This window comes from Melitaea cinxia, chromosome 30 (genome assembly GCF_905220565.1).
Source record: "Melitaea cinxia chromosome 30, ilMelCinx1.1, whole genome shotgun sequence".
In the NCBI taxonomy this organism is placed as follows: domain Eukaryota; kingdom Metazoa; phylum Arthropoda; class Insecta; order Lepidoptera; family Nymphalidae; genus Melitaea; species Melitaea cinxia.
In genome coordinates, this window is record NC_059423.1 from 2,718,242 (window position 1) to 2,775,168 (window position 56,927).

At 33.6% G+C, this 56,927-nt stretch overlaps 3 protein-coding genes across 3 annotated transcripts; 2 read left to right on the forward strand and 1 right to left on the reverse strand.

Annotated features, from left to right (window-relative positions):
* Positions 1–3,173: 3,173 nt before the first annotated feature.
* LOC123668184 (importin subunit alpha-1-like) lies at positions 3,174–15,347 on the forward strand. Its single transcript, XM_045601973.1, has 11 exons — positions 3,174–3,236; positions 3,572–3,719; positions 3,923–4,070; positions 4,983–5,064; positions 7,314–7,531; positions 9,439–9,530; positions 10,890–11,068; positions 13,305–13,498; positions 13,767–13,938; positions 14,558–14,659; positions 14,876–15,347. Exons 1-11 carry the CDS (start codon positions 3,174–3,176, stop codon positions 15,005–15,007), a joined length of 1,530 nt encoding a protein of 509 aa, XP_045457929.1. The 3' UTR covers positions 15,008–15,347.
* A 4,896-nt stretch (positions 15,348–20,243) lies between these two features.
* Positions 20,244–43,426, reverse strand: LOC123668203 (putative ankyrin repeat protein RF_0381). Its single transcript, XM_045601991.1, has 10 exons — positions 43,178–43,426; positions 30,358–30,473; positions 28,609–28,763; positions 26,928–27,060; positions 25,710–25,892; positions 25,163–25,268; positions 24,410–24,550; positions 22,917–23,008; positions 22,212–22,361; positions 20,244–21,102 (listed from the first exon to the last, which is right to left on the reverse strand). The coding sequence occupies exons 2-10, from the start codon at positions 30,466–30,468 to the stop codon at positions 20,782–20,784; spliced, it is 1,392 nt and encodes a 463-aa protein (XP_045457947.1). The 5' UTR covers positions 30,469–30,473; positions 43,178–43,426; the 3' UTR covers positions 20,244–20,781.
* Positions 43,427–53,531: 10,105 nt separating this feature from the next.
* On the forward strand, positions 53,532–54,910 carry LOC123668207 (glucose-1-phosphatase-like). The gene has a single exon (XM_045601995.1). It carries the CDS (start codon positions 53,619–53,621, stop codon positions 54,813–54,815), a length of 1,197 nt encoding a protein of 398 aa, XP_045457951.1. The 5' UTR covers positions 53,532–53,618; the 3' UTR covers positions 54,816–54,910.
* Positions 54,911–56,927: the final 2,017 nt, after the last annotated feature.

A 56,927-nucleotide genomic window follows, 5' to 3' on the forward strand; every position in this document is an offset into this window, starting at 1 on the left:
ATATCTCAGCTGCTGACACGTTTCTTTGTTAACACATTCGTGGACAGTACTGCCTGTGGGCGTCAATCGAGTCAAAAGTAATACGACAGTACGCCTGTTGACGTCGAAATTTTTACTCACATAAAAACAGTACGCTTGTAGACGTATTATTTTAGAGGCTTTCACAGGGAAGGGCAACATGTACTGTCACCGCAGACATTCTTTGGACTTTGTACTGTCACCACACAATATTTAAAAAAATGTTCAAAGAAGGTACCTACACACACACATTCCCATTTTTTTGGTTCCCTTCTTACACACACTACGCCCATAGCCGCCGTGTTTTCATACAAACTGTCCAGTACTGCGCAGTTGCGGGGCGCCGACAGGTCGCTATGTGTTTTCGCGCGCAATCATTATTGCAAAAGTAAGTATTGCTTGATTTCACCGTAATTTTGTTATTTTATAAATACTAAATACTGTTATTAGTGTAGTTACATATTTAAATTATTTATTTATGAGGCTAAAGTATGTTTATAACGTGTTTTAGTTGAGCTAAACTCGAAACAAATAATTTTCAGATGGCATTTCGCGATTCATACGAAAAAGAGCAAAAGCGGCTCCAGGATCTATTTGATGCAGTGTCTTCTCCTGAATCATGTGAAGACCCCTTTGCTGATGATGGAGGCTTTGGATCTGACGTAGACTATGAACCATCGGGTGAAGGATGTTCGAGTTCCGAGGACGAAGCTCAGGCTTCACAAATTAGACAAGTAAGACGTAACAGAGCAAGAGTGTCCTCTGGTGACTCTAATTCCACCTCCTCTAGTGATACAGATGACTCTGAAGAACGTAACCAAAGGGATATAGTAACTTCTGACATCCGCGTAAGTCATGAACATACTCAACTATTACCATCTGATGTGCATGTAAATGAGAGTACTAATTTACCAAACCCTGATACTGCTACTTATAGTCAAAGGTCCTCCGATATAACTGAACCTCTTACAGAAGAATCGTGGTCTTCCACTATTGCTGATATACCAGATTTCAATTTCGATAGCTCTCAGTGTGGTATTACCGTAAATATTGATGGCATTAGCCAAGTTCTTGATTTTTTTCACCTTGTTTTTCCATCAAGCTATATAGAATACCTGGTAAACTGTACTAACAATTATGGAAAAACTTTATGCAACAGTAATAGGCCTCATACTAGACACAGCCGCAAAATTACGTATCGTGAAGTTACACCTGAAGAAATGTTGAAATTTCTCGGACTTACACTCCTCAAAGGTCTCATAAAATGTCCTAAACGACGACACGTATTTTCATTATCTGATCCACTTTATTATCATCCCATATTTAGCTTCGTGATGTCAGGACGGAGATATGAGCAAATTTTACGCTGTATTTACGTATCAGAATTGGATGCAAAGGGCGAAAATAAAATTGTAAAATTTATTGATATGATGACACTAAACTTTCGACAAGTATATAATGCTGATAAAGAACTTTCATTGGATGAATCGCTCCTTTTGTTTCGGGGTCGCTTGCACTTTCGTCAATATATCAAGTCTAAAAAAGCCCGCTATGGCATCAAGTTTTACGAACTGACCACTCACGATGGCTATGTGCTAAATATAAAAATGTACTCTGGTAAAGAAGCAATAGAAGAAAACACGAGTGAAACTGAATCTAAGACTGAAAAACTAGTTTTGAGATTAATGCGCCCCTATTTGCTACGTGGTCATCATATTTTTATGGATAATTTCTATAATTCAGTAAATTTATCAAGGAAATTACTCGATCTGAAAACCCATTCCACTGGAACCTTGCGTACAAATCGGAAAGGAAATCCTGCATATATTGTAAAGAAAAAGCTAAAGAAAGGTGAGCATGTATGGGCCAGGAAGGATAAAATTTACGTTTCAAAATGGAAAGATAAACGTCCAGTAGTGATGATTACCACGGCCCAACACCCTTTGATTGTTGAAGTAAGAAATAGATTTGGCAAGACAAGACCAAAACCTGCAGAAGTGGAGCTTTATAATAGAAATATGTCAGGTATAGACAGGTCCGATCAAATGATCTCATATTATTCGTGCCCTCGAAAAACCATCAGATGGTATAAAAAGGTATTCTTCCATATCCTGGATATTGCGGTGTCGAATGCTTACTTTCTTTTCAAAAAATATAGAAAAAACAATGCCCCCACATACAATTATATAAACTACCGAGAAGAATTGATTAAAGTGATGATTGGGATCAGTGGAAGAAATATTAAGCCAAAAGACATGATCAGTCAAAGGAGTATACATGATAACAGACGATTTCGCCCAAGTACGAGTACATTATCTACTCCGTCAGCCAATATTCCTGTTGCTGAAAATGTTACAACTGGCCATTGGCCTGAACAAATGTTATCTCGGCCTGGTACCTCGAAAAAGTTTGCCTTCCTTAAATGCAAAGTTTGCTCAAAAAATAACATTAGAAAGGAAACGAGCTATCGTTGTAAGGGATGTCCAGATAAGCCCCCACTGTGTCCATCATGTTTTGAGGCTTACCATGGTCATAATTAATATTGTACCCAATTAAAATATAAAGTTGATTGTGATAAATGTAAATTTATAAGACTGATTATTAATTTTCTAATTACAATAAGACTGATTGTTATATTTTAATTGAGTTGATTTTTGAGAAGATTTAATTTAGTTTATAAATATCGTTTGTTTTTGTAATCAATACAGAAAAATAAATGTAACTGTGATTTTTCTTTGTATTTTTGAATAAAAATACCTGAAATTTACCGACAAACATTTTGTTTTATTAAATTACCTTCACACAAACATAGACGTCGAAAAGCGTATGTGTCACTATGCTTATTGTCCACGGCATAAATATGACACTACGGATATTGGCGTTTACGCCTCAAGACGTACTGCCAACTATATACTGTATAAATATTAACTATGTGACAGTACGCCTTATGACGTTTACGTCTATATCCGTACTGTCATATCACGTGATAAAAAAAAGTTCAGTTATGACACTACGCCTATGGGCAATGTATGAAAAATAGTACTGTCTTAGTACCCACATCTTAAAGGAAAGTACTGTCCATGAACGTGTTAAGATATTTAAAGTTATAATTTATTTTGAAATATCACTAATTTTATTCTTGAAAACTATACAAAATGTCAGACCGTACGCATACATCAAGATTATCGTCTTACAAAAATGCTGGCATTGGAACCAATGTGAGTATAATTTGAGCATTCTAAATTTGAATTTAATTCGTATGTACCTTACAACTATAATTTGAATGTTAATCTATTGTTTCTATTAAACATTAAAATTCAAGTTATTTCGAAACAAATTAAAATTTATTTATAACTAAAACATACACGTTGACTTTGTTTTCTAATTTTATTACACGATTTACCATTCTCAACGCTATTTTTATTTCCTTGCCGTGTTCTTTAATGCAAATATACACGTATTATTTCATTATAAAGTTATAAGTTTTGTCTAAAACTAACAATAAATGTATTTGTAATGTATATCATAAATTTACACTACAAATTTTTCTAAGGAATTGCGTCGTAAAAGAGCTGAACTAAGCGTTAATCTAAGAAAACAAGCCAGAGATGAGCAACTCCTTAAGCGTAGAGCCATGTCGCCAGAGGCCGGAGATGTGGTGGAAACTGAGAAGGTCATGACACCGACTGAAATCGTTCAAGGTAATTCCTAATTGTATTATTTAATTATAAAGTATCTACTAACAAACACATTACATCAATCTTGAGGTAGGGCACAGCAGGAAATATGCTGTTCAAAATGTAGAGCCCGATTGGGTAAGTACTTTAACCTCATAGAAATAACAGCAAAATAAATTACAAATTGTAATAATAGACAATAGTAAAACTATATTTGTTGTTTATAGGCTTGAAGTCCCCTGACCTAGCAGTGAAGACAGCGTCAGCTAAGGCGGCCAGACGTATACTATCAAAGGAACAAAATCCTCCCATCACTGTGATGGTCAACGCTGGTGTCATCAAACCACTGGTGGATGCCTTGGATAGGGATGAATGGTAATTATTTCTTTTGTATTGTTTACATGCCGCTGCTAATTTTATATATTATTGAGGTTGGGTGTAGCTGGATATATCCTGCTCAAAATCTGAACATCTGGGAAAGTAACTCAACCTTAGAGTAGACCACAGCTCTTTGGTAGTGTAGTGTTCCTGTGGTGAGTAAGGTAGAAAGCTCCTGGGTAGGGTAGGCAATGCGTTTGTGATGTTTCTGGTGTTGCAGGCGTCTATAGACTACGATAACAACTTGCATTTAGGTGGGCGTACTCTTATTTGATGACATAATTGTATAAAAAAAGTCATTAGACCATATTTGTTAGATAATAATTAAAATGCAATACTTTTTGGTTTTATGTTTCATTCACTTGATCACCTCTTACACCAGTTGTAGATAACGCTATTTGTCAGATAACGGTATTTAACAGATAAAATTGATATGTCATTCTTTTCCACCTTTGAATTCCACAATGTTTATGAGAGTATTTACAAATCTAAATCAAAGTTGTAGTTTTAAGGAGTAACAGGATCCTATAGTCTATTCGAACTGCTGCTGTTAAAATCTAATCGTAACTTATTTGCAAGATAAACCTTATCCACGAGCGGTGAAACAGGCTCTGAGTTTGCATAAACTTATTTACTAATTTGACACAATCATAATAGCTCTCTTGTTCATGTGTCAGTAACTTCCTTCTAGCTAAAATGTAGGTAGTTTTAATTTATATAATATTTTTAAACCAATGGTTATTTTTGTTACTGAAATTACTTAAAACAGGATATTTACATATTATATGTTCAGGAACAAGACATTCGTAGATAATGTCGAAATATCGAGCTCCGCAAAATAAAAAAGCACTGTAAATATCCTATTTTAAATAATTTTAGTTTTAATTTATTATTTATATTATGTTCCAGTCAAGATTTGCAGTTTGAAGCGGCATGGGCTCTAACAAATATTGCTTCAGGCACTCACGAACATACTATGGCTGTCATCAATGTAAGTTTATTACATATTTTCAAACTATTTTGTTATTTTCATTACTTGAAATATTTTGTAATACACACTTCAAACTTTTTATGTTATCACGACGCGTTTGCGCAATGGACACAGTGTGGGAATCATTCACATTCACATCCACGTCCACATAAACACACACAGCCACACATACACAAACACTCCCACGCATACTTTTTTATCTATAATAATAATAATAAAGCCTTTATTGTCCGTAATTTACATATTACTAGAAATTCTTACACAAAATTTTTATGACGTAAAAGAAGAAAATAAAAAGAATTTAAATAACTAAACTTATAAAATATCACGTATTTCGGTATGCCTTACGACAAAGGCCTCCTCCAACTCTTTCCACTGCTTTCTGTCTGTTGCTACTCTTATCCAGTAGAGTCCTAAAGTCATTTTCAGGTCATCCTCCCATCTTCTTGCTTTGCGTCCTCTGCTCCTTTTGCCATCCCTCGGATACCAAACTGTAACCTGTTTGCTCCACTTTTCTTTTTTGCAACGGAGCATATGTCCAGTCCATCTTCATTTGAGTCGATCAATACAAGACTATATGTCTGTCAGTTTCGTTTTGCACCTGATGTCTGCACTTCTGATTTTTGTCCCTTAGTTTCAAACCTAGCATGCTTCTTTCCATGCTTCTCTGACATCTTGCTAGTTTGTCTCTATGGCTTTTCGTCAAAGCCCAGGTTTCACATCCCTATGTAATGCAGGATAGGAAACAGGTATTGAAAGTCTTCTTCTTGATCTTCAACCCCAGTGCTTTTCATGATTTCTTTCAAGACCCAACACTTTTTCCACCCAGTCGCGATCCTTTTTTATCTACTCACTTATAAATAATATGTATTGACACTGATCTGTGAGTTCTATGACTGTAGCACTGGTGGTTGCGGGTTCAATCCCCGCATGTGGCAGACATTTGTGTTGGCCATACAGATATTTACCATGGTCTGGGCGTTTGTGCTTCTGTATTGTATGTTTCCGGGCCCCCGACACAGGAGTAAAGCCTAGTGGGGGCGTGAGTGTGTGTCGTTCGTTATTATTATCAATTTATTAGAATACTTCAGCCTATCGCAGTCCACTGCTGGACATAGGCCTCCCCAAGTTCGCGCCACACATCCCGGTCTTCCGCAATCCTCATCCAGCCTACACCGGCAATCTTACGTAGATCTTCGGTCCAACGGGCCGGAGGACGTCCCACACTGCGTTTACCAAGACGCGGTCTCCACTCTAGGACCCGTCTACTCCAACGGCCATCGGTCCTGCGACACAGATGACCAGCCCACTGCCACTTCAACTTGCTAATTCTGTGGGCTATGTCGGTTACTTTCGTACTCTCGCGGATAGTCTCATTTCTAATCCTTTCTTTGAGAGAGGCCCCAAGCATAGCCCGTTCCATTGCACGTTGAGCGACTTTAAACTTGTGGACCAGTCCGATATAATCGAATATCAATTTATTAGAACATATATTTATTAGTAAGTTATTGTTTTGATTATAAAGTTATAAACCGCAATATTACTTAGTTATTTATTCATATATAATGCGTGCTATTTGTTTGTACAGTCTCTATTCAGTAATTTCTTATAACAGTATTATTGATATAGGGCAAGCAGGAAATATCCTGCTCAAAAGGGGATTGGGGATAGGGTCGGCAACGCGCTTGCGATGCTTCTGGTGTCGCCGGGGTTTATAAATAATAGTAAGTTCGCTTAAACCGGAAGTAAAATCATCATATCAAAAATTTCGCTCTAGCGGGTACATCGTTCCATAGCTTAATTGGCTAGAGCGCCGACACGATCAGTCGGAGACGCGGGTTCGAATCCCGCTGGAGCGGTCAATTTTTGATATGATATTCAAAAATGTTTAATAATAGTAAGCATTAATCGCTTACCATCAGGTGTGCTTAATTGTCGACCTAGTCATGTAATAAAACACGCACGTACTGCGATAAGCCTATACAAAACTAAATGCTGCTAACTATGTGTGTCTGCATTATTGATACTAAGACAGAATAATTAGTTCTGTTAATGTAAGCTGCAGTAGTGTAACAAGTAAACGATCAGTAATAAAACTAAAAATCGGAATAACAAAAGCATGGGCACTTTAAGCCTGTGGACATAACTTTATATATAAAAAAAAAAAAAAAAAAAAACTATGTGTATAGCTAAAATACACAGTAATTATTCAATAATAAATAAACTTAATTGTGTAAAATATTTCACAGGGGGGCGCTATCCCTAAATTGGTGTCCCTCCTCGGCCGAGGGGGTGTGGTGGGGGAGCAGTGTGCCTGGGCCATCGGCAACATAGCTGGTGACGGGGCCATGCCCCGAGACACCGTGTTGAGCTACGGAGCCCTACCGGCACTGCTGCCTCTGCTGACGCCTAATACCGCTCCTAGCCAGCTTCGGACTGCTGCCTGGACTTACAGCAACCTTTGCCGGTGAGTATCTCTACAATAATAACAATGGACGGGATAATTATATATTTTTTTTGGTATATACACACTTCTTCTTCTTTGAAGACTATGGCTCCATCAGCTTTACGCCGATGATTTTGCCAATGACAAGTGCTGGAAGTGGATTAAAGTCCAGAGACGGGGTCTGTTTTTGACAGTACAATCAATAGTGGGTTAAGCTGCGGTTAATTGAAAATATTTGAAATGATTATTTAATTTTATTTTTTGGTAAATTATAATTTTATGTCATTGATTCTAATAAACTTAGCTAAGACAGCACAAAAACAAGTTGGCGCTAAAGTTAGAAGGAAACAAACATTAACCGGCCATGAAATGTTTTTGGGAAGCAAATTAATAATATAGTGATACAGTTAATTTCAGACAGTTAAAAAACATGGTATGTCAAAACTGTACATTAAATATTTTTTTAAAAGAATACTTGGGGTGTGATCTACAATCGATACCGAAGCCAAAAATAGTTTTTTGGAACGAAGTTCCTTACGGCAGGCTTGACATTTGGCTGCGCGACCGAACTGAAAAAATGTGATACTAAAACCATAAGAAAAATATATAACGGAAGTGACGTAATATCAGTCACACGACTGTATAATATGTTTTGTATTTCTTCAACGCATTCTGTAACAACGTGTAATCTAACGACGCATATTTGAATTTTGTTATTATGTTAATAACCATGCTATAAGCTAGCTACACACTATAAATAAAGACCTGTAGTATATTTAGTATCAGCATTGCACCCGTGCGAAGCCGGGACGGGTCGCTAGTACATAATACTTATACATTGTATATTCTAAATTATTGCAATGAAGTTTTTAAAATAAGTCAAACAATACAATAAATAATTGTATATGATTTTTAACCGACTTCCAAAAAAGAGGATTTATTCAATTCGATTGTATTTTTTTTATGTCGACCCAGTCAAGTTCTGAGGTAACAACCTCTGGTCCGACTGGGTCGACCGATTTCGATGATTTTCTTTTTTAATCAAAAGGTTGGTGGTGCGTGTGATGTTTCCCATTTAAATTTAATTGAGATCTGACAAGTACTTTGCGAGTTATACCCATCTATTAATGCGTATTTACTAGACTACTTTTTCGTCGACCTACGTTGTACTATGTCGCACAACTTTTCACTGGGTGTACCGATTTTAGTGATAATTGTTTTAACCGTAAGCTGATACTTTTCTTGTAGTCCCGTTTAAATTTGATCGAGATCAGAGTGCCTAGTGGGAGGTTCGTTTAATCCGTCTCGCAATAACGGGCGTAAATCTTAACTTCTTCTTCTTTCATTCTTGATCCGTACAGCCAAAGAATGGAACTCTCTACCAGCGTCTGTGTTTTCAGAAAATTATAACCTGGGGATCTTTAAGTCGCGAGTGAATAGGTTACTTCTAGGTAAGCGTGCTCCATCTTAGACCGCATTTTCACTTATCATCAGGTGAAATAGTGGTCAAACGCAAGCCTATCATTGTATAAAAAAAAAAAAAAAACTTCATTTTGTATGGGAAATTCGGGATTGCAACCTAGTTCTCGCGTTTGCCGCTAGATGACTCTGTACCAATTGTATCGTATACTATTCTTTATCGTCTAGTATGCACTGCTTAAATTCCCATGCAAAATAATCTTCACGTATAAACGCGTTTCTGTCATGTTTCTGTGAATAAAACTCGCTCTAGGCACTCTGATGACTACTTTTTAAGTTATCTTTGATAACGTGTATTTATTCAAACACTTTTTGTCTACTTACATTGTATAACTTCTCAATGTAATTGAAGTAGTTTTTTTTTTTCGTTTCGATGTTGTTGGTTTCTCAATTTTTTTTTAGTTTATCGAGCTCTCCATTCATAAATTGATTGTTATATATTGTTACAGAAATAAAAATCCGCTAGTGAAGTTTGAACAAGTCGCCCCAGCTTTGCCGTTCGTCTCGGAGCTACTCACTATTTCTGATCAAGATGTACTTGGTAAGATGAACTATATACATTATTATGTTTTTAGATAACATATTTTTTTTGGATATTATGTACAATCGAGGAGTGTATGGATAGGTTAGGGTTATTTTTTTATTTTTTTGTATAACGAAACTGTCGTTAAACGTTGTACTTCTTAAGTTAGATAGGTTAGGGTTCTTGTACTTCTTTACTGTCCAGGTGTAGCGGCTTACCGGGCACAACATCTTGGCACCCTGAAGACACTTCCGGAGATCTTCAAGAAGCCAAAAAAGCTTCTGAAGTTTCTGGAGGAGCTTGGGTGGCAAGAGTGAACCGAATCACTCCCACACACGCAAAATAGGCGCAAAGTCATCGAGTTGCGGAAACCAGCCCGTGTTAACCATACCATAATAATAATAATAATAAAAAATACTCTTTATTGTACACCACAAAGAAATATTACAAAAAAGTGATACATGAAAAGAAAGATGTACAAAGGCGGTCTTATCGCTAAGAGCGATTTCTTCCAGACAACCTTTGGGCATAGGACATAGTGAAGAAAAAGAGAAGCGGGAGGGAAGTGTACAAACAGTTGATAAAGAATTGGCGTATAGATAACAAGCAGTATGATATTAACAGAAGTAAATATACATATACACATACATATACACACAATATACATAAACATACATATATACGAATAAATATATACATATATACTACATAAACAAATACTACATAATATATATATTTATGAAGCTGATAATGATATTTATGAGGTATTTAGTGACAAAAAATGCGCCTTTAGATATTTTTTAAAACAAGCAAGAGATTGAGCTTTTCGTATAGAGACAGGAAGAGAGTTCCAAAGTTGTACAGCTTTAACAGAAAAGGAGTTAGAATAAAAGGAAGTAGTATGAGAAGGAGTTTTGAGTGTTAAGGTTGAAGATGACCTGAGGGAACGTTCATGAGTGTCACAGAGAAACTCAAAGCGATTTTTTAGATAAAGCGGTGTATCTGGATGGAAAAGTACACAATATAGTAAAGAAAGGATGTGAGTATTCCTGCGAAAGCGGATAGGGAGCCACTTGAGTTGATTGCGAAAATCGGAGACATGGTCATATTTGCGAAGACCAAATATGAACCGTATGCAGAGATACCATACCATAGGTTAGGGTTAAATTACACTCCTCGATTGTACATAATTACCTTTTTTTGCGTCTATCAATCACCTGACAGACGTGAAAGTAAAAGCCAAATAATTCGTCTTAACTAATGCTTCTATGCGTCTGATTTCTGTATATAATTTAGAAATGGGTAGTATGTATGATTTAATATTATGGTTGTTTTTTTTTTATTTTATTTACTAAGTATTTAATATTTATTCCACAGCGGACACATGCTGGGCCCTCTCTTATTTGACCGATGGTCCGAATGAACGCATAGAGGAAGTACAAAACACAACGAATCTATTACCTCGGCTCATAATGCTGTTACAACACAAGTCTCCGGCCGTTCGGACACCAGCTCTGAGAGCTATTGGGAATATGCTTACTGGGTCTGATGTACAGGTTAGATCTATAATGATATCGTTAATCAATTGAAATAATGAAAAAATTATTAATCTTTAAATTCGTATTGGGTTGTCCATTAATAACGTGTTTTTAACAACTTTTTTATCCCCTACCCCCTTTGTTATATTTGGTGGGGCTAACTAAAAGAAATCACATGTATTTTTATTGTGCAAAGTATATTAAATACAACTTAAATACATGTATAATCAGATTAAACTTTGAAAAATTAAGCATTATTTTACATATTTCTAGGCGCATCAATGTTGTTGGTTGTATATATTTTTTTTTTCGTTTATAAATAGCGTATTCAACGAAAAATAAAAACGTGATTTATCAATGTCATTTCCCCGTTCCTAGTGATATTTTTTTCCACCCCCCAACCTAATGGACAACCTCTATGGCATAGTGTATGGCTTTTGGCATGGGGGTCTGAAGAAATGTGACTTCGGTTCATAAATTAATTATTTATTTTTTATTTTATTTATTAGGTTAGCCAACAGTTGTTTACACTGATTCACAGACATTTAACATTTAAATATAATTAATACATAGCACAAGTGCAACAACCACTTATAGGCTAACACCACATGCAAAAATCACCGTTGCACTTAGTGAAAGATAGATTATGGTTGCATTAGATAACACAATAACCCAGCAATAATCACTTAATATCAGATAAAGTTTGGGAATTACATAAAAACACATCATAATGTCATCATTACTTACAATATAAAAATTTCACAAGTGATAGAAAAATTGATTCATAGTACATTAGAGACACAAGTATTCACGTTTCACAATTTACAGAAGCATAATAAATAATTTAAAAGGAAGAAAAAAGAAAAAAATAAGTCACATACTAAATTCACACTTAATGAAAATAATCTTAACTTGGTGGGTAGAATGTAAGCAGCAGTGATCGACAGTGTATATAATATGTTGCGGACAAAACATGCATTAAAAATAACTGCATGTGGCATGGCCACAGAAATCCAAATAATAAGACTGACTCATTATTTAGACTTCTGCGGGCATGACACTTCAGAATAGCACAGTGATACGTAAATATAACCTATTTCCCCTGTTCTGCTTTTAGTTCTTAATATGTAACTCATTTATTTATTTACTCATCTCAAATTCATTAATATATATCCAATAACGTATAATTAAGAATGAAATCACTTTGGTTTAAAACAAATAAAATAATAAAACAAAATAAAAATAATAATTAAAAATGAAATCAAATAAAAAAAAATAAATTAAATCAAATTTAAAATTCATCATTGCATGCATGTTTATACGTTAAAAAATGGAAAAAAAATATTAAAAAATTATAAATCTATAAATTGGGTCTTAAATACTGCAATACAACTCTATAGAACATTCCGTACGAGTCAAAGTTGATATCAACCATATCACTGCAAGAGTTTAAAATTTTACCACGCCGGCACACCGGCGAATTTGAACCCAATACCGTTTTTCGCAGAGGAGGGCAGAGAGGAGTTATGGTACTGCGAGGGATCCTCGATGGAGCGTAAAATCGGAAAAGACTTAGCAAACATCCACTATCTATCATTCCTCTTATTAATTTATAAAGAAAAAGCAAATCAATCAAATCGCTACGCAGTGCCAAAGAGTCAATATTAAAATATTTCAGTTGAGATTCGTATGATCGCAACTGACTGGTCTTCTGCTCGGTATAAGCAAGATGCCAGAGAAAACGTTTCTGTACACGTTCAAGTTTTAAGCAGTGCGTTGCATAATGTGGTCTCCAAACCACACTGCAATATTCTAAAATACTTATTAATTAAATAAAATATAATTATTAATTAATTTCATAAATTGATAGTTCTTAAATGTTTTATGATGCTGGAACGTCATTTTCACATACTTAGAAGTCTATATATTATCATACAAATATATATTTATTTAAAGTAACATATAATTTCGAAACGAAAAAAAAATCCGAGATATGTCGCTGAAAAAGGGGGTTAGGAAGATCTAAAATGGCTAAATTTTGTGGGACGCATTTCATGGATGTTCTCTTAACTAATAAATATTTATCGTGTGTGTAATATACCTAGTAACTTATATAATAATTATAATAATTTGAATTATCTGAAAGAAATGACTATAAATCCATAAGTCAGCACATTGTACTTCATGTAATTATCTTAACATATATTTAATGTGTTACATTGTTCAATAAAGTATAAATAAATTATAATTTCAGACTGATCGTTGCTTAGACGCTGGTTGTTTAGACCACCTAACAACACTGTTACACTGCGGCAAGCCGTCGTTGGTGAAGGAAGCAGCTTGGGCCGTCAGTAACGTACTAGCAGGGACGCAGCAACAAATACAACAAGCCATTGATAAGGGGATGTTGACTCACCTCGTACACGTGTTGTCTTCTGATGATGTCAAGTAAGTATTGTTGTCTTGAAACGGTAAAGTTTTATATAATATTAATTTCACGGTTTGGGGCCGTTGAAGTATTAATGCAAATTTTGGAGATTTTGGAGCCACTCTTATATAACGCGCCGTAACTTTTTTTGTAAACAATACCAAATAATAAATATCTGTTCTAATATTGCATGGAAATCAAACCTCTGCCAATTGGCATGAATAGATCTTTTACCTCATTTACAACCCTAATCTATCAAATTTACTAAAATAAAACTGAAATCAACAGATGTCAAAAGGAAGCAGCATGGGCGATCACAAACTTATGTCTGGGAGGTACACCGAATCAGCTCGATGCTCTAATTACCGCTGGATTTTTGGAGCCCTACTGTGCTATCATGGGTTCTCCCGACCAAAGGGCTGTTACAGTTGTCTTGGATGGATTAACGCATCTGTTGCAAGTGAGTTTGATTATTTTCTTATAAATAAATATTGTTTAAAACACATTGGCGCAAGGGTCACAGAACTGGTTTGTGGCTGCTGCGCTGGCGGTTGCGGGTTCGATCCCCGCACATGACAAATATTTTTATTGGCCTAAGAGATGTTTGCCTTGGTCTGGGTGTTTGTCCAGTCCTTATCGGTCTCCCCACCGTGCCTCGGAGAGCACGTTAAACCGTCGGTGCTGATTGTTATCATGTATATCTGATAGCGACTATTACTCATAGTAGGGAATATATTCGCCAACCCGCAACGTGCTAGATTAAGTTCTGGTACTTCGCCTACATGGGCTAGCAGCGCCATCTCTTATGATAGAGTAGGTTTTTTTTATTCTTTATTTAAGTAGGTTTAGTCTATAACATGGTCTATAACATGGTCTATAAGGGCTACGCCACTCCATCAGACATTACAAGAAAATTTTATTTTATTTTATGGATATTGATATTTAATGAGTACTACAATACTTTCAACAATTTATTAATTTTTATTTTGTACTGAATTAGACAATTTTTTTTGCGTCTCCACTACAATGCTTAAAGTTTTGTTTAGCTGCCGAGTACTCAATATATGTGTTTTTTATAGGCTGCAGTTAAGTTTGGCCAAGTTGAACCATTGTGTATAAAGTTGGAAGAAATTGGTGCTTTGGATAGGATCGAGGCGTTACAGGAACATGAAAATGAACAGGTATGGATTGTATTACATAATTGGAAATAATAATGATTGCTCATAATGGAAAAAAAGCGCGTACATCGTTCCATAGCTTAATTGGCTAGAGCGCCGTCACGGTCAGTTGGAGACGCAGGTTCGATCCCTGCTGGAACGGTGAATTTTTGATAGGATATTCAAAAACTGTGTAATAACTTTGAGCTTGGTATTAATAAAAAAAATGACATGTTACAGATATACAAGAAAGCGCTCCACATACTCGATACCTATTTCATGGACCAAGATGATAAAAACACTCAGCCACAGGAAGCCACGGATATGTATCAATTTGGTGCTATCGAAGCTGAAGGAAATATTAACTTCTAATATCTAATTAATATTTCGTTAAAGACTGGTTACTTTTAATTTTATGCTAGCTAATTTTTATAGAAAAAAATCAATAAATAAATAACTTTAGATCTTGTTAGGGAGATGATAGCTGGATAAGATGAAAATATTACATATAACAAAGGAAATTCATTAATTCTAAACCTTTAATTATATTGAAAATAATGTTAGGGTCATATTTGTAGTAAAACTGTATTTTTTTAACCAATTTGTCAAATGTGTTGCCCGAAATAGTCTAATTTGTTAATCCGGCTATATTCTTAATTCGTAAAGTGCCCTTGATATTTACTAAACAAAATTTTCCTTGTATATTTATAAGCAAAAATATTTTTTAATCATAATTTTTATTGATATTAAAATGAAAGTTCAATATACAAAAAAAGTTAGGCTGTCATCGCACAACAAAATATTTTATCAATTTTTAAATAATAACTAATAATAGTGAGCTGGTCTCAATGTTATTGTGGTTTTGTGATGATTTTAATTAATAAATAATTTTCTTTTCATTTGGTTTATTATTAATTATTTTGCCCATGAAATTATAATGTGCTTTGTGGAGCCTAGGTCCCTAGAAGATCCCTAGGGCTCCATTCAGAGCTCCCATTTTTCCTCTGCGGCTGATATCTTTAATATCCGCCATTTCTATTGGTCACAACGGGCAGGTGAAATATAAATAAACCTGTTATTACTTGGGTATGTATGAAATCGGGATTTAATCAAAGATAATGACATCCCTTGTTAAGACATTTGGACCAACAACATTTGCTAAGACCTGACCTCTCATAATATATTAATCTATGTATGTAACATATAATAAAATTGTAGAGGTCGAATTTCTGTACAATGAAAAAAAAAAACTGCAAAAAACCAAGTTATGTAAGAAGTGAAATAGAACTAATTTAATTTTTTTTTTAATTTTTTTTCTGTCTGTCTGTACGGGCTAATCTCCGAAACGACGACAGATTTAAATTAAATTTTATATGGTGGTAGGTTATATCTCTGGTCAACACATAGGATACTTTTGATCCTGAAAAATTAAAGAGTTCCCGTGTGATAGTTAAAAAAACTTTAATTATACATTGATATTTCTGGTATCATCATACAATAAAACAATTTATACATTAAAAAGACGAGATTCCGCGAAAAAGTAAAACCTTATAAAAACAGTGTATCAAGGCGTATTTTATTATTATATTAAACTAGCTGACCTGGCGAACTTCGTATCGCCTAACACAAAATTTATCGTATGGTATTAAAGTTCAAATTGACTTTTAAGTATTATCACAAATCTTTTGTATGGGAGTATGGAAAAGTGTTGTTTTTAGACTTTTTCAGGAAATTAAAAAATTTTTTTTTTTAAGAATTTTTCTCTCCGTAAGAACCGTCTTCGTACTTCAAGGAATATTTTTAAAAAAGAATTAGCGAAATCGGTCCAACCGTTCTCGAGTTTTGCGCTTAGCAACACATTCAGCGACTCATTTTTATATTATAGATAAACTAGATGGCGCTGACAGTATTCTACATCAAAAAAAAAAGATTTTGTGTAAGGGTTGTCTTGGTTATCTGTTCATGACAAAAAGAAAACTCAAGGGCAGACGCTGCGTGTTGCAGGTGTGGACTTCAGAGTCAGCTGTTTCTCGCACGGCTAGCTCTATATTGCTCTGTCCCGAAGTCAGTCAACCAATCTATTTGTTCATGTTCCATTAAAGTAATCATCTTTATTAAGGTATTGCACAGCAGAAACTTGTCCAAAATATGGAACGGCCTGATTGGGAAAGTTACTCGGTGTTTCTGTGGTGTGTAGGTAGCCCAAGTTCCTACAATTCTCAATGCTCCTGGTGTTGCAGGCATGTAATGGATACGGTGTCCACTTATATTGGGCAGACTGTGACTATGTGTGTGATGTGTGACGCTTGGTAGCTTTTGTACTATGTAAAAAAAACATTTTATGTTTAACAATGTTTTTTAATTAAACTTAGTATTTAAAACAATGTTCTAAATATTATTTTTTTTTAATAAAAATATTTTTTGTGATATTACACAAGAAATAAAACAAATACAATACACAACTCTTAATTTATTTAAATGTACGACAACTTATAGATAGTGGTGCAATCAAAAATATTGTTTAAATGGAGTGATGGGCCTATGTTAGATTGAGTTTAACTTAAGCTAGTTCTGCTCACGAAGCTTTTCCAGTTGTTGCCTGAAACAAAAAACATAAATTTGACTAAAACGAATAGGATTGTTGATAAACGAATAAGATTTTTTTGTGATTCGACTAATAAGCCTTTACCAAAAAAAATGACGTGTAATGGAGGACCCCTAACTCGTCATTAACAATATTATAAGCATAACAAGATTGCTTTCACTCGTATAATTGGGAACTATACTTAAACATTTCCAATTAAATCCTTCCTGCTCTGCTCTGACTCCAAAAGTCACAACATTAATCATCAAATATGCATTGAAAATCACAACCTCAAAATTTTTGCCACTATGTGTAAGTACTGATGGTTTTTTCTCATGTAATTGAACAAACCTCAATTGTTGATTGAAGTCATCCTGAACAACATCGTCTTCCCAGTTATCTTCCCACACTGAAACGTCTTCGTCATCAGCGTCTTCCGTACCCCAATCTGAAGATATACAAAATTGATTTATGCAATTTCTTAGTGAAATTTTATAGTAACTTTTACAAAGTTAGATTAGTAGCTTGCTAGATATTATGAGTAGACAATTCGCAGGAAATATACTGATAACTTTTAGTTTGAACTAAGAATGATGCACAAAATTGTCTTCGTCGTGTGTTAACAACAAAAGCATTTTACTTACGTTCGGTAGGGAATTCTTCGAATTCATCATCCTCCTCCAATAGACCAAGATCTACTTTCTGTTTATCAGACATTGTTATTAATTGTAATTAGGAAATTTCGGGTTGAAAACTATTTTGTTTACGAGCGTGTTCTAGAAATACCAATGTAATTGACAAGTCATGTAATTTGACGTTATTGCGAAGAGTTGCCAGCGTATATTTTATTTACACATTCTATGAATTCACATGCAATTAAAAACCAAATAAAGTCAATTTTCATACAAAAGTGAAAACTATATTACACTAGACGAAAGAGAAGTGTCGATTATTTTTTAATTGAGTTTGGTTCAGTTTTCAAGTTATGGAATCTCTGGATTATCGAAGGAGAAAAACATCGTTAAATCACAATTTCGTTCAGTCAAGTACTAAAAAATATATTTCAATCAAATATTTTTTTAACCGTTATCTAGAACTATGTTAAATAGAACTATGTAATCAGATTAAAGTGAAAAATTGATTTTAAGATTTCTTCTTCTTCTTCTTGTATAATGGCTTCCGTGAGGATTTGCCAATGTCAGAGTGAGTCTATGGTTTTATGTTTAGGGTAAATGCTCTGCTAAGAATATTGATTTTAAGATTTAAAGACGATACAATAATTATGTCTGTAAAATTGTTCCACTACCCTTATTGCTAGCAAACAAAAGAAACATTTCAATCAAATGAATCAAAAATTTTTTTAAGTGAGACCTCAATCAAGCTGAATCTTTTCGTCTAGCAGTATAGTAACAAAGCTTACCCAAAATCTATTTAGAGTAGATTCGATCTTTAAGTATTAGTCAGGGATATTATTATTTTGATTACGTAAGAAGCTAACAGTTGGACTGAAAAGTTCGTATGGTTTTATAGAAAATTTTATTATTCAAAATATTTGCCATCGAGATTGAAACACCGACTTTAACGATCTTTCAACTTTTCAATAAATCAGGACTGCTCTAATACGCAATAAAGTTTCTTGAGATTCTTTGATCTACTTCATTAATCAATCTGAAGTATATACTTTTATCGTAAGTTGATTGTACAATGTGAAAAATAAAATGAAAATGATGAAATAGTTGAAAATTCGAATCTTATTTACGAGCTCAACGGCTAATTTTCATTAGTCAGGTGTTCAAACCACCCATAATAATAATATCATTACAGTCTTCTTTCTCTATTTAGGAGAAGGATTCATGGATGACAATAATAATTAGGAGTATTTATTTGTTTCTTACTCACATCTAACTTTATAGACAGAACTCGATGATTCCATAATAAACAAATTTCAGTTAGTAGAAAATATTTTCAAACAATCTTAAATCAACTGAATCTCTCAACACGTGACTCGAGTTCAATAAATTAATATTTATTTAATGAGGTATGAGGTTGTTATAAAAAGAAAGAAAGATTGTTAGATCTTTTATCACGATTCAGTCAGAACATCCCACAGCTGAGTATAGACCTGTTTATTAATGTAGGACAACCGGACCTTAATCCACCACGCTGCTTCACTGCTGGTTGGCTGATAAATTCATTACTGTGAATAACGATCGGTATCAGGTATCTATGATAACAGCCGGGACCAACAGCTTAGCGTGTTCTCCGAGGCACGGTGGGGCGACCCACAAGAACATTCCGAACGGGAATCGAACCCGTGACACGCGTGATTACACGAAGCGATACCTTTTTATACCATGATATTTCCTGCTGGCGCCCACCTAACTGTATAAATACTGTGCTTCGTGATTCACTATGAATTGAAACAGAAATATTGCTAAAACCAATCATACTCAAAGATATCTGCTATTGCGTAAATTCTTATACCATAATTTGCTTATAATGTGTCGATGGTGTGTCCGCGAAATAAATAAATAAATTCAGAAGAAAAGTTTATAAAAGTTCTGTAACAGTTCTGTAGTGTAAATTTTTAAAAATAGCATTACGATAATTTGGGAAAAAAACTAAGCTTTAAATAAAACAAAAATTTCTACACACAATATTTATTGAATCAAATGTATAATGCAGTTCAACGTATAAGTACTTTTATACATTGAAACGTTTGTGGTAAAACTTAGGCTAAAACATATCACAATATATCACATTATTATCGAATCAGACTACAGAAATAATGAAATCTTTTTTTTGGGGCTTACTCTTTAAGAAACAATATAAGCCCCATGGTATGAAAAAATAAGGGGACTTCTTATACTTATAATATATTGTATAATATAATATGACATATTATATACATGTTATAATAAATTGTATATGTTGTTTTAAAATTTATCCCCAATAGGGAAAGGCAAAGGACTATAATCCATACAGCCTAACATAAATTGTATATTATAATATGACATATATGTCATGAAACTGACATTTTGCAGTCTCTTGCTTTTACACACATTTACAAATTTTATTTTTATATTTCAGGGTATTATTTTTAAGGATCAAACTCCAGTCACGTGTCACACTATTAATTTTTAAAATTTATATTCAGAACACTTATTAATTACATGCATATTAAATATTGTTCTAATAAATGAAAAAGGATACAATAGTTATAATAGATGAATAAGACAAATATCATTAAGTCGCATAAAAAATATTTATTCGTATATTTCTTTTATTTTTAATTGGCAGTTCCAGCCATATGATATTTATAACATTTTGATTATATATTTTGATATTCACTAGAACTTACTACTCATTCTATCAAAAAATTTCTTAAAATTACAAATTGCATAAAAATACTAAGGATTCCTTTTAAGAAGGAATTTAATCCTTTACGATTCTCCCCTAACGTTAGGAAATTTTGCCACCTGGCAACATTTCACATAAAAGTTATGGCAAAGCAAACATTCTGCCACAAGATAAAATAATCCCATAAAGTACATGTAATAATTTATTTACACTCAAAAAGTAGATAAGTGTGGAGAATAATAGGTATTTCAAGTTTTTTAACGATATTAACAAGTGTTGTACCGAAATATCTACGTAAGAATATTCTTGTTTGTGCGAGCAAAGAAATAGGAGTCTTAGCTCTATGAATTAAGGTTTCCTTCTGATGGGGCTTCAGTGTATTGTTTCTTTTTATCATACACAAGTCGAAAGATTCTGCTGCTTCTAGAAGGAGATAGAAGATGTGCTCGTATTCTTCAGATGTGACGTTCTGGAGGTGATTGAGTATACCGTCCGGATCGCGAAACTGAGTTTTCATAATTACCTGTCAAAATATAATAAAACATTGAATTAGAAAATATATATATCCCAGAAATAACCAAAACGCCTTTTTCACAAATTTAAAGGATTAGAAACAATTTTTTTACTCTCATATGCCTGGTTAAGATCTACCAGGGTAAGGTCTCTTAATTATGTTTTACCCATAGAGCAACATGGAGAGAGACTCCGTGTTGCTCTATGGTTTTACCAATAGGGTGGCAAAGTAAGCGTATAGTCCGTCTAATAGTAAGCGGTAACTGTTGCCCATGGACGTCTGTCATATTATGAGCATCACAAGCACATTGCTGACTATACAGTAGTTCTTTCTACCTTTCACCAGACCAGATCATGCTCTACCTTTATCGTTTTCAGCCTTTACATGCTGTCACTGTATCTACTTTTTATTTAATTTTTTTAATGTACTGTTGTGTTTTTTTTTTACTTTTATTAAGTCTATACATCAAAATAGTAATAATAAAATCAATTCCTAGTGGAATTCGAAACCGCAACCGCCGTTGCTCAGGCGCCGCGCACGTATACGCACTACACTAGAGCGAAATCAGTGAATGGCAATGACCATATATAATCAGCTAATTTTAGTCAGTTACTGGCTAATCTTTAAATTCTATACTCTCTCGTATGGTAATATTATATCAAGATTTATAAAATCAGTGTCTATTGTAGAAACCTTATCATGTAGGTATTAGTGAACAAAACGAAACATTAGATAATAGGATCAGATTCTGTGTGATTACGAGTAGCCATAGATTGACAATTTTTTAAAAGAATAGCTGAGGAGTTTTTTGATAACTCAGAATCGACATCCCAAATCGGCTAAAATAAGTATAATTTTAGTAGATAAGGCTGTATGGCTTCAAGTGTGTAACATGGTGTGATTAGTAAAGATAGATAGAGAGTGAGTTATGTTTCGTAAGTTATCTCACACTCAACCACTCAAAACTCTCAAGTTTTCTCACACTCAACCACTCAACTCACCAAGAGCAAACTCGTTTTATTTTTATTTTTATTTATTTCATATCAAGTAACATAGGGCTTATTTTGATTTTGATTGTTCGAAAGGAACCAAAGTACGAAAGAGGAGTTTGTACTAACCCTGGCTCCATATCGCAGCAGTAGGGCTACGGTCGCGGCGCAGGGCTCCGAGTTGCTGGCGAGGTACTCCGCCAGCGCCGGTCTTAGCTGAGCACCATCATCTTCATTGTACACCTTTAGGTTCGGATCAGCGCCACGTTCTAGAAGAATCTGGAAATACGTAATGAAGTGTTGAACTACTATTATTAATAATTTTTCCACTGACTAGACCAGGGTTTTGATGAAGAGGAGGAAGTACAAATCCTTCAATCCTGTCTTCCCTTCTTGTAGGATTATTATTGAAGTAAAACTTCTTTACGCATGCTTGACTTGGGGATTAAGCTGGTGAATGCTTGAAGAGAGCGTTACGAAAAGTGTGATCGGGCGAGGTAAACGGAGCAAGGGAGAGAGAGGTGCGAGCACACATTTTCTTTCCCTCTTTCTCTCATAGCCAGTTACGTTTCGTATCTAAGACACAGAGCAGGCCTATTGCTAAAAAAGTTTCACTTCAGTCGTGTGGTGTAAAGCAAACTCGTTTTTTTTTTTGTTATTTGTGTTGACGTAATGATAAGCCTCGTATTCTACCTTTCCTAGTTTTGTTTCCTTAGTCCACTTCATATCGTGCTAATATCTGTAACCCATTTTTGGCTGTTCTGGTAGGTACTATTATTATTTTGGCGAGCCATTTTTATTTACAAATATAGTTATGGCTCAAAGTAAACTCACCTTAACGATTTCATTCCTATTCGATATATTGTCCGAACAGGCCACGTGTAGGGGAGTACCGATGACAGAGCTTGATGAGTTTACTTGTGCACCTGCAAATGTTTATGGAATATTGTATCGTGTTCAAACGGTAAATACTACTCCTAGATGGAGAAAGCGACTAATGCCCAGCAGTGGGATGTTACACTCATGATAGATTCGTGAGCATAAGATTTATAATGACACAGTGATGCCTGTTAGATATATTTTTGGCATAATTTTTTATGGGGTTACGTCTAAAATTCTATCTCTAGTGAGCAAATTAAGAGATGGATAGAATATTGAAACTGACCGTAAGAGGCGACCGTTATAAAAAGTTGGGACAAATCATAAGCATAAAAATTACTACTTATTTGATATTTGACAAATCATTACAAATAAATAAAATTGCAGTGTCTGTTTGTAATATTAAAATAGCCGCTTTGTACTGAATTCATATGTATACACGGTACGTATACCAAAATAACATCTATATAAATAAATAAAATTGGAGTGTCTGTTTGTAATATTAAAATAACCGCTTTTTTTCGCGATTTTGACGGGACTTTCAATGGCAGATAGCTGATGTAATAAGGAGTAACTTAGGCTACTTTTATTTTAGAGTTTTTTTTTTACTCTGCGAACTGAACAATAAATATTTAATATTCGGTTTAAGCGAATCGTAGCACCGTCTATAGTGAGTTCTTTACAGAAACCCGTAACTATTCAAAGATTCATATTACAATGAAAATCTTTGACAGGAGACGACACCATGCTATTTTTAATTTGTACAATTTTATTTTTGTGTTACCTACACATTAGGAAATTCTAAACATTTTTTAATATCATATCAAAAATCGACCGTTCCAGTGGGGATCGAACATGCATCTCCGATTGACCGTGTCGATGCTCTAGCCAATTAAGCTATGGAACGATGTGCCCGTTAGATCGAAATTTTTGATATGATGATTTTATATTCGGTTTAAGCGAAAGCGCCAAGGTATACGCTAATAAGCCAAGAACTCTAGCTGCCCTCAATAACAATATTCGTCAAGAAATTGCCGCCATATCCGCCGAAACATTGTCCAACGTGATTGAAAACGCCGAAAAAAGGACACATTTGGTTGCCAAGGCCAGAGGTTTTTTTTGCGCGATATCATTTTTAAAAAGTCATTATAATAAATCTCCTTAGATCAAAATAAAATATTTTACAAATGAACAACAAAAAACAATATATGTTTTTATTTTTTATTACCAGTATAAGTGACATTTTACTAATCAACGAAGCTTTTATCAGTAACAGTAAAGAAAATTGACAATATTGTTGGTTTATAAACTGATTTAGCAATTAAACGCAAATAAAATATTTATTTATTTATATCGTCCGTACTCGTAATAAGATTTTAAGATTTTTACGCATTGAATCGTTTTTATATCAATTGTTGTTTTTATATCAATCATCTAAATGTTTTTACCAGCAGATAACAACAGCTGAAGCATATCAATGTCCCCTTTCAATATCGCCAGATCGAGAGGACTGGGTTTGTTCAAGTCTGGGCTTTCGTAGTTGACTTTAGCTCCTTGCTTGATCAAGAGATTTACTATTTCTGTGCTACCTGAAACAAGTAATATTCCTCAGGTTGCTGATAAACTATATCTCATGTATATATAGTATGTCAACTTATAATAAACTATATTTTATGGAAGGGTTATCTGGTTTATCATCATCATCATTTCGGCCTATTGTAGTCCACTGCTGGACAGTTATTATGTTATTATTTATTATTATGTTGTTAGTAAAGAATATCTAATAAATAAGTTACTGATAAGATTTATCAGTAGGCCAACGGAAAATAAACAACAAATTTTTAATTAAACGGTTGTGCATAGAAATATTTGATAAATGTAGTAAAATTAGATGAAAAAAATATATATCATAAGCCTTTTTTATGGATACTATTATTTATCGGGTATCTCTATCAGCAGCAAGTGAAACTGGCCATAAATAGTTAGTAAAATAATGGATAATGCAAAGATACAATATAATAATAATTAGATAATATTTGGACCAGTTTGTCACGAAAATTGGCAAATAAAGAAAATTGATTTACGAAACAAGACAATTAAAAACTCAACTATTGTATATTGAATAACATTTTTGTCTATTTTGTCACATAAATTAAAAATAAAAATTTATTTATAAAACAGGACATCAAAACAAACCTTACCTCCCAAAACAGCATAATGCATTACTGTTCGATAGTCATTTCTGGCGTCCGCCATTGCGTTAACATCAGCTCCATAACTAATCAAAAGCAGAACTGACTCTATACTCTGGAAATAAATACATAATTTAGAATTGGATCTAATGATATCATTGTTACAAAGCTGAAAATTTTCTTTGTGATTGTTTATTAAATTGATATAAATGAACTTAAAGATGGGCCTGCCAGAGCAAGCCTAAAGGTAACGGTAATTTTTGAATATAAAATTCCATTTAAAAAGATTTAATCGACTTTGAAAAGGTTCTCAATTCGACTGTTATTTTTTATGTGTTTCTTCAAGCTGTACCGTATTTACGATAATTTTTTATTCGAAATCTCGCGCTTGTTGTGTGTGTGTCCATTTAAATTGAAGCGGTATATGACGAATACTTTTTGAATAATAACTTAAAATGCGTATTAAATTAATTTTCTAAATGTCTTTTTTTTGTTCTAGAACAAACAATTATTGTAGTGTAAAATATTGCCTATTATTTATTTAAATAAATCTCACCTTCCTCTGCCGAGCCGCCTTCATCAGTGGCGTGAGACCAGCTCTGTCCCTGGAGTCAGGATTTGCTCCGAACATTAATAAAAGTTCCAAATATTCCGGATCCGAAACTAGATTTATTTCCGAACCAAAGAAGTAACGTTTGTTCGGATCGGCACCGTGTTCTAGAAGAAGACGGGCGACGTCCTAGAAGAGAGGATAAAAAAGAACATGAAGTTACAGGAACTTTATAATACTGACCTGACTGTCCATATTTTTGATGAAGTAGATAATTCAATAGACATAAATATTAAGAGCGATCACATGTAGCACACTCGTGTTTCTATAGAAGAAGAAATCTCAAAAATCCATTCAAAATCCTCACTTACGTTACAAAATAAAATCCTGTAGGAGTAAATTAAGCTTCTAGACTTAACTAGACTACTTCTAGACTTCTGACTTTTGTTAGTGTGATAGAAGAAAATGTTCCTGAAGTAGACGCTAACTGAACACTGTCGAGTCTGAAACTCTGGTTTCGTAGTGATTATTTTTATGAAAAGTGTGCCATCACGTGTAGGAGTCAAAGATCTAAATATATATTTAGCGGCGGTCAATTCAAATGTAGTAGTAATAACTGTTGTCTTAACTTTGATACGTGGTTTTGTATCCTTCACAAATAAATATAATTATATATAAATTATTGAATATATAATAATATTCAATAATTTTGTGGAAAACTTTTTCTGTTTGTATGATTTATCCGATGATATAGAGCTTAACAGCATCATTATCCATAATCTTATTAATATTATAAATAATCTATCTGAGGTAGGGCATAGCAGGAAATTTCCTGCTCAAAATATGGAGCAGCCCGACTGGAGTAGTACCTCGACCTTACAGAAAACAAAAGCTAGATAATACTGTTTTCAAGCAGTATTGTGTTCCTGTTGGTGAGTAAGGTGATCAGAGTCTCAGAGATAGGGTCGGCAATGCACTTGCGACGCTTCTGGCTTTGCAGACGTCTATAATCTACAGTAATCGCTTACCATCAGGTGGGCCTTACGCTTGTTTGCCGATCTAGTTATATGAAATAAAATATAATCCTGCACTGGAGCAGCGTGATGGACTAAGCTACAATCCTTCATCTACATGGAGTAAATGGCCAATGCCCAGCAGTGGGTTGTTACAGGCTGAATTGTGATAGAGCATAACATTTATAATTACACAATGACAAATGCTTACATAATGTTTGTTACGAATTGCAAGTCTCAATGGCTCGTCACAAAGTGTGGTACGAGGGAACTCTTCACCAGAGTCTGGTCGGTAGTCGACGGCGGCACCACTCTCCAAGAGTAGTTTCACAAGCTCCTTGTAGCTGGAAAAGATAGTAAAATTGTAATATCTAATATGTATTTAGGATAGGACACAGGGGAAATATCTCTCTCAAACTTTTGGAGACGATGACTAGAGAAGTACCTCAATATTACAGAATATCACAACAAATAATACTGGTTTTACTGGATAATACTGGTATTTATTTATTTTTAATATCTACGATTTTATTTTTGTGTTACCCACACATTAGGAATTCTAAACATTTTTGAATATCATATCAAAAATTGACCGCTTCAGCGGGGTTCGAACCCGCGTCTTCGACTGACTTTCGCTTAAACCGAAAATAAAATCATCATATCAAAAATTTCAACCTAGCGGGTACATCGTTCCATAGCTTAATTGGCTAGAGCGCCGACACGGTCAGTCGGAGACGTGGGTTCGAACCCCGCTGGAGCGGTCAATTTTTGATATGATATTCAAAAATACTGGTTTTAAGTAATGTTGTAATTCTGTGGTGAGTAATTAGAGCTACAAAGGATTCTCTGCGTTTGCCACAACGAGGGTAGGGTCGGCAACGTGCTTGCGTGCTCCTGATGAGACAGTCATATAATAATAATAATATAGGCCACTTAGCATTTAAAATCAGCTTTAATTCTTATTACTAATAGCATAAGTCATTTCACGCAAAAAATAGCTGATAAAGACATATTATTGCTATTATTAGAATATACATTTTTTGAAGTTATACATCTTTTGGCGCGTTAAGGAAACATTATGAGCGTAAATTTTTACGATGCGCGCGCATACCGTCACGAAAAAACCGACATCCTGAAGTTAGCTAGTCAACGGAGAAGTTAGCAACTTGAAGTCAGCTAGCGAATCAAAATCAAAAACAGCTTTATTCAAATAGGCCCCAAGAGCACTTTCGAATCGTCGTTTTACAAATTAAAACTTTAAAAATAAATTATACTTTTTGTAAAAGTAAAGCTACCACTGATTCGGAATGTAGATTGTAGATAGAATGAAGTATAAGTTCCTACGTGCGTACATAAGTACACAGACTTTTTTACTTATGAGCCAATATTCCAACATTTCTAGTCACACCCGGCCAAACAAAAACATTCGGTAATATCAGTTGTTCAGGAAATACCATCCACACTATTGAAATAAATAACTTTGATGATGTCTGATGACACAGAATAAACGTTCTAATCTTATTTAAAGTAATTTAGTTATTGCTGTGATAATTTGAAGATTTGCTATTTGGGCGAATTTACAAGAAATCAATATAATTTGTGTTTTCCAACGATTTTGTTATATACTGCTTAATTTTTATTTACCATTTTTTTTAAAGTCTCTTAATCTAAAATGACATCGTAATTTACATTCCCTATTATCTTTGTTGCATTTTGTCCCAAACTATTCTGGTTAGCTGTTGGTAATTGGCAAATAAAATAATGAATAATGAAAGATACAAAAGATGGCCCCATGTTTTTTCCTCTTCTGAGCCCCTGCCTACTCTGCTTTGATATCTTTTCTGTTTGTAGCAAATTAAATCGGTACCACAGAAGAATATAAAGAAGATTACCCATGTTCAGCAGACAAATGCAAGGCGCTGTAACCGCAATCATCTGTAGCGTTGATATCGCAACCTCTAACGAGTAGAAGTCGTGTGGCTTCCAAATTCCTCTGCCAGATCGCATAGTGCAGTGGACGTAGACCTTGTGTGACTGGCTCGTTTACCTAACGATAAAAGATAAATATTGATGTTATAAATGACAAATAGATTATAAATAAACGCTTGAAACTCAACGCTACTTATTGGCTGTGAATCCTGTGTCTGGGATCCGGATAATACCAATACACAATAAGTAAGCTTCTGTGTTTGTAAAGTAAAAAAATTTTGGACTATGTCGAGTAATTTTGTATTGAATTAATGACTACTTGATTAATTTTCTAATTAATATTAAATAAGCCTTAAGTACATTATTAAGGAATGCTGATTTAAAGGATAAATCTTAAATAAATGGTCGGTTGTTAGCTAGTTGTTTCTTGCTTCTATATGCAACATATAATACTTAGTGTTTACAAAAAATGTGCTCAACGCTGCTGCTTGGTATTTATTTATGGATTAAGAATATAAAAAATAAAAGTTTGACCAAAAAGTGAACTTAGTGCTAGTGGTAATCCCTCTCAGCCGAACTTTAGGCCCAACAGAACAAAAATAAGATGGAGAATTCTACTTTGTATGCAGGCAAACGCTGTTTATTGACGATATACAAAGTGTTATTAATCTGACGTCCTTCAGTTTGAGGTCATATACACACATTGAGCCATACCATGGCCGAAATTATACGTGAAAAAAATGAACCAGTGGTTTTCGACAAATTTGAAAACCAAAATCTAAAAGATATGGGAAAATTGGCTATAAATAACAGACAACTGTACAACTCAGGTGACTCGGTCATTGACACGACACTAACGTACAAACGAGGGCAATTTTATAAATAAGCTAGTTTCTGCACGCGACTTTGTCCGCGTTGACTCAGCTCCTATTCGTCTTAGCGTGATGATTTTTAGCCTATAGCATGTTGTGTTTCAATTTCGTTGACGTCTGCTACGTAGGGAGCCGATCGTGCGAGTGAGCCGCGCGGCATCCTACCGTATAGATGAAAAAACAATAAAACGGTCATACGATACGCGGTACATGATGCGCAGTGACCAATTGTCCCCCCGCTCAACAGCGGCTTACGAGTTACGGCAGCGGACGCCTACAGCGATGAATAAAATCGTAATAATATCGTGTATTTATTATTTTAAATTACAGAACCAAATAACATACCTTAAAGAACAAATTTTATAGCACCTAAATAATATGTTGCTCCAACGTCATCGATCAAAAATCGAGAAAACGTCGTCGATAGACTAAAATAAGATAAATTAATAACGTTGAAAGACTAATAAATTGTTTTCTAATAGCGATAGATGGCGCTAGTTTATTTACCATTTTGATATTATATTTTAATCTTCTTCTTATTTAATGAATTTTTTGTTCAATTACAATAAAATATAGCCTATAGCACTCCTGAATAGTGTAGCTTTTTGTTAGTGATAGAATTTTCATGATCGGATCAGTATTTGCGAAGATTACCCCCTACATACAAACAAAGTTATAAACTTTACCTCTTTATAATATTAGTATAGATAAGGTATAGATAATTCATAATTATTAAATATTTATTTTTAATTAAGGCATTAGGGCAAGTAAGTTGCATATTTAGTACTTGATTGTAAGTACCAAATAAATAACCTCGAAACTTATTTCATTATAGTTTACCTTGGCTCCGCAGGCCAGCAAGATGCGTATCTCATCCAGCGGTACCATACGGATGATGGAATCAGCCAGCTCCCGCTGCAGGGACTTGTCAGCTATCACTTCAGACGGCATGATAACTGGAACAAACAAAAATTGATTGTTAGTACAGATGAGAGTTATGAAGACGGTTGGGCGCGATGTTCACAGCACAATTACTAATATTGCAATTACATCACTAATATTTTTGAAGTTGTAATTCTTTTGGCGCGCTAGGGAAAAATTGAGATTAAATTTTTACAATGCGCGCGCACACCTATATACGCGGTAGGTACATAAGTACACACACTTTTTTTAATATATTTTAAAAAGATGTCTTTAATGTAGGAAATATGACTGAGGTTTTAATTATATTAATTATATTGAGGTTATAATTAAAGTGCCAGTTTTTTGGACCTTCTTGTGCATTATTCTCGGCAGAACCTACATTCCGAGTCAGCGAAAGCTCGATATTAATTATAATTAACTCAATAAAAATATATAAATATGTTTTATAATATAACATTTCAGAAGAACATTTAAAGCCTACATGAAAAAATAAAATATTTGATTGGGTATAAATAATCATTATTATTACCTATTACATTACAATGTTTATAAAGCGTAATTACCAAACAAAACGTCTGTCACGTTTTACCTGCGTCGCAACATAACAATAAAGTACATGCAGCATGTGACATGCACCCACGTGTCAGAGACACGCTGGTCCACGACCGATTTATTGGCGCACATATCGATTGTGTAATTAACAAGCGCATGTTAATACCAACATGTGATTCTTTGTAATTAAATAGATTTCCTTATATTATAGATATTAGGGTATCTATGGTGAGTGATATATATGAAGATAAAATTATTGATTTAGTTGAAAAGTCTGCTGTGTGGTTATCACAGTAAATAATATAGCCACCCCCTCTCTTCCCGTGGGTGTCGTAAGAGGCGACTAAGGGATAACAAGGTTCCACAACCACCTTGGAACTTAAGAAGCCGACCGATGGCGGGATAACCATCCAACGTCTGGCTTTGAAATACACAGGCCGAAGACGGGCAGCAGCGTCTTCGGTGCGACAAAGCCAGTACTGCGGTCACCAACCCGCTTGCCCAGCGTGGTGACTATGGGCAAAACACATGAGTTCACGTTATTTTTGGCGTAAACTTGTGGAGGCCTATGTCCAGCAGTGGACTGTATAGGCTGTAATGATGATGATGAGTGACTATGGGCACAACACATGAGTGCGCGCCATAATGTTTGGCGCGAACTTGAGGAGGCCTATGTCCAGCAGTGGACTGCGATACGCTGAAGTGATGATGATGATGATGATGACATGTTGTCCAAAACTTTTGACGTTAAGGAACCAAAAATAGCTTTATGATACTATATGACACTTCATCTATACTATAATAATATTATAAAGAGGTAAAGTGTTTAACTTTGTTTGTACGGGGTAATCTTCGCAAATATTTTATTTATTTATTTATTTATTCTTAATGTACACCAAAATACAGACACATATAAAGAAAGATACAATAGAAGATGTACAAAGGCGATCTTATCGCTAAATAGCGATTTCTTCCAGATAACCTTTGGGTACTGGACACGATACAGTAGCAGCGGTTAGAAGTGTGCACAAATTAAGGAGGAAAAATCAATAATAAATAGATAAAAACTACGATATGATAGACTTACATAATTATTAAAGAAAAAAAAAACATATAAATAAGTAAATATTTTAATGTATACGATATAATATACATATACACACACATAAACATACATACACACATACATACATACACATATAAAAATATATACATATACTGATCCGATATATACAAATACTGATCCGATCACGAAAATTCTTTCACTAACAGTAAGCTAAACTATTCAGGACTGACATAGGCTATATTTTATTGTTATTGAACATAAAATTCATTCAAAAATCTTATATATAAAAATTCTCGTGTCACAATGTTAGTTACAATACTCCTCCAAAACGGCTGGAGCAATTTTTATGAAATTTTGTGTGCATATCGGGTAGTTCTGAGAATAGGTCAACATTTATTTTTCATACAGCTAAGTTATAACGGGGGGGGGGGATTAAAGGGGGTTAATAACATATATGGCAAAACAACGTTTACGGGGTCAGCCAGTAATAAATAAATAAAAATAGTCATAAATCGGACAACTTAATTTAAGAAACAATAAAACGATACGACGATACTATTACCTTTGAATTTATATCACATTGTAAAAAAATGAGTATATCATATATTAGGATTATCATATGTAGGAAAGTTCAAAAATTAAAATACTCAAATATAATTACGCTTTGTAGCCTTACAATGAGAAATGCGGGAATATCTTTCAACACTTCTCGTGATCAGAGACGCTTAAAGTTTATAACAAAGATGGCGAATGTCCAAACATAAAAGCCAAACCTAAAGAGTAAATGACATCATATTACAGACAAAAGATTCATCTTTCATACAACCACTTCTATTAGTATTGTTTAATTTATTTTTCTGTTTATGTGTCATTGGTCAGGTTTTTGTCGTTGGCAAGTTTGAAAAAATAAAAAAGAGTGCGCTTTAGACCACACGACTGAAGTAAAACTTACGAAACGTAACTCTCTCTTACTATCTTCTCTAACTTATATCTCCCAACTTCCGTTTGCCTCGCCCGATCACACTTTTCGTAACGCTCTCGTCACGCATTCACCAGTTTACTCCCCAAGTCAAACGTAAAAAGTTTAATTTAAAAAAAAATTAGAAAAAATTTCATACTTTCCGTTAAAAACACAAATATCTAACAGAGTTGTTTTGACAAAATTGTATTCAAATAAATATAACACAAATTCATCTACCCTGAAGCTTTACTTCAATAAACAAGTTTCACAATAATAGTTATAATTTATGTACACAAAGTTCTGGCATTATTTTCTTCTTCTTTCGTTCACTGGGTTAGCCCTATTCCTGAACGTTAATCCTACTTCATTTGAAATATTTTAACTCTCTTTGAATATACAAATAGTTATAAATTAGTTAGTTATAAATAATATATTAGTTAGTTATAAATATACTTATTATCTTCTTAAGCCGCACTACGCCTGGTAAATTATTTATTTGTGTTGTTGAATCCCACGACACAGGCATTGCCTAGTGTGGGATTCACTGTTCCTTTTATGTAATGTGTATCTTTACAGTTACATAAACTATTTTTGATTATTTTATTTATTTATTTATTTATTTATTTATTTAATTAGAACCACCAACAGAATTGCATGTTTAAAAAATTTACAATTAGATATATGCAAAGGTATTAAGTATATACATATAATTCCTCTTAAAGGTAGTTACAGCATGCGCTTTAGACAATTGAGTCATCAGCATCAAAAGATTTTAAACATATAGGATTTAAATTAAAAAAAAATACATACAAAATAAAGAACTAAATACATAACTATTACTATTATAAATTAAGATAAGTTAATATTAGTGCTACATAACTTTTGATTTGAGGAATCAAATGACTTTAATAGTTTCTTTTTAAATACAGCTAAGTTATCTGCAAAGATGTCTAATGACTTGTTTTTAACCGTAAATTCTCTGTAGAGCCTACTCAGTCTAGGGATGAGGGAATAATAACCGAGGTTTGTTCTCTGGGTTTTATAAGCAAATAGTGAAAGGGGATATCGTGGTATGCGAGAGGGAACGTTAATTGAAATTTTGCTTAGGAGTTCTGAATTATCCACAGTTCCATTCACTAGTTTGTGTAAGAATACCATATCAAGTAGCTTGCGCCGGTTAGAGAGTGAGTTTAACCGAAACTTATTTAGCCGTGAGTAGTAGGGCATTCTTTTGTCCTGTCCAATAGAATAAAATTGCGTAAACCGTCTCTGTATACTTTCCAATCTATCTTTATGGGTCTGGTAGTTAGGGTTCCAAATGAGCGTTCCATATTCTAGCTTACTCCTTACTAACGTAGTGAATAAAATTTTTTTGGTTTTCAGTTTTTTAAATTGTTTAGAATTTCTAAAAATAAACCCCAACATCTTGCGTGCCGACCTGCATATGTTATCAATATGTACATTATAACGTAACTTACCATCAATAGTGATACCTAAATCGCGAACATACTCCAATTTCTGTAATTGGTGCGTACCAATAAAATATTTTCCCTCAACAAAAAATCGTTTACGTGTGAAAGTAATATATGAACATTTGGAAGGGTTAAGCTCCATTCCATTTAACTTACACCATTCGAAAACTCTATTGATATCTTCTTGTAAAGACTTAACGTCATGCTTATTTGTAATTTCTTTAGCAAGCTTTAAATCGTCAGCATAAATTAAACATTTGGAATTCTTGATGCAATTAGTAATGTCGTTAATGAAAATATTAAATAGTAATGGTCCTAAAATTGATCCTTGAGGAACACCAGACACAGCGAGATAAAATACAGAATTGTGACCTTTGATAACTACGTATGAGCGTCTGTTGGCTAAATATGAAGAAATCCAAGACAAAAGAGGCCCTCCTATGCCAAAAGTTGAGAGTTTTGCCACCAGCAGTTTGTGGTTTACCCTGTCAAATGCTTTTGAGAAATCTGTGTAAACTGCATCGACTTGTCTACACGCATATATAGATGTTGTAACGAAGTTCATGAAATTAGCTAGATTTGTTATGGTAGATCTACAGTCAATAAATCCGTGTTGAGATTCTGAGAGAGCATGGTGAACGTGGCGTGACAAGATTGGATGTAGCAAAGATTCGAAGACTTTCGATAGTGTCGAGAGTATTGATATAGGCCTGTAGTTGGTTATAGATTCACGATCGCCATTCTTATAAACAGGGACTATTCTTGCTAACTTCCATATCTCAGGATAAACACCTGTGCATAAAGATTTGTTATATATTAAGTGAAGTGGTAATGATAATGGAACAGCGCATTCCTTAATGAATAAAGGAGGCAAATTGTCCGGACCTGATCCTTTTCTTACATCAAGTCCTTTCAGCTTTCTGATTATATCCTCAATGGTAATTTTAATATTGCAAATGCTACCTGAGATAACATTCAAGACATGTGAGTAATTTTGTGAATATTCACAAAATGAATTAATTAATTAATGTTATTAATTTTTGATTAATAACTTACATATTCAATATATATTATTAGTATTGGGACGTATTAAGTAAGGGACTACATTCGTCCCAAGTTGACGAAATTGTTAGCCGCGCGTTAATGCGCAGTACAATTGTCATAATTGAAGGTGTTAATAACACGTGGTTTTATGTCGCAAATAACCTTTTAATTTTGTCTTTTATTTATTTTTAGATTACCTTTTATCTATTTTAAAGTGCAGTGTTGTGTGTTGTCACGTGGAATGAAACTTCATGGCACCGCGTGGTCATTGTACATTTATATTTGGTTTTGTCGGTATAATAGTAAAAAACTAATTTTGTAACATACGAACTCCTATTACTGGAAAATAGGTAAAGGTATCAAATTAATTACAATATTATCAATGATATTTTATAAAATAATGTGATATACGCCGGTGGAGGCTGGATAAGGATTACAAAACCGGGAGCTTGGGGAGACCTATGTGCAGTAGTGGACTGCAATAGACTAAGGTGTGTGTGTCTTATATTAGGTTAAAGTACTTCCTAGTTGGACTGCTTCAGATTAAGTAAGATAATTGGCTGGAGTTCTGGTTAATATAACCTCAATCATCACGTTTATCCTAAAGTTCGGGAAACCCGAATTAATAATGAAATGTCACGTTTCGTTCCAACTTGGACATACGCCAACCATTTCTAGCTGAAATTACGTCTCAAAAGACTTTATATAATTCTGGGGATCTTCTCAATTTGGTACAGTAGGCCAATAACCTTGATACTCTGTTTTTATAATAGATGGGCACCACGTGTGTTTTGTTTGTGTTTTTGTCTTAGTACTAAATTGCGTTTTATTATAGGCATTGCTACTTTGACATTATAGACAGTTAGGTCAATGAATTGCGATATAGTATAGACTTAGATGACAATAAAGAAAGTTTATTTTATCTTCGTGCTTTAGCATTGTTGTCGTGACTCTCTTGTGGGTAATGCGTAATTTTCGACGCGTTGGCGCAACGGTAACAGTGATTTGTGGTAGTTGCGTTGGCGGTTGCAGGTTCGATCCACGCACATGACAAACATTTTTATTGGCCATACAGATTTTTGCCTTGGTCTGGGTGTTTGTGCAGTCCTTGTGGGTCTCCCCACCGTGCCTCGGAGAGCACGTTAAGCCGTCGGTCCCGGTTGTTATCATGTACACCTGATAGCGATCGTTACTCATAGTAGGGATTATATCCGCTAACACGCATTAGAGCAGCGTAGTAGGTTAAGCTCTGATTCTTCTCCTAAATGGGGAAAGAGGCCTATGCCCAGTAGTGGGATATTACAGGCTTTTACTTTATACGATAACTTAAACAGTCTTATATCATAAAAACAGAATAACAATGGAAGCTGATGATTGAAAAAAAAAGTGTGTGTCTGTACTTATGTACCCACATAACAAGTTACACTTCATTAGCTAGCTAACTTTACGTTGCCAACTTCTTCTTCGTTGACTAGCTAGCATCAGGGTGTCAATTTTTTTCATGAAGGTGTGTGAAATATAACTTTAAAAATTATGTCTGTGTAAAAGGGTGATAAGCGTTTCTTTGTCTTTCTCCAATAATTATAATTCAGTTCTACTAGTATATTATAGCCTACAACGAATGAGCCCACAAAAAATCGATTTTATTAAATATGAACGCTAAAATCTTTCATTTCCCTATCGGATTTTTTTATGTCACTTTTTTATATAACTACTAGCGGATCCCGCAAACTTTGTTTTGCCATATATGTTATTAACCCCTTAACCCCCCCCCCCCCATATCTTAAGGATATGAAAAATAGATGTTGGCATAAAAATCGGTCCAGCCGTTTCGGACGAGTATGGTAACTAACACTGTGACACGAGAATTTTATATATAAGATTGTCATTTGACCTCCTTAACATTACGAATTATTATGAAATCAGCAATTAGAATAACGACATTAGAAATAAAGAGGTAAAAAAATACTCTTCTGTCAATAATCGTTCAAAATTGGTTGGTTTGATTTCGAAATGGAGAATATAATCCTCAAACGCTTAAACGTTGTGGTCATAGCAAAGAAAAATGCAAGCGTACCTTCGTCTTAAAACTAGGAATATCACAAGCGTTTTACCGATTCTAGATCCGACTTTCCTCTGAAGCTCTGATTTCCTTACTCACTACAAGAACCCATTACAAGTGTACAAGTACAAGACCTTACACATAGCCCTATAACACTATTCTTAACTAACAACAACATGAACTACAGCAGTATACAAGCATTGGATTCTTTTAATTAATTTTAGGGACTTTTGTCCTACATGGACACGCCAGTCCCATTGTAACTTTTACAAAATTAACGCAACATGCACAAAAAACTAAAACAAAAATACCTCAATTACTAAAATCTAGTTACATAAATCAACAAGGGATAATTTATAAAAATCAACAATCATTCTAGGAGATTATGATAAGGGATCTGATAGAATACTTTGCACCGCACCGACATCGAACGAACAAAGTTTTCTTAAACAATACTTGTCTCTGAGTCTGCGATTCGACACATTCCATCAACAAGTGATATAAGTCTTCTTTAGTTCCACACGTATCATTAGGAGAGCTAGTTCATAAGGAATCCAAAACTCTTTGATGGAATAGGTCCTGACCTAAGACGATGAGCTATTATAATATACAATGTATTTATTTTGTGATAATTAAACCAGGGCACGGGAGGAGGTTGACTTTGAATCGTGCTGTTATATACATGTGATGTATGTAATAACCCTGACACTGGTGCCTTGTAAACACTTTGAATTAGAAGCTAATTAATCTCGAGTCTTCAGGGCTCAGTCTCCAGTCAACTTCGGGTCAGATCACTTGCCTTTTCCATTTCCACTGTTTCAAATTAATTAATTTAAATAAAGTGACCTTTTATCATAAATCAAGTTCAAATTTCTTTTTTCACCTTTTTTAAAAAGACTCAAACAGAAACCCGTATAACAGTGCAATACCAAATTCCTTTAATTTGGGATATTTCATCGAAATGTTCTTTCCAAATACTATAAATATCTTTTTTGTATTTAACTAGAACTTGACTTAATAACGTGCTTTAATCCTTCTTTAGCAAATCGGTCAGACTCCTCATTTCCACTGTTTATTTTTTTTCTCTTAATAAAATAGACTTTGTCTAATAGTGGAAAGTTACAAACTATTGCTCAATTTCTTGATAAAAACCCGCCAGAACACACTGATCCCAATGAAATATACACATCGTGTTGCATTGAAATCATTTCATAAATAGTTATTTATTTTAATATGCTCATAAAAACAAACCAAATGGCAAGATTATGAGATAGTAGTTACTAATTTATACATTTAAAATTCAGAGTTATTTTGACGTTATTACGACGTTGCTAACGTCAGCAAATCTCATGTGAGCCAAATAAAATGTTATTGCTATAGAAACGATACGTAATGAGGACACTGATCGTACAAGTAAATCTGCTATCACTACACTCTACACCTGTAACTGTGCAAATTATGTTTAAGTATGTGGAAAGCTTTTTTGTAACATTAAGAAAAATTTATTTAAATTTTTTTGTAACATTAAGAAAGCCATGCAGCTTACATTTATTCGCAAAAGTCCTTAAGCTTGTCTGCAAGTAACAGTCTCACACATTTTATTTAACACTTATACATATTGATATAACATTCACAACAATTCATCCAGGTAACAATATGTACATTTTTATATATTATACATACATTTCTTAAAATTTAGCAATGTTCCAGAATCTAAAATATTAATTAAATGTATGATAACCATCACGCTACGTTATACAATGCATAAAATAATAAATTCAAATACTATTGTAATTGATAATTGTTTGGAAAAAAAAGAAAAAAAAAATGTTTAAAAAGATTTGATTCATTAATATTGTCGAAAACAAATAATTTATACGTTAAAAAGATAATTTCAAAGCAGCACACTCTGTTTGTCTGTTGGTACAAAATGGCGGACAAAACAAAATGGTGTCCAGAAATAGCGTGGGTTATTGACCGTAGCCTTGACACTAAACAGTGATTTTCATTTAGATTTTCAGGTTGTTTTACAACGTAGTTATTATTTGAGATTACGAGGTCATTATACATTTTGTTTTTAATTTTTTAATGTAGTATGTAATGACTTATTTTTCGCGATATCTAAACTAAGTGTTGCTACATTTTATATATGTTTATGAACAAATAAAAATGCTACCGTATTTACTGTATATTAATGTTTTTACTTATTTCATTTCCGCCTTCAACCGCCTACAATGTTTTGAAAAATACGCGTCGCTTTTTCCGCATATTTGCAAGATTCAAATTTTTACAATGTCATACAAAATTTGTGTGTTTTATGGAATTGCTATATTAAAAAAAGTTTTATGTCTGTTTTTAATAATTTTAATTGAGATCATAGACAATTATAGAGCATTTGCTTATTCAGTAACTATTGCCAAGCACATCTAAAAAGTTGTGTATCATATTTATAATTAATTTTTCTGTCACCACCAAAACAACAACGATAATTATATTTTAAGAATTACGTTTTGCTTTTGAGTGCATTTTTAGTGATTCTATATTTTTATTAAAACTAAACAACGCAACAGACTAGTTTCAGAAAAAAAAATGATTGATTATTTATTGGTGGTATTTTGGATTTGCTGGTCATATTCGACTGATTTTAATTGAAAATGTACTTGTAAATTTGTATGTAAGAAGCGATGTTTTCATTTAATTGAGGTGACGTGGTAAATGAAATTCTGTGCAATAATTAAACTGGAGGGTAGATGGAGATTACAGCGTCATATTTTGACAAACACTATATATCACTTCAAGTTCATTGTTTATAAAAAGTTTCTCGATGTTATTCACATATTAGTTTATTAATGTTTTCGGCTGTGCTCGAAAACATTGCAATTTTAGCCTAGTGACTATATACCACAACAATGAGAGATATTCGATAGAATTTAGCCTTTATGGCCTTATTTTATATATGGCCTATATTTTATAATATTATTGGAACGAAGATTCTTACGGCAGGCTTGACATTTGGCTGGGGGAGCGAACTGAAAAAAATGTAATACTAAAACCGTAAGAAAAATATATAACGGAAGTGACGTAATATCAGTCACACAACTGTATAATATGACGTTTGTAAAACTAAAATATTACTAGTAAACTTTTTTAAATTATGTAATTTTATACTGTCGACAAAAATAAATAAAGCCCATATGGCTTTTTTTTTATTTCACTTAATAGTTTGAATTATTATTATTATTATATTTAATTTATTTTATTTTACGGTATTTGTTATTTTCTAAAATACTAAATTTCCTAAATACTTTTAGGTACTTAATTAAAAACTAATCAACAAAATAAAAAAAAAGAACTAGAAAATATATATAAAATTCAACATTTTTTTTCACATTGTGTTGCTTCTATACTATCCGAAGGAACTTCGTTCCTACCTGGTGTCCCATGACACCACATAATTTTTTAAGTAAAATTTTAAACTTAAGATAAATTTATCAATAAAATCAAATTAATTTAACAAGACATACTTATATTAATGTTAAATTATATACCCCACACTTTATATTACATGTGATACCAGCAAGCTACCACCTTTGATAGTCACACTTGTTGTGATCCAAAAGTTTTTGTCACATAGTCAGTTGCTCGAAATATGTCCTGACTTAATTTTTTAATTATTAGCTTAAAAAAGAATAGAGAATCGCCAATTTACAAAAATATTTGCAATATCAGAGACCCAACAATTCACACTAAAGAAATTAGCAAGAGAAGACGACTAAGAAAGCAGTTCGTCTGTGAGCGTACAATGCCAGTCGAACTAATCCTTGTTAGGATGTTATTAGCTCCGGTGAATTGTCCAACGCAACCAGTGTTGATGAAGGAAATTATGAAAGAACTAACCAGGACCAAGTTTTAATCCAAGTAAAAGAAAGAAAAACTACTTTTTTTAAATATAACTGGGTCGGCAAACAAGCGTACGGCCCACCTAATAGTAAGCGATTACCGTAGCTTATATATGCTTACAACACTAGAAGCATTACAAGCGCGTTGCCTACCCTATCCCCAATCCCTCCTAGGAGTTCTCACCTTACTCACCAACAGGAACATAACACTGCTTGAAAACAGTATTATTTAGCTGTGATCTTCTGTAAAGTCGAGGTACTACCCCAGTCGGACTGCTCCATATTTTGAGCAGGAAATTACCAGCTGTGCCCTACCTCAGCTAAAAACTGATTAGAAGGTATAGCTGTTTGATAAAAGTTTTATCCACGCGTAAACAAAAAACAATGCGTTTAGGCGTCTGTTTGTAAACAATTGAACAAGTGCGCATTTGGTTCAATCCAAAAATATCTGCCCTGTTTACCTGTTGTCTGAATGAGCTCAATCTATTATGTTCCTCTTGGACGCACTAAGCTACGCCGTTTTTTTCTACGCATTTCAGTGACTGAAAATTATTTATTAATACTATTTAAAGCCGTAAATAAAAACTGGTACTCTATTACACTCATTCTTGTCAGATAAAATAGAAAGCTAAACTTTTTTTTCGTTGCTTATCTGTCTTTGATCATTTTGATCAAAAAATCAAGAGGTTCATCACACTGTTCAAAAGACGATAATTTGTTTTCAAAACGGAAAGATTCAAACGAAACGTAGGGTTGACGTTTTATCATTCTGCAACATGCGCGTCCAAATATCTATTAAGATACGAGTATATGGATAGATTTTCACAACACATGATATAAATAGGGATAAACACACAAATTAAGGTTAAAATATGTTTTATATTTCTATCTCGCGGTCGCATGGGCCTACCCATAGTGAGGCATGAGGGGAAATTTGACCCATACTGACTCGATTTTTTAAATTTTCTTTTACATAGGTACGTATTTAATTTCTATATTTTTTGATTCTGCCCCAGCCTTTTAAAAATTCGTTCTCGTTTAATGTTTTATAGCCTATAATTATATACAAAAAATATTTTTGTAAAAAATTATAGGCCATAAAACATTCATTATGACTGAATAAAATCAAAATGTTCTACAAAATCGGCTAATCTAGCTAAGCATATTCGAACAAATAGCACTTAAGTAACGGGCCGAATTAGGTCAAAATGATCTTCTTAATCCAGGCTACAACATTATAACCATTAAGCTTGGCAAATAATATTTCGGCACGGGTGCGGGAATCGAACCGATGCTCGACTAGCACACCAGTCAGTTATTGCGATCACAGCGTCAACGTTTCGCAAAATAATATACTATTATATTTTTAATTTACTTGTTGATTTATAAATTTTCGAAATCATTTAATCTGTAGTACATTAATGTGGAATAATAAATGTGTATATTTTTATGCAGTATTTTAATCTATATTTTTATTTCTTATAAAATAAAATGTCCGATTTTGCTCGTATATCGCTTCAAATAATGCTAAATTTTAAACTTATTGCAGACCCAAAAGAAAACATTTTTTTTTTCATCTATACAGTTCCAAAAAGTTTGTACACTAACAAACAAAAATTTGTTTTGTAAGATATATTACTCATCCATTATATATTTTAAACAGATATTTAAATAACTTACCTTATTTATCAATCAGTATCCAAAACACAAGGAAGGATAGCACAAACAAAGCCTTTGTTTTAACTTTTTTACAAAAACGCGAAGTATCAGGCGCATTCAATTTGACAACTTCAAAAGTTAATTATTTCGATATTAAATCGCGGTTTAATTAAAAAAAATTATATATTTTTTTTATTAAATCAATAATTATTGCAAACGTGCGTGTTTTGATGTAGTTTTGAAACAACTGTGATAGCATAAGGAAGCCGTGACTGGAGTCACGCCAAAGTGGCTCCATGCCAAGTACGAAGTACTGAAGCGGGGTAAAGGCACAAATTAGCGACACTTTGTTTTGTTTCTAAAATCAAAATAAAAAATGAGTTTATCCATATAGACTTCACAAACACTTTTGAATCGTCAATTTACAAATTAAAATTATATTTGTTTTAAAACCTACAACTGATATGGGATGTAGATTCTATAGAAAATAATTGGGTGGAAATCTGCAGTTTCTCTTAAAAAAAACTGTATTTTATTACGACATTTCTAAAATCGTTCATGAAATACAACGCTGGTAAAACCATAGTAACATCTTAATTATATCTTAAATTTAGGTAGGTATATCGAAGCGTTTAGAAATATAATATTAAAAAAATAGACTATTTAATTGGACTTTACCAGCTTTAAGCGACATATAACTGATAAAAGGGCTTTTTTTCATTTAGAAATGGCTAACAATCCTCTGTGATCATATATATAAATAAAAAAAAAAAAAATTATAAGCGGTATTCGCAACGTGTGGACATCTGCAACGCCAGGAGCATTGTAAGCGCGTTGTCGACCCTCGACCCTCCCAAGGAGCTCTGGCTGACTTTCCTCACACACTACTCACAAAATTACTTGAGAGCATTGTCATTTAGCTTTGGTGCAGATTTCGCGCAACATAATTATTTCCTGCTGTGTTGTCTTTCAATCAAGTTTATAAAAATGCGTCACAATAGCTTTTCATACCCTATATTATTAAAACGCACGTGAAAACAACGCATTTCGTACAAGCGAACACCTTTACCAAAGACAACAAGGGTTCAAAAGTGGCAATAACTAGGAATTTTTTTAAGTAGAGATGATTGTTGCATTAGAGCTGAAATAGAAAAGTCATTGAATGAATAATTAAAGACGCCTGAGGTAAAGTTCATTCACATTATCATGTGGCGTCTTTGTTAATAAGCCAGTAAAAATAGAATTGAACCTTGCACTAACACACACTCATAACACGAGCTTTATTATTATTAATCCAATATTTTAAGAATGATCGGCCGAGATAGAAAAATCGGTTCATTAAATTGGCCATAAATCGTAAATGGTAAGTTTTACAAACGGTCACCAACCCGCCTGCCCAGCGTGGTGACTATTAGCAAAACACATGAGTTCACGTTATTTTTGGCGTAAACTTGTGGAGGCCTATGTCCAGCCGTGGACTGTATAGGCTGTAATGATGAAGTTTTACAAAAAAGTTTATGGGAAGTAAAACATGCGAAATTTTATTCTCTTCAATAATGATTTCAATAATTTTTGCTGTAAAGCGCATAGTTTACGAGATATCGGCCAAAAACATTTTTTCAAGATGGCGCTTGAAGCTTCACCTGAATCTGTCAGAATTTTGTGGTATTACGCTTAGTAAATTTAATGCTAGGTTGACCAAAAAAAAAAAACGCTATTTTACTGGCCTAAGAGTATTTTTTTAAGATTGAATGTATTGTAGGAATTTTTAAGCGACTTAAAAAAAAAGGAGGTGTTGCTCAATTTGTTCCGTTTTTTATTATGTGTATGTGATTTTGATGATTCTTTTTGTATTTAAAAGCTAGGGTTGTGTGGCCCTATTTAAATTCGACTTAGATCTGACAAGTAGTTGTTGTGCTATTTCTAATAATGCGTATTTATTTGACTATTTTGTCGACTGTCTACGTAGATAATGTTCTCAATTTATTACTTTTGAGTAAAAATTGACGTCTTTTGTTTGAATTCAAGAAATCAAAATCAAAATCAAAAATAGCTTTATTCAAATAGGCTCCAATAGCACTTTCGAATCGTCGAAAATAAAACTTTATCGAAATCGATCGAAATCAAAACTTTAAAAATTAATTATTATTTTTGTAAAAGTGAAGCAACCACCGATTCGGAATGTAGATTCTGCAAGTTTTTGTGTGATAACAAACAAAACTATAATTTTTTTATTTGTATGACGTTACGGTGATGTTGTTATTTATCTAAAATTGAATTAATTATAACATTTGAGTTTAAAAATCTTGAATGATAGATGTGGCTAATGAGGTCACTTTCAAACCAAAAAGACACTTAAGGACTGATAAAAAATTATTTAATTTAACTTAAAAATTATTCAAACAGTTCAGTACCTAAATTCTTACAGGCAGGCATAGTTTGAAGGTTAATGATTCAATCAAAATAATAAATATTCTACCTTATAAAAAGAGAACAATTACGAAAATTTTCCATTTGTATAAAATACTTTGATTGTTTGTGGTGTCATTTATACACAGAAGTCATTACGTTAAATGTAAATGCGCCATATTTATTATGCTTCAGCAATTGATTCACTAACTAATATAATAGCAAATAAACCTACTTTTCTACCTTTCTTATCCGGAGTAATATTTTTGAAATGAGCACTAAGCTTAGTTAAGTCTCAGTTTAATTATAATTTTCTTCTTTTTCTATACAACTTGGTCGGCAAACAAGATCACCTGATGGTAAGCGATTACCGTAGCTTATATATGTTTGCAACACCAGAAGCATCGCAAGCGCGTTTCGGACCCTTACTCGCCACAAGGACATTTATTATTATTTAGCTGTGATCTTCTGTAAGGTCGACGTACTACCCCAGTCTGGCTGCTCCATAGTCTGAGCAGGAAATTTCCTGCTGTGCCCTACATAAATTAAACTTACTTCTTACCGAGAATAACGATCGGTGTCATGTTATATGAGCTCTGTGACATGTGAGATAGTTCTGCCAAGAAAACTACAACTAACAAGAACACTCAGAACAAGAAAAAATGTATGTACTCGTACAAATGCAAATACCAAGACACTCGGTGTTAACGAAACATTTCTTTATAACTTTACCAAACGGTTACTTGAAATATATTTTTTTAGTATATTATTTCTCATGTATACATGTTCATGCCGTGTGGTGTCGGCCGAGTAGAATAGCACCAACCCCTTTCTTCCCGTGGGGGTCGTAAAAGGCGACCGAGGGATAAACCTGGCTCATAATTATCAGGGTCCTGGAGAAGAAAAACTTCATTCGAAACCCGGAAGGGGGTCTCCGTCAAGCATTCGTGGCATAGCTCTAAAATGCGAAAGACTCCTGCAGCCGAACTGGCTCTACACGTATCGACTGTTCGTTCTTGTGGGCCTAGCTAGTGAGGTCGAGAGGGTGGCGCAGAGCTTAGGCAACGTAGCGTTTTCCTAAAAAGTGTCCTAGGCGACACAGTGTCTGTCTGATACTGTCTAAATCGTCTGCAATAGACGGACTAAGGCCAATGATGTATGCTCATGGTCCGGTTTTAGAGATTCAGTCAATTTTGTCTTCTGTGTACTCCTTGATATTAATTAAATTCGTTATTGTTTGGCTTTTATTTATGTCAATTACACATAAGATATTTCAAAAATGTCGTGTTTCCTAATTAATGTAATAACATTTTTAATTACAATCAATAATAGTTTGAAAAGTCATGTACACGAATGCATATTCTTAGTAAAAGTAATTTAGTAACATAGTCGTAGGTGAAGCAAAGTGAAAAATTTAACTGAGGTAGGGCACAGCAGGAATTTCCTGCTCAAAATATGGAGCAGCTCGAGTGGGGTAGTACCTCGACCTTACAGAAGATCACAGCAAAATAATACTGTTTTCAAGCAGTATTGTGTTCCTGTTGGTGAGTAAGGTGACCAGAGCTCCTGGGGGGGATTGGGGATTGGGTCGGCAACGCGCTTGCGATGCTTCTGGTGTTGTAGGCGTATATAAGCTACGGTAATCGCTTACCATCAGGTGGAGCCGTACGCTCGTTTTTTGCCGATTTAGTGACATTAAAAAAAAGTACGGAAGGCGAAAAATTACTTAAAAATTTAATTCTAAAATTATAAATTAAAATTATAATTTATTAAATGTAATTGAATAGCAACTACTAATTATACAAAGAAGAGCTATTACCACAAATTTCTTCTGTTATATGATACCCTAAATCCTAAGTCATTAACAACAGAGTCTTTACTATAAGGTACAGTTTTTAGTAACTAAATTTCCAATTACTGACTTAACTTTTCTCTTGATAAACATATAAGCCAAAGGTAAAAAATAAACAAATGAATTTTATGATAAAAACTTGTCCTAATCACATATTTTTTCTGTTCGTTACAAAGACACTAGTTAACTACTGCGTAAATTACATACAACATGTGAATCTAATTACGTATCCATGTGTAAGTGAAACCACACAACACATCTAGTCCACAAAACAAACAATTCGCTAGTGACTATTAACATCGTCGGAACTGCAAAATCGCATTTTTTTGTTTATTTCATAAAACGTTCCCAAATAACCGAGTCTATCACCAGCTGAAGAGATTTTTTTTATTTTATGCATATATTATTTAGTTGTGGTACTTCTGACAAATCAGTACCTATTAGTCTTAACCCGTTAAAAATGTAACAAGTGACTTTTCTCATATTTACACATTAAATACCGGCTAGTAATAATATTAAAAATAAATAGCCTGTACAGCATTACTTTAAAATTTCATGATCCTGCTTAAAATAAGTAAAAAAATACACGCAATTTAGACTTTGAATCCTGTTCTTTCCTGTAAAGTTGCTGTTTTTCACATCCGACGTTTTTAATAGTCATGGGCGAATTTTTCATTATAATGGAACAACTTTTTCGGATTTAATCGCGGTCTATTAAGTTTTTTAGATGCCTCCCTTGACCATGGTATAGTTGCTGCAGAGTATCTGCACGGTCAAACATCTAAAAAACAGAATAAACCGCGATCAAATCCGAAAAAGTTTTTTCATTATAATGAGTAAAATTCGCTTAAACATTAGAAAAAAAATTACAGTTAAAATGAATGTCAAAGCATTATTAGAAGATGCCTCGGCCCAGCGAAAAGTTATGCAGGCAGCCATTTTAAGTGGTGATTCATTAGTGCAGAAGTTTTATGAAAATGCAGTCGTCTTGATACCGGTGGATCCGGATTTATTGGCAAGCGCTTAATTTATAAAATAATGGGGTAAGTTCACATATATTAATTGGTTATCAGAGTATTTTGACCTTTCCAAATTGTTAAGCTAGAAAATATAAATAAATATTTATCAATATTCAGAAATAAGAAAAAAAAAAACAAAACGAGTGGTTTAGACCACAAAACTGAAGTAAAACTTCTGCACAATGGGGTAACGCTCTCATCACGCATAAACCAGCTTACTTCCCAAGTGAAGCTTGCGTAAAGAAGTTTTACTTCAATAGAATAATCATTACAGCCTATACAGTCCACTGCTGGACATAGGCCTCCACAAGTTTACGCCAAAAATAACGTGAACTCATGTGTTTTGCCCATAGTCACCACGCTGGGCAGGCGGGTTGGTGACCGCAGTACTTGGCTTTGTCGCACCGAAGACGCTGCTGCCCGTCTTCGGCCTGTGTATTTCAAAGCCAGCAGTTGGATGGCTATCCCGCCATCGGTCGGCTTCTTAAGTTCCAAGGTGGTTGTGGAACCTTGTTATCCCTTAGTCGCCTCTTACGACACCCACATACATACTACACTTACATAGAATAATAGCTGCATATTATTTTACTTTGTAACTATTTTTGAAATTTTTTATTATATTCCTGCGTAATAAATGACGATTAGATTGGTTTTTTGACCGACTTCAATTAAATGAGTAGGTAGGTAGGTATAAGGTAGTACTTATATTTCGTTGATTAACTTTTCGTCTTCTTTGATGATGTTACTTATAATTTTATTACTTTGCGATGTAAAGTAAATGAGCTAGGGCAGAGCAGGAAATTTTCTGTTTAAAAGTTACTGCTGTCTAATGAATGCATGCAAAAGTAGGTATGTGTGCGTGTGTGTTTTATAATAGTTTGAAAATTTCCGATTTCAATTGCTCTTATCTTTAATTTGTTTATTTATTTATTTTTAAATAAAGGTCGCTAACACAGCATTCATTCACTCACCTAATAATATACCGAATAATATTCAGTTGTTAGTGATTATAAAATTTTGAAAACGAAAAACAGCATTAATAACTGTTGTTTATCTATTTATATCTACTTATATTAAAACTTTGTACTATTTCGAATCGAAAATTGTGCGGACGGAGGAGTATGAAATTTCGCACTCTTATAGCTTACTAGCTGACCTGGCGAACTTCGTACCGCCTTATTTTTGTTTTTTAAATACAATAATTACATATATCGAAATAAAATATAGCCATGCACACGGTATGCAAATTTTATTAAAATCGGTTAAGTAGTTTAGGAGTCCATCGCAGACAAACAACGTGACGCTTAATTTTAAGATATAGAGGAGTGTAGAATGCCAATATAGTTTTTAATTATGCATAAAGAATACATTAAATCCATTAAAAAAAAACCTTGCACACACTACCATGTATTTGACACAGTTACACAGACATTCTCTTTTGTTTCATGTTCAAACATATGATTTAAATTAATTATGGTTGAATTTCGACCACTGGGCGACCACTAGTTAATTTTAATAAATTGTGTTTGCAGGCAAACGAAAAAAAAACCGACTTCAATTACATACAAGTAATACAACGTAGATCGACGAAAAAATAGTCAAGCAAATGGGCGTTATCAAAGATTACTCAAAAATTAGTTATCAGATCTCGATGAAATTTAAATGTGACCACATGATAAACATCGGCTTTCGATTAAATTAAAAATCATCAAAATCGGTACACCCAGTAAAAAGTTACACAGTTACAAAGTACGATTTCAAATGCCGGTGTGAGGATAAATCAACAATGATTTTTGTCACACTATCGAATGCAATTTTTTAAAAAGATTCTTTGTATTTTAAATGAATACAAATTAAGAAAAAATATTCATTTATATCATTTATAAATAAAAAGACAGTCATGACGGTTTTAGTGACAAATAATAAGCCTTAATATACATTTTGAAGCTAAAGAGTAATTGGGCTTTCTTATAGAGAGGCCATGTTCCTGTTGCAACGATAAGCATAATTATGACAAATCTTCAAAGCTGTTCCAAATTTATTTCAGCTCGTGTAACATTAAAAAGATGTTCATTTTACTACGACAAAAGAAAGGGAAAGGTATTCACGAACGACTCAAAATTATTTTGGAGGATCCAGTAAGTTGATGCTTTAAAACATTTTGGAATTTTTATTTTGGTGCACTTCATCAGCAAACTGACTCTGAGATCTACTCTACTGATCTACAAACTGCACCTGTACTTTTAAGGAACTTACAGTTTTCAGTGACCGTGACCATGGTTGTAGACACCACTTTGCGAGACTTCGGAAGTTTCAAAAAGATAATTGTGGGAAGTCCCGTGTATATAAAAGTGTTTACGCTATTTTTATACTACTACAGTGCAAACAAGTGTTAGGTCGCATTATTGTAAGTAGCCTTGAATGCCTGCAATACCAGGCCTATAAGAAGCGCGTTTCTGAACCAAGCCTCGACACTCTCCAAGAGCTCCAGCTACCTTGCATACAATGGAAACACAACACTCCTTAGGAGCATTATTTAGCTGTAATTTTCTGTAAGGTTGAGGTTCATGAATAAAGAGGGTATCACTGAAAATCAGTGTTGGGTTCTCAAACCCAATTTTAAGCTGAGTGATGATTTTGGGGTACAACACATAATTACAGACATTGTTTACATATTATTATTATTATTATTTATTATTTCTTTTATATTTTATTTTAAATAAACTGTTTTTTATTATTATTTTTTGTTTTTACTTATTTTTTTTTGTATAAGTATTTTAATCGTTAAGTCTCTGCAATGTTTGTGATATCCCAAATAAATATATTTTTCTTTCTTTGCTTTCTTTCTTTCTTCTCCAGTCGGGTTACTTCAGATTCTGAACACGTAATTTACTGCTATGCCCTACCTCAGTGTATTTTGTATTTTTTTCTCACAACGATTTTCTTCATCATTTTTTATCACCGAGAAAGAATAAGCTTCAATGTCTTTTAGGTCTTCGAAATGCTCCACAACGAAAAACCCGATTTTGTGAAAAAATTGGCAATAGAAGGAGACTCAGCTGAAAATTATCTTGGAATCGATGAGATGACATGGAGATGATTAGCGATGAGGTATTGTGGCAATCTATTATATATTTTTTTATATAACTAGGTCGGCAAACAAACGTAACGGCTCACCCGATGGTAAGCGATTACCGTAGGAAATTATGAAAGAACTAACTAGGACCAAGTTTTAATCCAACTAAAAGAAATAAAAACCACTTTTTTTAAAATATGACTGGGTCGGCAAACAAGCGTACTGCTCACCTAATAGTAAGCGATTACCATAGCTTATAGACGCCTGCAACACCAGAAGCATCGCAAGCGCGTTGCCGACCCAATCCCCAATCCCCCCCAGGAGCTCTGGTCACCTTACTCACCAACAGGAACACAATACTGCTTGAAAACAGTATTATTTTGCTGTGATCTTCTGTAAGGTCGAGGTACTACCCCAGTCGGGCTGCTCCATATTTTGAGCAGGAAATTCCTGCTGTGCCCTACCTCAGTTAAAATATTATTAATATTACGTCACTTCCGTTATATATCTTTGTTACGATTTTAGTATCACATTTTTTTCAGTTCGGTCGCCCAGCTAAATGTCAAGCCTGCCGTAAGGAACTTCGTTCTAATAATATATGCGGAATTTTAACTAAATTTACACGATTTAAAAGTATGAGAAAATTAATGTTATCTTAAGGTCATTCATTATACGATTAAGGGTGAATCACTTTTGTCGTACCTACTTGTACAAAACTAAAAATATTTTTGTGAGTTTCGCATTAAGATAATAGTTCATCCTAACCAAGTGCTTTGACCAATTAAATCGTAATAAATTAGAACGCCTGTATGATTGGCTCAAAAATCTACTACTCAATTTGAGCATGGCAAAATGTAGGACAAATATAAAAAAAAATGTATGTGAAAGTTTGAAAGAGATCGCCCTATGGAATAAACCTCATAAAAACATGGAAAAATGCCGACCAAATTTTAAAATTTCAAATCTTCGGTATGAGAATTTGGTCTGCGTTTATCTATGTTTTACGAGGTAATAAGATTTTACTGTAGGGGTACCTACTTACTTGATAGATCCAAAAAAATCTGAAACTTCGAAATAATTGCAAAATTGCATTTTTCTAAAATACTCCTTGCTTTATAACAAAAAAAAAAATTGAAATCTGAACTTAATATGTTATTGGCATTAACCTACATTAAATAAAGAAATATTTATAACTGTCGTCTAAAATATTAATGGTTTTTTTAATATTGTAATTTACTTCAACAGCTATATAAACATAAAGTGTAGCGTTTCCTTTCATAAAAGAGAATGTTTGGAGCTTAATACGCTTTGTTGCGTCACTATAGGTAGGTGGATTGTGATATTATAGATTATAAATATTCATACAAATACAATAAGTAGATAAGAGCTGTTTGGTATACAATAACACTGTTTGCTCGCAAACGAAACAAAAAAATATGACTTGAGTTTACACCGAACAAGTAATATATCAAGGATAGTCGAAACAAAATTGTCAATTAGATACGCGTTATTAGGTTTAACTCAAAAAGTACACGTCAGACTTCGAATAAATTTAAATGGGACCACAATACAAGTACCAGCTTTTGATGAAAAAGCATTATCAAAATCTATATACTCAGTAAAAAATATATTTTTTTTCTAAATAATATAAGACTACACCATACATGGTATTAGGGCTACGAAAGTACGAAAGCTAAATGGTTCAAACGTGACGTGGACTTAAGTATTATGCTTTACTTATCATAGATAAACTTTACATATTAATATCAAAAACAGGTAAATCAGCGAGGGACAAATAGTTTTAAAAAATCAATAAAAAAGTTTCTAGTTGTAGTTTCTAGTTGTCTAGTTTATTTGAAAAAAAATTGTAGGTATTACTAGTCTGTGTTCAACTGTTCAACAATTTAAATAAAAGTTTTAGTATAATAATTATGACATTTATTTGTCTTATTAATAATAACTAGTAAGTTAATTTTAATAGCTTTCATTAACAAATAATACTTACGAAACGAGTTATCTATTCATAATAGTCGTATCATAAATGACGAAATATCTTGACATTATATCAGTACAGTCCATTCAATCGAGCGAAACAGTACTACGCGAATGTTTGCGAAAATGGCGGGAAAGTTTGACGTTTACATTTTTTTAAATTTAATATCTATTGTCATTGGACACGAGTTGACGCAAGTTATTATGTTAAGTAGGCATAACATTCGAACGCCTTTGACGTCGAACTTGGAACGATTTTCACCAAACGTTTGGCCAACATGGGACCAACAAGCTGGTTACTTGACCGCCAAAGGAACAAAGTTAGAAGAATATATGGGTGAATATCTATCAAAGTGGCTTAAAAAAGAGAATTTGCTTAATGAAAATTGTCCGGATGATAACTCTGTGTATATATATGCCAATGGTGTTCAAAGGACACGTAATTCCGCAAAAGCTTTTGCTCACGGCGCGTTCCGTTTATGCAATGTGACTATTCATAGTATTAAGTCTTACGAAATGGATCCAACATTTAATCCAATTCTAAAAAACAATTCAAAAGAATTAAAAAACGCCATAATAAAGGAAATGAAAAAAAAATTAAACAAACTCGAACTAAATCAATCTTATCGAGACCTAGAAGAAATTATCGATTTAGAAAATTCGGAAATATGTAAACAGGATAACTTATGCAGTTTTGTAAATACAAAAGACAATATTTACTACGAAATTGGAGAAGAACCTAATATAATTGGCCCTTTGGCATACGGAAACGCAATTATTGACTCCTTTATTATGGGTTACTACGAAGGAATGGCCTTAGAAAAGGTTGCCTGGGGAAAAATAACCACTGCAGAAAAATGGAAATCCTTAACAAAAATTACAAAAGAAAATCAAAATATCCGATTTAATAATACGATTATAGCAAAAGAAGTAGCAGAACCATTAATCAATTATATTAAAGAATTGTTTGAAAGTAAAAAGGCACCGAAATTTACTCTTTTACATGGCCATGATTCAAACTTAAATTCAGTAATGGCTGCGTTCAGGTTTAAGTATTATGTGCTGCCAGATCAATATGAGTATATTCCAATTGGCGGGAAATTAGTTTTTCAAAAATGGCGCGATACAGAACGTAATATTGATTTATTAAAAGTAAACTATGTTTATCAGACGGTTAAACAGTTAAGAGAAGGTATAAAAGCGACTGAAGAATTTCCACGTTGGTACGAAATGGAAATTTCTGGATGCCCCATTGACGAAAATGGATTTTGTCTTTGGGATGATTTTATGAAAATATTGAAACAGTTTTAATTCTATCGGTATACCCATATAATATATTTTCAACATTTATATTCTTGTCTTTCTTTTTAAGTGTTTAAGTTTTATAATAAACAGTTATTTACAACTGTCATTTTTTATTTTTTATCTAGCTTTATAGTAATAAGAAAACATCATAATTATATTTTTGACTTATTTGTTACAAAATTTTATTCATGAATCATTAAAGTAAATAGTAGATAACAAAAAATTTCAAATCACTGTTGATCTTATTTTACTGATGCAGGGTACAACATGAAATATTCTAGAGCAGCTCGACTGCGGATGTACCTTAACATTCCAGAGGATCACAGCTAAATAATACTACTTTGAAGTATGTAGCAAGCTGTGGTGAGTAACCAGAGGTACTGGGGAGGGTCAGGGGTAGAGTCGGCAACGCATTTTGCATGCATCGGGCGAACCGTACGCTTGTTCGCCAACCCAGTCGTATAAGCAAATTTTGCTGTAGATAGATAGTTTTAGTGCAAAACAACAAATTTAAACACTAACTTTTTCCGTCCAAAAAGAAGACTGGTTGGTTCGACCTACATGACCTTCAAAGTTTGTATGAAAGAAAAATTAATATCAAATGATATATTATTCACTTAAAAGAATATGGTGGTACGAAGTTTGGCGAGTTAGCTAGTACATATGATTAAATCCTGATTACTTTACTTTAGCTAATTTTGTCAGCTACTTTGGAATGAAATTTTGTGCCTCTTGTAATATGCTGTCTGTATGTGTCGTGTCTGTGTGTAATACAAGTCATAAATCATTATTTTATAGGATAGCAAAAGCAAGATTTTAAAGTTTCTCGTTCATGAACTAAGTGGGCTAGGTTCAACTGGAGCATCTTTTCTGTAGAACAAAACATTCACTTTGAATATAAATTTTAGTATTTATGGTAAATATTTAATTTTAAAGTAATTTAACAAAAAAAATGAATTGTTATTTTAATTTATTAATTAATTAATTAATTTATTTTATAGGCAATCCGACAGCGTTATGTTAGAATAGTATGTTACAATATAATGTACAAATGTGACCAAAATAGGATCACACTGATATATAAAAATGTTATTCTTTATAAAATACATAACTAGACACTATATTTAAAAAATAACAGAAAGTAATAAAAAGTAAACGGCTATGTTCCGTCCCCTCCACTGCAGTTAGAGGTGAGTGTAAGATATGAAAAGGTGAATGCGTGTTCGTGTAGGTGTGCATGTTAGACGAAGGTGTATTAGTGTGGGTTTGTGTATAAATCTGTAGGTGCTGGTTTTGAATATTTTTGATGATACTACGAAAAATGCATCATTTTGATTTCTTTTTTAAGTGCCTTCTTCGTTCTTAGGTAAAACAGGTCTAAGTTTGGATACTGCGTATTATACGTAGTACGTCTCGGTCCTCTGCCGTATTGTCAATACAATACGGCAGAGGACCGAGTTACGTGCGTAATTAGTTCTTACTCGAGGTGTATAGAACAATGGTTTAATATGTCTAGAGCGTCTTGATGGTATTCGGAATTCAATCTGAGACAAAAGCTCACTGCAATCTATTTTCCCACTCACGATATCATGCAATAAGATAATATCGTACTGCTTACGACGTTGGGATAGGGATTCAATTTGGTAGTGTTTACATGAATCAACATAGGTGGGACAGATTCTGTAACTTTTGAAATTTAAAAGTGTTATAATTTTTTTCTGGAGTGATTCAATCCTGTCGATGTGTACATTGTATACAGGGGCCCATATACTACAAGAGTATTCCAGTATAGTTCGAACGAAGCAGAAGTATAAAATTTTGATACAACCTATATTTTTAAATGTGTTGCAAACTCGTGATATGAAACCTAGTCGACTATATGCTTTAGAAATTATTGTATCGATATGATTTACAAAAGTCATTTTCGAATCTAGTATCACCCCTAGGTCTCGAACAGAATCGACTTTTACGATGGGGACATTGTTTATAGCATAAGTATATAATATAGGATTCTTTTTACGAGTGAAAGTAATTTGATAACATTTAGCTGTGTTTACAGTGATACGATTAGTTAAATAATATATGTATAGATTATTTAGGTCACATTGTATTTTGTGG

Bases quoted from the DNA above. Each gene is read 5' to 3' on its own strand.
- LOC123668184 (XM_045601973.1), top strand. From the start codon at position 3,174: ATGTCAGACCGTACGCATACATCAAGATTATCGTCTTACAAAAATGCT. The intron at 4,071-4,982 runs GTAATTATTTCT...ATTATGTTCCAG, and splicing joins GCCTTGGATAGGGATGAATG to TCAAGATTTGCAGTTTGAAG. The intron at 9,531-10,889 runs GTAAGATGAACT...TTTATTCCACAG, and splicing joins TTCTGATCAAGATGTACTTG to CGGACACATGCTGGGCCCTC.
- LOC123668203 (XM_045601991.1), bottom strand. From the start codon at position 30,468: ATGCCGTCTGAAGTGATAGCTGACAAGTCCCTGCAGCGGGAGCTGGCT. The intron at 23,009-24,409 runs GTAAAAACATTT...AAACATTTGCAG, and splicing joins TCAGCTGTTGTTATCTGCTG to GTGCACAAGTAAACTCATCA. The intron at 22,362-22,916 runs GTGAGTTTACTT...ACGTATTTCCAG, and splicing joins ATAGGAATGAAATCGTTAAG to ATTCTTCTAGAACGTGGCGC.
- LOC123668207 (XM_045601995.1), top strand. From the start codon at position 53,619: ATGTTTGCGAAAATGGCGGGAAAGTTTGACGTTTACATTTTTTTAAAT.